At 43.0% G+C, this 72,089-nt stretch overlaps 1 protein-coding gene across 1 annotated transcript; it reads right to left on the bottom strand.

Moving 5' to 3' along the window:
• Window positions 1-24,731: 24,731 nt before the first annotated feature.
• LOC147421989 (cytochrome b5-like) lies at window positions 24,732-42,452 on the bottom strand. The gene is made up of 3 exons (XM_086503242.1): window positions 42,258-42,452; window positions 25,638-25,704; window positions 24,732-25,093 (listed from the first exon to the last, which is right to left on the bottom strand). The coding sequence occupies exons 1-3, from the start codon at window positions 42,336-42,338 to the stop codon at window positions 24,840-24,842; spliced, it is 402 nt and encodes a 133-aa protein (XP_086359368.1). The 5' UTR covers window positions 42,339-42,452; the 3' UTR covers window positions 24,732-24,839.
• Between the last annotated feature and the right edge of the window lie 29,637 nt (window positions 42,453-72,089).

Genomic DNA, 72,089 nt, shown 5'->3' with positions numbered 1-72,089 from the left:
GAAGCAGTTTTTGGCCACCGATGCCAAAGACAAGGTACTCACCGAATGGCGAAGCTTAAAGCTCTCTCCCAATGAATCCATCCACAAATATGTAGACAAGTTTTGGGACCTACAACTCAAAGCCACTGTCTTCAAAAAGTTGGATTTTGGAGAGCAAAAGGAACAATTTTGTGCGGGCTTAACCGAAGAAATGGCGGAGTATGTCAACTCCCAAAGGCCACGTACCATATCGGCGGTAATACGCCATACTATGGTGGCCTCTCGAATCAATTTCCAAACGGGGGCTAAAAGAAATAATAAGCCCCCGGAAAACAAGGGTTCCAATGAGCCTAAGGGAAAGGACAATGTCCAAAAGTCTCCTAAGGGCAACTCCAACAAAGCTAAAGAGAAGGGAGTTTACAAAGGTAAGAACAAACTCTCTCCTGAAGAGCCTGAGCGCTATCGTGAGGATAACCGGTGTTTCAAGTGCGGCGAACAAGGGCATGCGTACCGCACTTGTCCCCAAAAGAACAACCGCCAAGATCCTCCTAGAGCTTCCTTGGTTGAAATCCAAGAGGAGGAGACTCACCAAACTCACCACAAAGGATCTCCTCTATGCCATGCTTGGGGAAAGGTAAGAGAACATGATGCTTTTATTCTCCTTGACCCTAGTTCTACTCACAATTTTATATCTATGGAGTTAGCCACCAAGCTAGGCATACAATCCTACGAGATGGGAGTTGTCCTACCCGCAGACAGTTCCTTCAAGGGGCAAGAAGCTTCAGTCACTCCCTTAATTGGGAAATTGAGGCTTCATGTCCAAGGCTATGTGGACAAAGAGGACTTCTTTATCTCTCCTCTCAAGCATGAGGATGTAATCCTAGGGGCGCCATGGTTTGACCGCCTAGCTGCCGATGTTAAATTTTCTGAAAGGAGAATCTCCTTTAAGTTCAGGGAAAAAGACATGTATATAGATGCTAAGGAAATGGGTAACACTATCCCCATTGTACATACACCAGCTTTCCACAAGTCAATAAAGAGCTCTATTTCTGTGTACATGATTTTTGTTAAAGACTCTCAAAATGAACCTAATGCTTTAGCAAAAGAAAATAAAAGCAACCAAAAGGAATTAGAGTTATCCAATTTTCTCAAGGGGTTTCAAGATGTTTTTATTGACGAAATCCCTTGTGAGCTACCTCCTAAACGAGGTAATGATGACCATGCAATTGAACTTCTTCCAGGAATTTCACCGCCTAACAAACCTCCTTATAGAGTTTCTCAAGCTCAACAAGAGGAGATTATGCGGCAAGTGCATGAGTTAGTTGAGAAGGGCATGGTTAGGCCTAGCTCATCTCCATTTTGTTCACCTGTGCTATTAGTGCAAAAGAAAGACGACACATATCGTATGTGTGTCGACTATAGAGCACTAAATAGGATCACTATCAAACATAGGTTTCCCGTTCCACAGGTAGAAGACCTATTTGATAAGCTACGAGGATCGACCTACTTCACTAGGATTGACCTAAAAAGTGGCTATCATCAAATAAGGATAGTTGATCAAGACATTGTAAAGACCGCATTTCGCACCACATTTGGTCTTTATGAATACATTGTCATGCCTTTTGGATTGACCAATGCACCAGCCACATTCAACCGCTTGATGGAGAAGCTGTTCAGGCCTCATCGAACCTTCACTGGAGTGTTCTTTGATGATATTATCATCTACTCTAATTCATTGGAGGAACACAAGCAACACATCTAGGTAATATTTCAAGTTTTAAGAGAGAATAAACTTTATGTTAATCGAAAGAAAAGTGAATTTTTCTTGCAAGAGATTCAGTATTTAGGTCATATTATCTCTCAAGATGGCATCCAAATGGATCCATCTAAGTTAGAGGTAATAAAAGGATGGCCTAAACCAAGGAATCTTCATGAACTAAGAAGCTTTATAGGTATGTGTGCATACTATAGACGCTTCATAGAAAAGATCTCACAAATTGCGGGACCATTACATGACCTAACAAAGAAAAGCGTTAGGTATACATGGTCTGCTAAGGAGAACAATGCTTTCGAAAAACTTAAAGAAAAGCTTATCTCTCAACCTGTGCTTACACTACCGGATCTCTCAAAACCATTTGAGGTCCAATGTGATGCTTGTGGTGATTGCCTTGGAGCTGTTTTGCTCCAAGAAGGGCATGCCATAGGCTATGAGAGTCGAAGGATCGACCCTGTTGAGCAAGCTCTAGGCATATATGAAAAGGAACTCCTTGAAGTTCTACACGCCTTAGACTCATGGAAGCACTATTTATTGGGGACTCCTTTCATTCTGCGAACGGATCACCAAAGTCTTAAGTACTTCATGACGCAGACCAAGCTCTCCGACAAACAAATAAGGTGGGCAAATTTCCTTTCGCAATTTCATTTTCATATTGCTCACATTGTTGGCAAGCATAATCAAGTAGCTGATGCACTCTCAAGACGGCCGAGAGTGAATGCGATTTCCATAGCAACTCACAATGATCTATCTTCAATGATAGATGAGTATGCTATTGATCCCGATTTTAGAGATTTGATTTCATCCCTTGCATTAGTGAAGAAAGAAGAACCATTTAGCTTACAAGATGGTTATCTTCTCTATGGCAATAGACTATGCGTTACTAACTCACTACGTGAGAAAGTAATGTATGAATCTCATGCTCCACCTTATGCGGGGCATATAGGGATTCGGTCTACCTTAAAGGGAATTGAAACATATTTCTATTGGCCTACCATGAAAGTGAACATACAAGAGTATGTTTCTAAATGTGTGGTATGCCAAAAGACAAAATTTGATAGAGGGAAGCAACCTGGATTTCTTCAACCCTTGCCAATCCCTAATTCACCATGGGAGAGCATATCCATGGATTTTATCTTTGGATTGCCTAAGTCTATCCATGGGAATACCGGAATATGGACGATAGTAGACAGGTTCAGTAAACAAGCTCATTTTATACCTGTCAAAAAGACTATCAAAGCCCATCAAATGGCAACCCTCTTCATTTCACAAATTTTCAAGTACCATGGCTTGCCAATGTCCATAGTGTCGGATAGAGATCCTAGAATGACCAATAATTTCTAGAAGGGTCTCTTTGAGAATTTAGGGACAAGGCTAAACTTCTCTTCGGCCTATCATCCACAAACGGATGGCCAAAGTGAAATAGCTAACCTAACTATTCTCGATCTACTAAAAGCCTATGTAACGGAAGTAGATCAAAGATCCCAATGGGAGAAGTACTTACCCTTAGTGGAGTATGCTTACAATAACATTGTACATACTTCCACGGGAAAAGCATCTTTCGAGGTAATTGAGGGAAGATCAAAAAGTCCCTTGCTACTTAAGGTACATGGGAAGATCTTCGCTGCAGATGAGTATAGCCGAGACCTACAAGAATCTTTTCAAAAGATTAAGGATGCTATCTCTATCTCACAGCAAAGGCAAAAGACTGCTGCTGACAAGCACAGAAGAGCCCAAGCCTTTAAAGAAAACGATTGGGTCTTGTTAAAGTTTCCCATGGCTCGATTAAGGCACACGATGGGCAAGAATCCTACGGGCCACCAAAAGTACTATGCTAAATTAGCAAAAAGGTACTATGGTCCCTTCTAGATTCTTAGGCCAATCAATGAGATGGCCTATCAACTCAAGTTTCCCAATCATTGGCTCATACACAACGCTTTCCATGTGAGCCTATTAAAGCCTTACAAAGGAGAGCCACCTCAAGAACCAACTATTGAAGACCCACTGGAGATCGAGGACCAAGAGGAGGTTCTGCAGCCCGAGTCCATTCTCCAACATGAAGACAAGGTACTAAGAGGCGGTAAGACTATCTGAAGATATCTTATTAAGTTTAAGAATTATCCTTTTGAAGATGCTAGATGGATGCAAGGCATACAATTAAAGGATAACCTAAACCTTGTCAATGCTTACAATGCTTCCCAAGAGTAAGCAAATGTACAAAATATTAAAAATGAACAAAGTTTTTGTCTTATAAGACTCTCTTTTTCTTTATTGTGCACAAAAATGAAGTAGTATGCATGCTTAGATCAAGTTTGCGGAGACGACGTCTCCCAAACACCAAGTAGAGCTTGTCACTCTACTATGGAAGACTGATAGGACTAATGTGCAGACATGCTTGCGGCAGCCTCGGGCTCTCAAGTGCCAAATGGACTAGTCATCCATTGTGGAATGATGTCGTAGGGTAACATAGGGATCCTCTACCCGCTAAGAAAAGGACTCATGAACATGCTTTATCTTCTCTACACCATAGTCGAGGAAGACTATGATTTCAAGAGAGAGGTAATGTCATAATAATCAATAATCAATATCTAATTCTCCTAAATGATTTTCTCATATTAAACCGATCATTTAATGTGGGGAAGTGCCAGGGGAGAAAAAGCTAGAATATTGGTTAAGCTAGCAGACCGGCCACAGTAGGGATCCAAAGGAGGGAAAATAGGGATCCAAAGGAGGGGGCCATCTGCAAAAGATCCATGTGCAACAATGGGCTAAAAAGACCCTAAGGTTCGGCCTATTAAGACTTCCAAAATGCTAAGGTGCCAAAATTCAAAGGTTGTGTCCAAAGGGTTAAAGCTTAGGGGGAATTGGATGCTTTGTGTGCTCTCCAAAGTCAACACATATCCCTACATGGGAGGGGGCTAGCCCTTCTTCTAGGGGATGAGAGAGAAAGTCACACACACACACACAGGCTTCCTTTACACAAAGGGAATTAGGGACACATGTCAGCTCCCTAGGCCAGATGCCCACAAGGTGTGCCCAATTCCTATTGGATGGCCTTGGAGGTGGACCAATGAGATTTAGGCTAGAGTAAATCTAGTTTAATTAATTTAAAAACACTTAATAAAAGAACCAATGAGAATTAAGTCTCCTAGATGACTATTGGGCAGTCTCCCAAGGGGTCCAATGACATTCAGGAGCCCAATGGCTTGCCTGATTCCTATTGGCCAAGAGGCAAAGGGGTCCAATGAGAGTTTAGTTTAATTATTTAATTACCTAAAGCTCTCACAAAAGGGGAAAGGGGGACACATGTCAAAAGGCTATCACTTATGCTGCTTAATTGTGATTGGCTTGACTTGGGGAGGGCCAATGAGGCTGGAGCAAGAGCAAATAGCAAGGGGGCTCGCCCGAGAGAGAGAGAGAGAGAGAGAGAGAGAGAGAGAGAGAGAGAGAGAGAGAGAGCTGATTTTTGCAAGGCATTATCACACACACACACACACTCACACAAGCTTATGTTTGAAGAAAGAGAAGACTATCTCTTCCCAAGCTTTAATGGAGAACTCATCACCTACTCCAAGCTTGTGAGATAGAAGCCTACATCAACACTCTCTTGGCATGTTGATGCAAATCCAACCAAGAGCCAAGCTTCAATGCATGTTCATATCCTCTACCAAGCTAATTACTAAGCTAAGCTATGCTAATATTAGTGATTATGTGAGGAGATGTACATCTTTCTCGTAAGATACTCCTTCTTCCTCTCAATCTACTCTCATACCCTGCTAGCTCTCACCATCTTCGAAGGTGTATGAGGTCTTGGGTCTGAGAACGGGGATAGTTAAAGTTGTGTTTACTAAGTGTTTTGCTTAGTGCATGAAGCTTTCATCTTCATTGCACTAGCTAGTCTTGAAGGAACACAAAGAATTGTATTGTACAATGTCTCTCTTGAAGGGAGAAACCATAATACAAAGCCTTTTGGAGGGGGGACCGGCTCCATGCAAATCCGGTCCTCAACTGTTGTCAATAGCTTAATTTCTCTCTCTTTTGAAAGTATTGTTGATGCTATCTAACTAGGTGTTATGCTTTTTGTTGCTCTCTCCACCCAAACACTCTTGTAATTCTCATTAGGAATCTATTATAATGAGATGCCCACTATGTTCATGCTCATTTCCGCTACACACAAGTTATTAGGCCATTAAATGTTACATTGGTTGTGAAGCAAGTATTGGGAGTATGGAAGAATAAGAATCCTAAACTGAAGAATTTATGCTTCGAGGTGAAATCGTTGCTCAAAATTTTTGAAGCATGGAGTTTGCAGCATATTGAGAGGTCTCAAAATGAAGAAGCTCATGATGCTGCCCAAGAAATGATCACTTGTGTGTTTGTGTTGAATGCAAATGCCCCTTTATATCATGGAAGGGAAGTGTTATCAAAAGAGGTGTATTTTTTATTGACAAGTGTTTTACCTAAAGATCTACCATCCTCAAAAAAGTATGATTTTATAAGAAAAGCTAGGAAGTACAAAATGCGTGATGATGTGATTTACATGAAAGGAAGTGATTTAGTATTGCGTTGTGTGTCCTGGAAAGAAGAAATCTACAAGATTCTGGAAGAAAATCATGAGGGGTCCTATGGAGGCCATTTTGCCATGAAGATTACATTGCATAAAATTTTGTAAGAGGGCTATGTATGGCCAAGTATTCAGCGGGATGTTAACCATTGGTGCAAGTCTTGTTTGTCTTGTCAGAAAATGGGGAAGAGAATTTTGAAGCCTGAATTACGAAAGACAATTCTAGCTTTTGATGTCTTTGAAAAATGAGGTTTTGATGCTATTGGACCCTTACCCACCATGACTCGTATAAGAAATACTTACATTTTGATAGACTCGTGGATTATTTGTCACGTTGGGCAGCAGAAGCCAAAGCTGTCAAACAGATTACTAGTAAGGTAATGGAAAAGTTTGTATATGAGCATATATGCTGCAAATTTGGTGTGTCACTAGAACTACTTTCTGGTAGAGGACCAGGATTTAGAGGAGAGTTGTTTGATTTTCTATGCAAAAAGCTTAATATACAACATAAGTGCAATTCTCCTTATTATCCACAATGTAATAGCCTCAATGAGAGGTTCAATGGATAGTTGGTGAAAATCTTAACAAAGATGACCCAGACACATGGGAAAACTTGGGTTCAGAGTTTCCTTGTGCATTATAGGCCTATAGAAATGCTATCAAGACGAGCACAAGGTTTTCTCCTTACCACTTGGTCTATGTCAAAGAAGCAATATTGCCAATTGAAGTGGAAATTTCTGCACTTAAATTGTTGTCATTAGGAGATGAAGAGCAAAGAGATACTTGGCAAAAAAGGTTATTGGATTTACAATGTTTACAATTGGACAGAGTTTTGGCTTTAAGCTACTATGAAGAAGTGTCAAAGAAAGCTCAGCTAAAGGCTAATGAATGTGTAAAGGATAAGGGAGTTGAAAGGGTGATCTTGTGTTGCGATACAATAGTAAGTTAGACAATACCTTTCAAAAAAGTTTCAAATTAAGTGGGAAGGTCCTTATACTGTTGTAAACAAGTTTGACAATGGCACATATCAATTGGCAGATTTGAGTGATACACATCATAAATATCATGTTAATGGTTACTGATTGAAAAAATATCTCGCACGTTTGATGACAATTGTGACAGAAGAGATGCTATCAATGAAAGAAGACAGTGTAAAGCCATCTGAGAATCTGAATGAGGTTTCTAGGAATGAGCTACAACAGTTGTTCACCCTAGAAACCTCTGCTTGTCATGAATAATCAAGTAGGCTAGGGGGGGTTGGAAAGCTATATCATGCATTTTTTGGATGAGCATAAAGCCAATAGATCATGCCAAAAGGCTTGCTAACTAGCCTCATGTAAATATGTGTACATAGTCCTGCAAGTCTTGGGAGTGACCATGTAAAATTCATGTACAAAGTTTTGGTTGTGCCGGGCTTGTGTGCTAGTGTTTTGGGTTGTTCGAGTCCCCAAGACATAGTTTCCAATAATTATTTTCAGCCATGCTTTATAGCTTGTGAATCGGATTTGTACATCATGAGTTATATGTGTCCAAAGTAGGCGGTCTCAACTTAAGAAGTGATTGCAGCTGCATGCGACAAGGGCAACTGGGCCAACTTGATAATTTGAATTAAAAATGCTACGATTTAAAATTTTTAGAAGTAGCCAAGGTGATGGACTCCAAGCCATACTTTACAGTGTGTCGTTTGGTGATCGGAGCAATAAGTTATGCTTCTAAAAAGTTATCCGCCGAGAAGTTCTCTCACTCGGAGGCAAAGCTAGAAATTTTCTTGCACATGAGGGAGTTGGGAGGAGGGTGGAGGAAACTGCCATGTACCATCGGAATTATCCGACATGAGAAGGGACAAGGAAAGAATGGGGGGTATATAGGGCAACGGGGGAACTCCCATAGGTTGTATCATTTGGGAGAAGTTTGGCTTGTTGGGTTCACGGGCTCTTGAGAGATGGGGGCGCCTTTTCGAGCTGTCCACACTTGCTTGCCCAATCGCCTTCTCCCCCTTTTGGTTCTCTGACAAAAAAAAACCTTCCCATGTGCTCAAAGGCATCGATTTGACTCCAAGTCTTCACTAAAAAAGGTCTAAATTGAACCAATAAAAATGAAACCCCCAAGAGGCTATGTCGGCTGAGGAGAGAGAAGAAAGGGATCTGATTAAAAAGGATAAGGGAGCCCCATATTAATAGTTGTAACACCTGCACACTTTCCAGAGAGCTCATTTTTTAGCAAGAGGGAGTACACCCCCAGTTCAAGAGGCCATAACTCTCTCACTTTTCATCTGTTTTTTGCTTATGGATACTCTGTGTACATCTCCACGAGATGAGATACGTCATGATGTCCTTGGTTTCTCCTAATTCCAAGTGTGTTTCATGTTTGAAGGGTTTTTCATAAATCTTTACATGTGCTTACCACAGATGATTTCGGCAATGCAATAGTTCTTCCTTCCGATGGTGTGAGTGTTGAGATGTCGAGCTCTACACCTTGAGCTGGCATCCACTACGGGTCTTGGCCGCTTACGGCATTTACTCACTGGCGCGTTAGGTGACCGACACGGAGGATCTCTGCCAGTGATTCTACAGCTGGACTACACTTATAGTGCCAGCCTAGTACGCTTCTAGCGAGTTCACACTTAGTGACCGCATGTACATATGTGCTACTTTTCAGCTTTAGCACTTAGTCATTTTTGTACTCTCTTTTCTGTGGAGAAGAAGAAGAAGCTTTCCATCTCTGTGTGCTTTGTGCTTGTCTTGTGTAGCTCTCTTGCATCCTCATTCTTTACATGGTATCAGAGCCTGGTGCAGGCAAGAGAGGCTAAGAGAGCAAGAGCATCACAATCCCTTCGTTCGCAATCCACGACCAGATGCCGAAGTTTCTGAACAGGTCTCCAAAGTGCAGTATACAGAGATTTACTGTACAAGTACAGTGGTTGTATGTACGCTTGATTGTGGACACTCGTTGAGTGTAGAAAGCGTTACAAGAACCACGATAGCAGGTTCAGCAGATTTGCAGGTTTTTGCAGATTGCAACTATTTTGTCTTAGTGCTTCAAGATGTCTGATGGTTTCAGTCAGATTGTTACTGAGAAGCTTGAGAAAAATAACTACCCTGCATGGAAGTTCAGAATAACAAATTTCCTAAAAGGAAAAGGTTATTGGGACTATGTAGAAGGAGACAATGAAAAGGAACCAGAGATTCCCGAGGCAAATGCTACAGCAGAACAAAGGAAAGCTTTGAGGGACTGGCAACAAGGCCAGAGCAAAGTGATGTATTGGCTGTCTATGAGCATCACAGATGGCATGATGGGCTATCTACAGGATGCTGAAACCCCCGCCATTGCATGGAGAAACTTAGGCAGAGTGTTCGAGGTGAACACCAAGGCCAGGAAGCTTCAACTAAAGTCGAAGCTAAATCAGGTTAAGAGGAACAACCTCTCAATCAATGATTATGCCTTGAAGATCAAGAGTATCATTGAGGCTCTTGGATCTATTAAAGTCTCAGTGGAAGACGATGACATTGTCCGTGCATGCTTGGATGGTCTAGGAGATGAGTATGTACATTTTAGGTCTTCCATGAATACAAGAGACGACATCCCCGTATTCCAAGATTTGATTTCTATGCTTATTCTTGAGGAGAAGAACCTTGACACATCTTCTTCTCATGGCAGAAATAATTCTGAACAGGCCTTCTATTCTAACTCCAACAGAGGTAGAGGTAGAGGTCGTGGTCGAGGCCCAAGGGGTTGCAGGGGCCAATTTCTGGAAGGTCAATCAAATCAAAACAATACAGGTGGCAGGGGAAACCAGTCTCAAGGCAGGGGGAGTCAAAGAGGTCGTGGTGCATGATCAAGCAGGCAGCAACATACTCCAGATAGTAGAGAATGTTGGACTTGTGGTGAAAGAGGTCACATGTCACGTGACTGTCCAAAGGGAAAAGCAAGTAGAAAGAGAGAACAGGGCAACTATGCATCTACTAGCAGAGATGCAGATGACAGCAAAAACGAGCGCATGTTTGTTATGCAGCATGTAATGAATACAATGACTGCAGAGAATTCCACCCAAGATGATGTTTGGTATGTGGATTCAGGTGCCTCTAATCACATGACGTCTCGTGGAGAGTGGTTTAGAGATATGCGCAAACCAGATGTGTCAGGCTATGTGCAGACAGGAGATGACACAGCTCACCCCATTGCTCATGTAGGGGACATACCTCTAAATACGAAGAGTGGGAAATCAAAGTACTTAGCAGATGTACTTCATGTCCCAAACATTACAAAGAATCTTGTTTCTGTTGGACAAATGGTTGAGCAGGGTTTGCAGGTTCGCTTCAATCCAAATGGCTGTTATGTAGAAGATTTCCAGAATGGCTGTAAGCTGATCACAGAGGGCAAATGTGTGGGCAGAATGTTTACGCTGAATGTAGACATGCCTGAGGTAAAAGCTGCATTATTTGCACAGGGCACAGGTGTTGTGGCTGATGTTGACATTTGGCACAAACGCATTGGCCATGTCAATGAGCAGAGATTGCGCAGCATGCAATCAAAACAGATTGTAAAAGGTTTGCCCAAATTCAAGGTGGATGGTATGCATAAAGTGTGTGCAGCATGCCAGTTTGGAAAACAGTCAAAGGGCTCATTTCCACATGAGCGCAATGTATGTAAAAGGCCACTTGAGGTGGTGCACACAGATGTTTGGGGTCCAACCGATACTGCAAGTATACATGGTTGCAGGTATTATGTCTCTTTCATTGATGACCATACAAGGAAAGTATGGGTCTACTTCATGCGTAACAAAAGTGAAGTGTTTGGTCACTTTCAAGACTTCAAAGTCATGATTGAGAAGGAGACAGATATGCAAATCAAGACATTGAGGTCAGATGGAGGGGGAGAGTACTTCTCCAATGATTTTTCAGATTTTCTGCGAATGCATGGTATACACAGGCAGTTTACATGCAGATATACTCCACAGCAGAATGGGGTCGCAGAAAGGAAAAACAGGCACATTGCAGAGGTTGCACGTGCATTGATGAATGAGAAGAACATGCCTCATCATTTCTGGGCTGAAGCTGTAAATACAGCTGTGTACATTATGAACAGGACACCTACAGCTGCGGTGCATGATGTAACACCTGAGGAAAAGTTTACAGGTACAAAGCCTGATTTGGCACACTTGAAAGTGTTTGGCTGCATAGCTTACGTGCATGTACCAGATGAGTTGCGTAGGAAATTGGATCCTAAAGCAGAGAAATGTATTCTTGTGGGATATTCCCTTGAACAAAAGGGGTACAGGTGCTACAATCCTACTACACGAGAATTACGAGTGAGCAGAGATGTAGTCTTTGATGAGATGAGCAGCTGGTACAGTAATGCACATGGCACTATTGGGGCTGATGTAAAAGATGATGTGGTTGTACAAAATGTGAGGCCACAGTCACAGGTTTTGAGTGGACCACAAGAGTCCTCTTCTCGTGGCTCTGTTGAGAAACCATGGAATGGTAGACTACGTACGCAGGTTACTCCACCAACAGGTACAGGGAATGTATCACGAAAAGGAAAGGAAAAGGTTGATGAACCTCTCTTTATGGTTGATGCATCATCAGGTTTTTCACATGTAGACATGGATTCAGATGGTTCTGAACAAAGTCTTGATGAGGAATTTGGAATTCCGGCTGTCAGGACACCTGGTGTAAGGAAAGTACATGAAGATGCTAGAGGGCAAAGGAGTGACCCAGGACCGCGCAGATCTAATAGAGTCAGAAATCCAGTTCAGAAATTGACTTATGATGGGTATCTAGCGCATCACCAAGCCTACATGGCTAAGGTGATACAGGATGTGGAGCCCACATGTTTTGAGGATGCAGTTGGAAATGTGCATTGGGATGATGCAATGAATGAAGAGATGGCTGCATTGGAAGAAAATGACACATGCGAGTTGGTGCCATTGCCAAGTGGCAAGAAAGCTATTGGCTGTAAATGGGTGTATAAAACCAAGCATAAGGCTGATGGTAACATTGAGCGTCACAAGGCAAGGCTGGTCGCAAAGGGTTATGCATAGACTATGAGGAGACCTTTGCTCCAGTGGCAAAGATGACGACTGTGAGAGCTGCCATAGCAGTGGCTGCATCTAAAGGATGGATTATGCATCAAATGGATGTAAAGAATGCCTTCTTGAATGGTGAGTTGCAAGAGGAAGTGTATATGGATCAGCCACCTGGTTATGTCGATCCAGGTTACCCAGATTATGTATGCAGACTTCTCAAAGCTTTGTATGGTTTGAAGCAGGGCTCTAGAGCATGGTATGACAGGATTGCCAAGTATCTTGTCAGTATTGGTTTTAGGAGAGCTCATGCTGATCATTCACTCTATGTACGTGAGAGTGATGTGGGGATTGTGGTCATTACCATATATGTAGATGACCTTATTATTGTTGGTGACAATGCTATGGAGATTGACCATGTGAAGGGTCTTCTCAAACAGGAGTTTGAAATGAAAGATTTGGGCGAGTTGCGCTACTTTCTTGGCATTGAGGTGATCAAGACTCCAGAGGGTGTATGGCTGTCACAGAGACAATATGCTTTGGACATGTTGTCAAAGTATGGTATGGCTGATTGTAAGCCGATTTCCATTCCCTTGGATGTGAATGCAAAGCTGAGTGCAGAGAAGGGTGATGTTGTTGAGGATGTCAATATGTACAGGAAGATGGTGGGTAGTCTAATCTACTTGACTATCACAAGGCCAGACTTGAGCTACACAGTAGGCTTGGAGAGTCAGTTCATGCAGCTTCCGAGGAAGCCACATTTGGATGGAGTACGATGCACACTTAGGTATGTGCAAGGGACTCTTGACTACGCATTGTTCTATGCAGCAGATGCACCATTAGCATTGTATGGGTATACAGATGCAGATTGGGCAGGTAGCATTGTTGATAGGAGATCTACGAGTGGCTTCATGTTCTCTTTTGGGAGTGCTGCTATTACTTGGAGCAGCAAAAAGCAGCCTACGGTTGCTTTATCGAGCACAGAGGCCGAGTACAGAGGTGCAGTAGTTGCGGCGTGCGAGGTAGCTTGGCTACGCACATTACTTGAGGACTTGGGAGTGCAGGTGGACCAGCAGATTGTCATTCATTGTGACAACCTCAGCAGCATGCAGTTGGCTAGGAACCCAGTGTTCCATGCTAGGACCAAACACATAGAGGTCCATTACCACTACGTTCGAGAGCGAGTGTTGGCGGGCGACATCGACTTGGTCTACGTCAGCACAGAGGAGCAGATAGCGAATATCTTTACCAAGGCCCTCGGAGCTGAGAAGCTTCGACGTTTCCGGACTATGCTTGGACTCTGCGACATGCAGAGCTCGAGGGGGAGTGTTGAGATGTCGAGCTCTACACCTTGAGCTGGCATCCACTACGGGTCTTGGCCGCTTACGGCATTTACTCACTGGCGCGTTAGGTGACCGACACGGAGGATCTCTGCCAGTGATTCTACAGCTGGACTACACTTATAGTGCCAGCCTAGTACGCTTCTAGCGAGTTCACACTTAGTGACCGCATGTACATATGTGCTACTTTTCAGCTTTAGCACTTAGTCATTTTTGTACTCTCTTTTCTGTGGAGAAGAAGAAGAAGCTTTCCATCTCTGTGTGCTTTGTGCTTGTCTTGTGTAGCTCTCTTGCATCCTCATTCTTTACAGTGACTCGTGCAAGGCTATAGAGGCATTCATTTTCCTTGTCATTTTCACACTAACAACGTATTCTCTCTCTCTCTCTCTCTCTCTCTCTCTCTCTCTCTCTCTCTCTCTCTCTCTCTCTCTCTCTCTCTCTCTCTCTCTCTCTCTCTCTCTCTCCACAGCTGCAGACAGGCGCTGCCTTTGCCGAAGATTCCATAGGTAGCAGGGGTCGCCACATTTGTGGCTCGGGTTCGATGGATCCGCCTACCGAAGGGGAAGGGCTGGGTGTAGATAGCTACACCACCCAAAAAAAAACAACAACTACATTTAAACAGAGAAACAGAGATATTGTACTATCACCAGGATCCTTACAAGTTGGGAAAACCTCCAGGATACATGATGAGCTAATGATGGAGAAGTTCCAGGTGATGCTCAAATCAGAGCTAAACTATATGAGGGATGACATCAGGAAGGAAATGCACGTGAGCGCTGAGAGCTACAGGAACTCCATGTATGGAGACATGATGAGAGAACTAAGGAGAGAGATCAGGGCTAACAGAATGAGGAAATTCAGATCTTGAAAACGGAATTATGAAACTTAATCAAGACCGAAGTAAATGTAACAGAATGCGTTATGCAAAAGAAACTCGATGAGGCAGTAGCAAGTTTTGAAGCATGGAGAACAAATATGGAAAAGCACATGGGGGAAAAAGATGCAATAATCAAGGAGCTAAAAGGAGAACTTGCGGCTTGCAAATCTGCAACTAAGGAGAAGGGAGACGACCAACCTTCGGTGTTGAAGGAGCTCGAGGACATGAAAGATCAGATGAAAGCTCTACGGAAAGGAGATGAACAGAAATCGAAAATTGCATCTTCATGGGCGGAACGTCTTTTTAAGACACAAGAAAAGGTTGATGAAATAGAGAAATGGATTGAGGATGCGAAGAAAGGGAAGGCCCAGATGCCCGAGACCACACCTACCTCCACCATTATTAATATGACCATTGAGGAAGAGCAGAAAAGGAATAAGCAGGCTCTGCATGTGCGGGTCACAGGAGTCAAAGACAAAGAGAATGTAGATGAAGAAGTGAAGGAACTGCTACAACGCATGGGCATCACAGAGCCTACTCACACAAGTGCATGGAGAGTGGTCAAGAAAGGAATCGATGAGAAGGGAAACGTAAATGATAGGGCACTGATTCTCCGCTTCCCGGATATAGAAATAAGGAAAGAATTTCTAAAGAAGAGGCCAACTCTTAAGAAAACCGGTATTTTCCTGGGAGATGACCTTACATTGGCACAAGTGGCACACATGCAAGAGTTGATGCCAGAGACCAGGGCAGCAAGAGAAAAGGGGAAAATTTCCTTTTATAGAGGAGGGAAAGTAGTGGTTCTGGAAAAGCCCTCATCATGAAGGTGCGAGACCTATGGGGCGACGCTCCGGATAGCCGCGTGGAATTGTAATGGATCATATAGGCTAGATGTAGGTTCCTTTGAAGACAGCTTTAGGGACAGTTTTCTACTCAGAGACACACCCGATACCGGGATAGCTTATGCCACATGTGAAGGGTTATTTATGGGAAACAGTTGGTCGACCAAACAAGAGATCTCTACGGGGTAGCCGAGGTTCAGGAGGAGTAGCAGTTTTATTTAAAGAGGAGTTGAAACCACTACTACAGATTATCAGGAAAGATGAGCAAGCAAGGTATATGTGGGTGAGAATGAGAGCCGAGACAGGTAGATTTCTATATATCGCTATATGCTACTTCCCTCCAAGTACATCAGTCTACTCCTCACCTAAAGGACAGTCCCCTTTCTCCATATTGAATAATGACATATGGGAGTTCTCTAGAGATGGAGACATCGTTCTCTTAGGAGACTTTAATGCCAGAATGGCCAACTCTCAAGCAGTATTCTATGATACTTCTGAGAAAATTCTCAGAGAAGTGGATTTATCACAGAGGGGGCTTACTAGAAACTCACAGGATAAAGAACACACAGAATATGGGAGACATCTCATGGAGATGGAAACTATACATGGTTTGGCCATACTTATTGGTCTAGAGGATTTCCCTTTATCTGGGGGATTCACATGCTTCCCGCACAGGCATCGGGCCAGTACAGTGGATTATGTCATGACTTCACCAAGATTTATTTCTAGTATCGAGGACTTTAAGGTGGGACCCAGACTAGTTGGGATTGCAGTGGATCATGCTCTCTTGACCTTATCAATCTCCTTCCAATACAATGCCTCTCAAGTACAAAGGAAGAAGACACACACAAGATATACTTTCACGCCAAAGACTGATTCAGTCTATGTGGAAAAGATCTATAATAGGATGTGGGCAGCCGAGCCAGTATATACTGTAGAGGAGATTACTCCTCAGTTAACAGAGATACTACATGGAGCAGCACAAGAGGCATACCCACATACTCAACCTGATTAGAAGAGAGGATCTGGGAACATGCCTCAAAACAGTTGGTATGACGAGGAATGCAGAGAAACGAGAACCCAAGTCCAGAAAGAGCTTACACTTGGGATCATCGCATATAAGCAGTCTTGGATTTCTCTTCGACGTATAGTACGTCACAAGAAAAGGGCACGTTCAGTATGGAAAGATTACCCCCCTTCCAATACTCTCTTGAGGCTCCATCACTGGCAATTACACGAACAGAGATTAATAAAATCATCCGTCGGGATCTTATACAGTTGGATACTAAGAGGACATGGATAGACCCTACACAAGAATTGGGCACAAAGATGGCCGACTACAAAGAAAACTTCCTACAGCTATCTGAAGATGGATTTGTGATTCGCCCGAGCTACATGGATACCCACCTGTCTCATGGTTTGAGATGTGCTATTGGTCAGATTCGTACATCTTCACACCAGCTGGAAATTGAATTTGGCAGATTTAGGGGAATCCCACCTGAGAGCAGAATTTGCAAGTTATGCGGAATGGAGCCGGAGACAGAATTACACTACATATGCCATTGCACCGTATATTATGAGATACGTGGGCGTTTCCATTGCCTATTTAAAGAAGGCTTTGGACCTCTAGATAGAGTCATGCAATACCAAGATCAAAGATGCTTAGGTTGTACCTACTGGAACTACATCGGCACAGGGATAATCTAATGAGAAGACAAAGAGCACTACAGCCTCAGAGGCAAATCACAGATTTCTTCGGATCGAGAGAAGCAGGAGTGGAAGGAGAAGCAAGAGGCCATCAGCCAGCACAAAGGAGTACCCACACTCATACCAAAGGCACCCTCATTGACAGGGCGATTGAGCTTAGGAAATCGAGACGACCACATTCTAGCCAGACACCCAGAATGCTCCTAAGAAGTTTATTTAATACTTTGTATTTAGTTTTTTTTTTCACATTTATTTTCACACTTTCACACTTTTCACACTTAGTACTTTAGTACTAAGGTACCCAGACATTGCAACAGATTCACCACTTTTGTATCATTTTGGTCTCATAGGTCATTCTAGCCTTTTGAAGGCGTTAATATAACATTTCATTTCTCTCTACATGCTGCAATCGAGTCCTCCACGGCCAATCTCGCTTTTTTCCACATTTGCCAAGATTCGCCGTCATTTTCTTTTTCAAAATTTGTAGGACCTACTAACATGTGGGTGTTCAAAACATGTATAAGACAAATGTCCTCTAGGTTTCTAAAAAAGAGGACAAAAGTGCTTTAAAAACTTGCTATTGAATAAAAGATACTAACATGTTGGTGTTTAAAATGTGTATAAGGGTTGGTAACTCTGATTGGTGTGGAGCTATATGTGTAGGGGAGTACAACCATGATATGCAAAAGACTAGCCAGTTCCTCCCTATACCAAGTGGGGGAAAAGAAAAAGACACACACACACACAAATGCTAGAAGCGCACAAGGTTTCCCCTTCATTATAAAACCAACCTTAGCGCAAGTGTGGAATTCCATTCTTTGAGTACCAAGGAGTCCAATAAGGATAATCATACCACCACAATTGTACCTATTTCATAATACGGGTAAGGAGAACAAGGCGTATGTAGGACGGTTGGCACTGTCGACTGAATATATGCATCAATGTTGGCAAGGGCTTAGAGTTGTGTTGTCTTTCTTTGAACAAGTGTTGCAGGCAGTCATACATACCAAAACCTATATGTCCAGGGCAATGTATACATGCACTGTAAACTAAAGAATCCTAATATTATGAATGTGGTTATCCAAGGAGTATTAGTTTGCTTTGCTTTAATGACTCTCAAGATTACTATTCTCCTTTTTTGGCCTGCCCAAAGGGCAAAGGCTATAGCGTTGTCTTCTCTTTTTGCTGACTAAAATAGCAAAAAGGTTGAGTTGTATTTTTAAACATTTTCTGATAGATCAAAAATGTTGATTGGTTGAAATAAGATAGTGGTCACTCATTGAAATGAAGAGTGTGTAAATCTAATGATGGACATGTCTTAAGTTTTGAAATATGAAATGAACGCTCATATATCAAGGAAAAGATTTTGGGTTGTCCAATGCCTTTGAAAGCATGAAATGTTGACAACTTACATGTTAAATGATAAAGCCTTAGAGGTTCCACAAATCCCACGAGTCACCTTTTCATTTTGAAATTTGAGAAGTTCTTTTACCCACCCTTTTCGTTCACACCTTGAAATTTGAGATAATACACTAAAGTTGTCATTTTTGTTAGTTAAAACTTTATGGAAGGAATTTATCCTTCAGAGCTTTAATTTTTAAAGATTTTTTATTTTTATTTTTAGAGATTTTAAAGCTAAGTTTAGAACTTAAAGATGTAGAACTTTTGAAGTACGGCCTCCAATGATCCAATGAGGACTTATAGTCTTTTTATTATAAAAAAGTAAAACATTGAATTAAAGAAAGTGAAAATGTTACATGGGGAGTGTCATCCTGAGAGGCTAGAGTTTTAGGACTTAGAACTTTTAAGCTTTAGAAGTGGGATTTACAACTTAGGAATCTACAATTCTAAATTTGTAAAAGGGACTCTAGAGCTTAAAAATGTAGAAATTTTAAAGTGGGGTGTAGAGCATAAGGATCTAAAGTTAGGGTTTAGAGCTTAAGGGTGCTTTTTTAATTAATCAATTCTATCTGCTTATGTTTTTTTTTTAAAGCTTAGAGATGTAGAGATTTTAAAGTGGGATTTAGCTTCAGATCAAGGCCTAAAATTGACGCCTAATTTTTTTTGTCAAGTGCTATTTTGCCTATCAAAACAAGTGCTTTTAAAAAAACTCATGTTATTTGACATGTTAGAATCTCAAAATTGCCTGTCATTTTTTGTGTTTATACCTTTAAGTTAACGTTATATATGGCAAATTATATAAATTAATTGCATTAGACAAAGCATATGAAAGGGGGCTTGAAAAATTACATGTCAAAAAAAAAAAATTATCATACCTTGCAGACCTGGTGATTTTATCACTTGTTTACCTCCAAAAAGCTGCACGCTCATTTTGGCGCGCCCGACCTTCCCACCTGCTTGTATGTGAGCACCATGACTGCGGAATGTGTACATAGCACTATCAAGGAACGAGTGCAACTGTTGTAAGATTTTCTCTTTAAGAGAAAAGATCCTACTCCAAGGGCTCTTATGAGTATGTTATTGACAGTTGCTCAAATCTGGAAGTTCTAACACCACCAACATCTAAAGAACATCCAAGGACATCAGGGGAGAACCAGTCTCAGAGGCAAATGACAAATTTCTTTACATCAGACAATGAGCAGCCAGAGGAGTGCTCACCACAGCAAAGTTCAGCTTCATATCACACCCACACCAGAGCTATGTTGATCGATCGGGCGATTGATCTAGGGAGATCCAGACAACCACGATCACGGGGGGCTTCACAATATCAGACGAGGCTGCAGTAGAGGATCCAGATCACCCTAGCTCAACATGTGAGGCGCCCAATCAAAGTACTTGACGAGATTCGCCACCAATCGATGAGGGATTTCCTCTAAACTCACCCCCCCCCCCCCCCTGTTTTTTGGTTTTAGTTGTACTCAAGACATTGTACTAGATTCACCACTCTCTCTGTGGCAGCGGAGGATGAGATGCGTCACCTATTGCGTGGAGGCTTGGCCACGATCAATTCCGCTCAGAAAATGATTGCTGATAAGGTCGTTTGAGCTTGTGAGGAAGCCTCCGAGAAAGTAGAGGCCGACGAAAAGCTTTTGCAACGGGGAAGGAGCAGGTGTCAAAGAGGCCAGCCCATAGCCCTAGCCTGTTGAATCTCCATCACAATGAGGTTGAATGCCAGCAAGACGGTTGGCCTGCACTTGGGGAAGTGTCAAAAGCAATAGTTGCAAACATTTGGCACAAGCAGCACAAGCGGATAGTCTCTCATGTTTCATTTGGGGATGACATTTGTGCCGCCTCCGTATCCTTGACATAAGATGGCTCCATTAGCTGCTAGCATATTCATCAAAGGAGAGAGAAGCTCTCCAAGAAGCATAATATGTGTAACCCTATCGTGTGACGAAAGTTGTGCATCGTCCGTATCCTTGACCAATGACAGGCCGGCTTCCCTCAGGTCTTGAAAGATTGCTACCGGGTATATGCTTCTGTTGATTGCACAAATTTATCATGTGGCGAAAGTTATCCGACATCCCTAACCTCGACTGCCGATAGGCTCACTTCCCTCAGGTCTTGAAAGACTGCTGCCGGGTATAGCTTCTATTGATAAATCCCCTACAAGGAAATTAACTGATAGAAACCATATAGGCCATTATGATTATGAATATGGCTACCAATGCTGAATCCCTGGGACAACGAAGAGGGCAGCAAAGAGGGAACTAAGATACAGGTGAAACAGATTTGGGGATATTAAGGCAGCAAGAATTGCCGTAGGTGTTTGTTCAGAAGGGCGAGGGGCCACATCAATTCTTGTAATTTGTGAGTGAATCCCATCTGCATTATGGATGAGGACATTGTCAAGTGGATGGCATTCATCTCTGGTCACGTTGCTATTACAATTGAAGCACTTGGTTTTTGCTACAAGGAGACACGTTGCCAACATTGCAGGAAGAACATCTATGAAAAGTGTCCCTTGATGTATCAGCTTGAAGATGGGTTGTTTTAGAGAGGATTTTCCAAACATCATGATCGATAGAGCTCCTATACAGCCTTACAGGAAGTCCGTAGCCCATTATATGCCTCAAAAGAGTGTAGAAAGTGTTCCATTTGAATGCTACTTTGACTTCACTGTCTGTTTCGTTGGCCATTAATGGCCTTGTTTCCATCATGTCTGCTATGAGCATCAAAGAAGCGGATTCTCTAGAAAGGCTCTATTGGTCATCATGAAAACACGTTTCATCGAGCCGAGAAGCCAGTGACCTCCCAGGATTTGAATATTGTTTGCAAGAATATTGGAGGAATCAAATCAATTGTGGCACTTTCTTCATACGTAGCATCTGTAACTCTTGGGACATTGCTACCGAGCACATGGAACTTATCAAAGGAGACGAGTCATTGGAATCCATGCAAGCAACATAAATTGGAGCCCCTCTTGGACCAGTTTGACCATCAACAGAGGAATTGTAATTAACAGCATTTCGAACGTCATGGAGTGAGGTCAACATTAGCAAGGTTAAGGGCATTCTTGATTGTGACACTAGGGGTGCAGTGCCTCAGCAAACATCGATGCTTTTGAGACTCGATCAATTCCGACTACTAGCCCATCGCTTTGAGGATATCAATAACCCGCACTCATTGTTGGTCTGACTGAGAGGGAGGTCATGGTGCATCTACCAGCATGTTAAACATCATCTGTCTGTGCAAATTGCAGCCATTGTACTGACAATCCTGGAGCCAAAATATCTAAAGGCTTTCCTTTTCTATAGAAAGAGAAGTAAAAATCGAATGCCTTCATTCCACACAAAATCTCCGAAGGTAGTAGACAATGGCTATAGACATTTGTCTTTTCTGAAAGGCAGCATGGCACTGGATACTCTGGTGCAACATATCCAAATGTTTCTACCATGTCTATAGTTGCATGTGTTTTTGATGCATTCAGAAGTTTAGCCAGCAGTGCAAAATCTGAGAGAACTACATTCAAGCTAGTATCAAGTAGAACGTTGCTAGGCTTGATGTCATGATGAAACACTCTTGGCATACATTCATAATGTAAATAAGTTAGTGCTTCAGCAATATTAAGTGCAATTCTAAGCATTACCGTCCTGCTGACTCTGCCTCTCCTTAGACCATGTATCAAATTCTCGAAGCTTCCTTCCCGGAAAAAAGCTCTGAATAAGGAATTTTTCATTATGAAAAATCGTTGGCATGGTAACCAAAGAGGGTAACCAGATTTGGATGTTGTACCCTTTCTAGCATGCATATCTCAGCTTCAAACATCTGTGTACCTTGGAGGCCCCCTAAGGAGGGCTTTTTGATAGGTACAAGCAAACCTGATGATAGCTCAGGCTTGTAGGTAATCCAAAAGCCGCCAATCCCAATGAGGTGGTTTTTCTTGTTGCTGCAAACGACATCTTCATAATTCATTTCAACTGTCGTTGTGTATGTTGTCACTGGAATAACCACGTGGTGGCCTACAACTGTGCGAGCTTCACAGCGCCACCCAACCATGGCTTCATCTCTTGCAATACAGGGACAACTACACGACAAATTGTTGTGCATATAGTACTGCTGATGTCTGGGTGCATTATTGGCTCATGAGTGGCGTGAAGATCATCACCACGTGCCCCCATGATCTAGGAAAATCCCATTTCAAAGTGGTGACTGCAGGCCAGTGCACGTAGCTCCTCGTCACAAAAATAAATGCCTTTGTCACCCATGCATGGAGCTTCAAGGCCTCATGGATCCTGCGCATTAAAAACTACTTAGCAATTGTACTACAGAACACTGTTTACTACAATGGAGTCTTTTTGGCCTAAGCCGCCGAAGATGCTATACTACAGAGACCAATTCATGAGCATCTCGGAGGATGGGTTCATACAGAGATCACAATACCTAGAGGCTTTCTTGTCACATGCTACACAGGTGGCTTCTGAACAGCTCAGAGTTCCATCACACCATCTTGAGATAGAGACTGGCAGAGGAGCCCGCATCAGCAAGTCAGTTGTGGGGCCGTGAGCAAGAGTTACCAGCGAAGCCACTAATATATTTATGAGAAAGTCAAACTTTCAGCTGCTGTTCGCAGTTTACAGGACATGCAGAGTGCCTACTGCACAGGAAGTACTCTCTAGACAAGGGTGGGGCATTGGCAATAAGAGGTGGTGCGTGTGCAATTAATGAGGCTCTTTCTGCTGAGCTGAAATCAGCAGGCTGCACCATGCCAAATCCTAATTGAGATTTAAATCTAGTGTATGAGGGTCTGTGAACACTAGTATGGTATTCAAGTCATTTGGATTATAATCATAACACAGTACAGAACAGGCTCTCTCTACATAATTGGGACATTTGTACAGTGACATAATTAAGCAGTAATCAGCAAGATATTCTCAGCAAGAATGCAAATATTGACGGTAGAAAGCAATCAACGTATACTACCTGCTCAGTCAATGAAACCTGGCGAAAATAACATGTTTAGCAAAGAGTATACATCATATTACTAGAATGTGATTCCTATTTTTCTTATTGAACCCTTATGCCACTTTTGAAGAAGTGCCATATTTTCTTTGTGGAGGAAAAGAAACCTTTCTTTTATAAGAGTAAAGCATCGAGTCCAAAGCTTTTATTAGAAAAGCACATTTGAGGTGCAAGATGTTCAGCTAGATTCTCTTGTATTCTTTAGAATGCATCCAAAAGTTTTAATCAAGGGAAATCATTTAGAGCTTTCTGCTAGGATTACAACAAGCCCGAGGAAAATTTTCTGCTTCCATAGGCTTATTGAGACAAGTTATACATATTGTCAAAAGGCTACATTTTTCCAAAGAAGAGCTGAAGACTTACTACGTGGTTTCTAAGAAACTGAATACATTAGTGCTATCAGTATAGTATTCTAACAAGAAACAGCTCATTATGTAGCATGCATTACAAGCCATCAGTAAATTCCAAAAGACCTTTGTGACCATTATTTCCCAGAACAAAATTAAGAAATGGAAGGAAAAAGCTTGGAAAACCAATAGGGCCTTCAACAATTGTCTAAATTTGTATCTTTGTCATGTGCCATCTTTTGTATGGTTGTCCTCTAAAACATCAAGGAGCCATCTTGGGACTAATCTGATACTAGAACATTGTCTTATCTGTATGGTATTCAACTTATCATGTGTCTATCTTTCTCGCAACTCTTACGCTACTTCGTGCGATTTTGCATGTCTATGAATGCACACTCCTTTACTGTCAAGCCAAAACAGTTTTGAACAAATGTCTATCAACAAAACATATTCCGACTATCAACATGCAACCACAATATTGGGATATATAATTTGTTAAGACCCAAGAAACTGGGATCAACAATTTGTTGAGATTCATGAAAAATATCTCTTTGTTAGTGTAGCTGTGTTTTTTGTGGTGCATTCGTCACTTTCCGTGATCTAGATGCGATATGTGGCTTTTTGTGTGATTAAGAGCGTAGTTGCGAACATTGTTAAAAGATGTGTCCATTCATCGCAGGATGCACACAATATTGCCTTTTAGGGTATGGTGAATTCTTCAACTGTCTGCATAAGACCTATTTAAGGCAGAGTTATAGTAAGAGCCTTAACCCTACATTTGCCTTAGAGATTGGGATGCGACTGAGCCATGTACACACACTCCAAGCTAGAAACCCACAGCCCAAAGAGAGAATTGACCACCCAAAAGAGATCTAGAGCATCAAAAATTACACAGAAAAACATCTTGCAATATGCAAGAAATGAAAGGCAAGAATGTTTAGAGAATGAATCCCAAGGGCACCTATGTAGTGGATTTTGTATAATACCAGACAGAAATGGCAAGACCCGAGATTGCAAGGGGTACTGCCAACTGCATGATTTTTACCAAAAAGGGAGGGCTCTTGTCAGTGCTATATGCAGATTGTTTACTTGGTGGAGGGATTGCTTTCTCTGGAATCGATGAGCTATCGATATCTCCAACGTAGTAGCTTTCCAACATTTCCCTGGCTGTATTGCTATGACCGACATCCTCAAAATCATCAGTAGCGTCCTTTCCTGCAAATTGAAGAGTCTTATATAATATATACCTAGATGAGTCCAGGATAAGCCCAGATTCACCTTTAAAGTGCTAAGTATAGACTCATGATAGCCATCCACAAGACAGCTCCATCATGCATAGTATTGACTAAATACTACAATATCCCCACTAACGCCGTCAGAGCCCAATAGTGGATGTAGAACTAGGTACCAATATATGCCTCCACACAGCCACACCACACACACACACATATGAGCATACACCAATAGTGGATGTAGAGCTAGGTACCAATATATGCTCCCCCACAGCCACACCACATACACACATGAGCATACACCAATACAAAGATCTGCATACTGAATTTGTGTCATAACTCAAGAGATGCAGGGCAGACACAGCCATGATGAAGCCTACACTAAAAGAAGCATTAAATAGGAAAAATTGGCACAAGGTAACCATCATGAATTAAAAGATAAGTAACATTGAACATCGATGGAGACACTTCAGAAATCCCCAAGAGTTTCACTCTTCCATTGATTGGGTTTTTAGAAAGCCGCATACCTGTAGCTGACAGCAGTACATCATCACCTCCAGGGTGCTCTTCCAAGAACCTTGTCACATCATAAACCTAGCAAAGACCCCGCAGATTACAAATGACAAAAGAGAGAATTAAAGCTACAACTGGCACCAGAAAAAATAACTGTGCAAAAGCAAGAAAATTAGGGTTTTATCACCCCCAGATCCACCTCCATATATTATCATGTTTCTACCAGGAGTTTGATAGGTGAGGGCTGTTTTGGGGCTGGAGCGTGGCTTCCTCTGTGTGTGCACGCATGCACTGAGAGCTTGGTGCCCTCCTTGTGGTGTCCTGCGCCAGTGTACAGTTGCTTGGGTGTATTCTTGGATGCTACCTGGATCCTCATTTTTGCTATGTTTTCGCTTTCTTTCAGGCTGGCTTTCTGTCCTTGGCTGGCTGTGCAAGCTGCACAACCTGATTAAAGGTCAAGGTTTCAACCTGTTTTGCCGCTTTTCCTTCTTGGTTGCATGCTTGCCTTTCTGTTTTGTTTTTTTCTTTCTGCCTTGGGGGTAGGGTGGCGTCCCTTTGGTCGTCAAAGACAAAGGTTGCCTTGCCCTCCCAGTCTACTCTGGAGGCCTTAATAACCCCCTATGTAGGTTGAAATTCTCAAGATTTTGGTTCTTGTGTGATGAATCCAATGTCCACAACGCCTTTTCCAGCGGTGGGGCAAGAAGATGAGATAGCCTTATCACCGCCCTTGAAGAAAATAGCCTTGGTCTCTAACTAGGTACACGTTGCTGTGGTGGAAGATGACTCTTCTTCAACTTTGAAGACTCAAGTTCCTACTTTAAAGAAAAAAAATTCTCAACTTCTTATGAGATGACTTTAGTCACTGTGTCTAAATGCTTGGAGATATAAACTATCCCCATGCAATTTCTATGGAGATGGAAGAACCTTCGAATCGGACTACTCAATCTGTAACAACCCTCGGCAATTTGTAGAACCTTTGGTAGCAGACTTTCAACTTGTGGTCACTGATTGACAAGAAAGATTGATAAACAAGAAAGATTGGTGATAAAACCTTTAATCCTCACAACAGAAGACAATCTGTCAATACCTTCACTCAAAGCTGAAAAGATGCAGTCTTTCCTATGACACGTCTTCAATGTGTCAAAGAATTCGAACACATCCTTCTTTGGACAAGGAGTCCAAGGCAAGCTGTAAATGTGATACCCATATTGACCGCCGAGGACACACTTGACAGAAGATGCAGATTTTCACTCTAGCATATGCCAGATTGTTGCGGTCAAGAACATAGTCATGGCATGGGATTTAGTGGCTAGAGCTTTGGATGCAAAAGCAATGTAGCCCACTTCTCTTCTTTGTAGCCTCTCATCGCTATAGCCTATAAGACAGTGCAGTCAATTCGAACACATCCTTCTTTGGACAAGGAGTCCAAGGCAAGCTGTAAATGTGATACCCATATTGACCGCCGAGGACACACTTGACAGAAGATGCAGATTTTCACTCTAGCATATGCCAGATTGTTGCGGTCAAGAACATAGTCATGGCATGGGATTTAGTGGCTAGAGCTTTGGATGCAAAAGCAATGTAGCCTACTTCTCTTCTTTGTAGCCTCTCATCGCTATAGCCTATAAGACAGTGCAGTCAATTCGAACACATCCTTCTTTGGACAAGGAGTCCAAGGCAAGCTGTAAATGTGATACCCATATTGACCGCCGAGGACACACTTGACAGAAGATGCAGATTTTCACTCTAGCATATGCCAGATTGTTGCGGTCAAGAACATAGTCATGGCATGGGATTTAGTGGCTAGAGCTTTGGATGCAAAAGCAATGTAGCCTACTTCTCTTCTTTGTAGCCTCTCATCGCTATAGCCTATAAGACAGTGCAGTCAATATTTCCCAGACTTTATTCGAGATTTTATGGGGCTTTCAAAATTTTGAAGTATTCGCTCAATTATATAGGGGAGTTACCCCCCTCATGGGTAAAATTCAGCCGAGTTTCATGTTTCCTTGTTGAAGAAATATGTTCCTGGTGTACAAGAGGTTGTCAATTAGGTTCTAGAGCTTGAAGATGAACACCTCATTCTCACTTCTGAAGAGATTTTGGATGTTCGTCAAATAAGATCACTACAGAATTTTGGTCAAATGGAAAAACTTGGATGAATCAAATATTACTTGCCACATGCACATGGCTCTGTGTGCCACGTGGACGTACTTCATCAACTTCCAGAGCCAGTTTTCCCCTTCTTTCTAGATAGGGATGTCTAGAATCCTAGGAGGATCAGTACCGGCAATTTTGTAAGCCTGTTCGTAGGACCTGCATGTACGGACAAATCCATTAGATTAGGGTTTCCAGTTTTGGAACCCTCTTGCATAAATGGTTTGTATACAAGTTTTGACAGATGTTATTACACTACGGTGGGCATTTGGCATGACGAGCAATTAGTTCTAGGTTAGAGGAATCCAATGAGCCATTCCCCACGTCGATCGGATTCCCGGGTGGGCGGATGTGCGGCGACAGTTGCACCCAGATTTGGACCCCCTGGACCTATTTTTTGTAAATCTTGGTGGACAGTTGCCCTACCTAGGCCTTAATAATTACTTTAAGGCCCATTCCCCACCTATAAAGGGAACTATCTGCCAGCACTTGGAGCAAGGAGGAGGAAGCGCCCAATTCAGCCAGCATTTTAGCAAAGGACAGCCAGCGTTTTCTCAGCAGGAGCATCCAGAGTTTTTGCAGAGATCAGCCAGCAGCCAGCGTTTCCAGAATTCAGCCCCACCGCCGGCAATTCTCAGCCGTACTAGCCAGCGTTTTGGTTTCCAGCCCAAGCGCTGCAGCAGCAGCAGATCAGCCCTGCGTTTTTCAGTTTTCAGCCCATCCCTCGCCGGGTGTGCAAGAGATCCGTAGCGGTTCCCATTGACGGATGCGGTCCAGTACTTCGGCAGTAAATTGAGCCCTCCCCTCGGCAATTCTCTCGCCGAAATTGAGTGCTCCATCGCTGTCCATCGTCGACCTCGTCGAGATCTGCGTTTTCAGCCCATCATACTTCTCACATCGGGAGTGCAAATCAGCCCGTGGTGGGTATCCACAATTCCCAGATCGAGAAGGATCCAAGGTGCATCAAATCAGACCCGGAGGTGCCTCTTCCCGAGGAGTTACCACGGTGATTTGTCGTCGTCAAGTCAGTAGAGTCTGCCTTGAGGTATTGCATTGTTTATATGTTCCATTTACGCAATCTAAAGCAAATACCACATCGGTAACGATGTGGGGGACCCTTAAGAGGGTTGGTTGGGACCCCATCGGGTGTCGCTCTCTTCTTCTCTCTCCTTCCCTCTCCCTCTACACATATCTATTGCATTCTCTCAACCCCTCTCTTCAGGGGAAGATAAAAGGAACATTCATTGAAGCACAAAGCATTCACTAACACAAGGAAAGAAGAAAAAGATTTTGTGGAAGTGTAAAATTAGATCTTTACCATTTCAATTCCGCTGCACCTGACATTGGTATCAGAGCTTTGAAGATTTTGCACTAATCCGCTAATCGCCGAAAAGGTTTTTTCTCTTGTGTTTTTGGTTGTGTTGGCGGCCCTTCGGTGTATACTCCTCCCACTCTTGGAACAGCACGCCTGCCATTGCACGTAGTGCCGTGCGCCTTGAGCGTTAGAAAATAGCAACCAATTGTATACCGGGTGTTGCATGCGAGGTGCATTGACAAGGGGGTAGATAGTCTTCCGAAGATTAGCCTGCAACCTTCCTTGAACCAAGAGGGGAAGTCCTTGCATGGTCAAGACTCATAGCGATATGAATACCTCCACCAATCAAGAAGGCGAGCAAGTGCCACCTATGGATCCTCCTAGCCCTCCCCTCACCCCTCCTCGTTTGCCACCAAATCCCATGGATGCTATGATGCGCATGATGATAGAGATGATGATGCGGCAAGACGAAGCTCGACGACAAGAGCGTTTGGAAGCGGAGGAGGCAGATTCGAGCATGCGGAAGCGGCAGAGAGAGAGAGGAGTGTCGATTGGCGGTCGAAGCCGAGGCTCGTAGGCTAGAAAGGGATTCCATGTGTGATCTCATCACCACCTTGGCGATGCGACCCGATCCACCATCTTCGGAGCCCGATTATGAAAAGCTTGCCAAGACCATCGCAGAGGCAACCATTGCTACACGGACGACCAACGATCCAATTCCTGAGAAGATCACGTTCAGTAAGTATTGACGATAAGATGGATGCTATTGTCATTTACTCGTGATTGCATCAATTTACATCCTATTTTGCGGTTGTTACAAAGTCTAAAAATAACAAGGTTCTCTTGGCTTCCATGCATCTCACGGGTGATGCCATCACTTGGAAGGATGAATGGATGGAGAAGTAAGAGGCGGCCCATATGGCTGCCCATGCCGAGTCCTACCTCGTTCTTCCTCTTGAGCTTAGTTGGGAGGAGTTCGCAAAGGATCTCAAGACTCACTTCCTCCCTCCACAGTACTTGAAGCGTTTGAAGGAGGATTTTCGGGCTTTGTCTCAACAAGGTAAACCGGTGATGTCGTATGCTAACCGTGTGTCATAGCTAGGTGGACAATTGCGGAAATTGGATGATGAGAGGTTAGAGGCTTTTCTCTTTGGATTGGACCACTCCATCGAGTTTGATGGGGAGGCCGGTGATCCAAAGACAGCGCAAGAAGCGATACGCTTGGCTCAACTCCAAGAGATGAAGCACAACAAGGGTAAGCTTAAAACAGCCTCAAGTAATGGTAATTCTGTCTCTCAAGACTCGTCTAAGGAAAACAAGAATTCTAATGGGAATGGCAACAATAAAAAGAACTCTCCAAATTCTTCTCAATCTACTTCTACCTCTCAATCTCCATCTAAGAGCGATAAATCTAAGGATAAGGGTAAAGGAAAATCTGATAAGCCTCGACTCACACCTGATGAAAAGATTGCCCAAGGAGTTTTAGGTGCTTCATTAAGTAGAGAGGAACAAGCATTGTATGCAAAAGAACGTCGGTGTTTCCATTGTTCAGTCGTAGGTCACATGAAAAAGGAGTGTCCTAAGAAAGAGTCTAAAAAGGAAAACTCTACTGCGTCCACTTCTAACTCTACCCCTCAGCCTAAGCAAAAAGGAGACTTTCGAAGAGGATGAACTCATAAAATGTTATGGACATGTTAATGGTCAAAGGGTCATTGTGTTGTTTGATTCTAGAAGTTATCACGATGTCATAAGTGAATCTCTTGTGAAACGTGGACGTCTTCAGACTAATCCGATCCCCACCATCCCGGTGCAAGGATTTTCTGAGCTACGTCGAGGAGCCCAAGCGGCGGTCATCTATGTCAACCCCACATCCAAGAACTTGGGTATTCCTGACAGGTATGGTGAGTTATTTGAAAAGTTTGAGCATTATTTCTCCAGGATGATCATCCCCCTACACTCCCTCTCGAGCGACCTAAGGATCGTGTCATCGACCTAGTGGACGGAGCACAACCTGTAAGTAAGTTTCCATATCGTATGAACAAGGCTAATGAAGAGGAGCTAGAGCGCCAACTAGGTGAGTTGTTGGATAGGGGTTTTATACGTCCCAGTGTAAGTCCTTTTGCTGCTCCTATATTAAGAAGCAAAAGGGGACTTTCGAAGAGGATGAACTCATAAAATGTTATGGACATGTTAATGGGTCATTGTGTTGTTTGACTCTAGAAGTTATCACGATGTCATAAGTGAATCTCTTGTGAAACGTGCACATCTTCAGACTAATCCGATCCCCACCATCCCGGTGCAAGGATTTTCTGAGCTACGTCATGGAGCCCCAAGCGGCGGTCATCTATGTCAACCCCACATCTAGGAACTTGGGTATTCCTGACAAGTATGGTGAGTTATTTGAAAAGTTTGAGCATTATTTCTCCAGGATGATCACCCCCCTACACTCCCTCTCGAGCGACCTGAGGATCATGTCATCGACCTAGTGGACGGAGCACAACCTGTAAGTAAGTTTCCATATTGTATGAACAAGGCTAATGAAGAGGAGCTAGAGCGCCAACTAGGTGAGTTGTTGGATAGGGTTTTTATACGTCACAATGTAAGTCCTTTTGCTGTTCCTATTCTTTTTGTTCGTAAGAAAGATGGCTCATCGCGGTTATGTGTGGATTACAGGGCCCTCAAAAAGATGACGGTCGAGAACAAATTTCCTATGCCTCGCATCGAGTCGTTTCGGAGCGTCTCAATAGGGCAGTGGTGTTTTCAAAAATCGATTTGAAGAGTAGCTACCACCAGGTAAGAATCGCAAAGCGAGACATCTACAAGACTGTCTTTCGGACCGAACGCGGGCACTACGAGTTCATTGTTGCCGTTTGGTCTAACGGGCGCACCGGGTACGTTTAATCGCATGATCATGCGTATCTTCATCAATTTGGTCGATAAGTTTGTGTTTATCTTTTTGGATGACATTCTCATTTTCTCCTCTTCTTGGGAGCAACATGCTATTGATGTGGAGAAAGTTTTAGCCCGCTTGGATGCTCAGCGTCTTTATATTGCAGCAAAGAAGTCGGAATTTTTTTGACTACTGTGTGCTATTCGGGCTACATTATCTCTCCCGAGGACATTCGACTTGATCCCGCGAAGGTAAGTGAGGTAAGAGAGTGGCCTATGCTTGAGACAGCATATGATGTTCGCTCATTTTTGGGTTTGTGTCAAGCATACAAATCTCACATCAAGCATTGCACATATTACCGCACCATTACTTGACTTGTTAAAGGGTGTCAAGACACGCAGTCAACGCGTTGTCATGATCGATGCTGCTACGAGTGCTTTTGAAGTGCTCAAAGTAGCAGTCACCGAGGCGCCATGCCTCGCTCTCGCCTCTTAGGATGAGCCTTTTGAGGTGTGGACTGACGCTAGTAACATTGCCCTTGGCACAATGTTACAGCAAATCAACCATCCAGTGGCATTTCTCTCTCGTAAACTCAGTAGTGCTAAGAAAAATTATTTTGTTTATGATAAGGAACTTCTCTCTGTCATTCATGCATTAAAGCATTGGAAGCATTTCATTTATGGGTGTGAATTTGTTGTTCGCACAGATCACTAGGCACTTAAGTGGCTTTAATCTATGCCTGGTACACATTGGAGTGATAGGCAAGCACGATGGTCTCAGTGTTTTGAACAGTTTGGTGGTATAATTGAGTATGTCCCTGGAAAAGCTAACCCTGTTGCAGATGCACTCAGTAGGAAAGATCAAGTTCTCTCTCTCGAATCTCATTCTTTTCTTTCTATTTAAGGTGTTAGCTTTGATGATCTAAAAGACAATTACATGGGTTCTGAGTTTGAAAAGCATTGGTTAAAAGCATTGAATGCACAAGGTCCATGCAATTATCTCATTCGTGATGGGTGGCTTTTCTTCAGAAACCGCTTGTGTGTGTTGTCTTCTCACCGAGCACCAATTTTGCACGACGCACATGATGCTTTGACAGGTGGGCATGGGGGTATTAATGCTACATTAGAAAAGGTTGAACGATTTGTCTATTGGCCAAAGATGCGTAAGGATGTGTATGATTATGTTACTAAGTGTGTTGTGTGTCAAAAGGTTAAAGTCCCTCATGGTAAGCAACAAGGGCTACTCATGCCGTTGCCCATCCCTGACGGACCATTTGAGGACATAAGTATGGACTTCATAACTAATTTGCCTCCTTCCACGTCTGCACGGAACACGCAATGTCTAACCATTGTTGATCGGTTTAGCAAATTTTGCATGTTAATCCCTTGCAAGTCTAATGTTACTGCATAAGATGTTGCACGGTTGTTCATCAAGCATTGGTATCCATTGTGTGGTCTACCCAAGTCTATCGTGTCGGATCGTGATACTAAGTTCACATCCCATTTTTGGCGTGCTTCGTTTGAAAATTTTGGCACTAAGTTGAATTTTTGTTTGTATTTCATCCACAGTCTGATGGACAAACTGAAATTTACAATCAATTGGCATTTGATGTTCTCAAATCGTATGTGCATGATAAGCAATCTAAGTGGGAGCAAAATTTGCCATTAGTTCAGGCTGTCCTCAATGATTCTTTTTCTAGTGCTATTGGTCGCACTCCATATGAGGTTGCATTTGGCCGACCTTTTTAATCGTCGTCATGTTAGTCAAACCTACACGGAGGTACTCGAGAGTGTTAAGCTTCGGCTTAGCAAAGCTCAAGAGTCCTATTCTAGGCATGCTAATAAGCATCGATAGAATGTCTCATTTAAAGAAGGTGATTGGGTGTATTTACGGATCATGAAGCAACGTCTCAAGCAAGTTGGTAAGAGGTGTCCTAAACTCTCTTTTCGTATGTATGGTCCGTTTCCAATCGTCAAAATGGCAAATGATGTTTCCATGCAATTACGTTTGCCATCTTCTTGGACAATGCATAATGTTTTCCATGTTTCTTGGCTTAAATTGTTTCAGGGTGATCCTCCAAGGAGCGTTCCTGACGAGGACCAACCGGAAATTGTTGATGAAGCCGAGGTGATGGAGCTGGAGCAGATCCTTTTGCATCGATTCAAGCACAGAACGAAGAAGCAAGCACAACAATATTTCCTCAAATTCAAGAATCGAGGGACACATGAAGCGGCGTGGAAGGACGAGGAATTCTTCACCAATTACCCGGATTTGCTAGCCTCATACAAGGAGGCCATGAAGATCGGTACCCATACCTCACCCCCCTTCTTCCTAGATAGGGATGTCTAGAATCCTAGGAGGATTAGTACCGGCAAATTTGTGAGCCTGTTCGTAGGACTTGCATGTCTGGACAAATCCATTAATTTAGGTTTTCTAGTTTTGGAACCCTCTTGCGTAAATGGTTTGTATACGCGTTTTGACAGATGTTATTACACTACGGTGGGCATTTGGCATGACGAGCATGTAGTTCTAGTTTAGAGGAATCCAACGAGCCATTCCCCGCGTCGATCGAATTCCCGGGTGGGCAGATGTGCGACAGTTGCACCCATAAGAAATCATTTTTATGATTTTTTTGTTGGAAATCCTAGTGGACAATTGCCCTACCTAGGCCTTAATAATTACTTAAGGCCCATTTTCCACCTATAAAGGGAACCATCTGCTAGCACTTGGAGTAAGAAGGAGGAAACGCCCAGTTCAGCCAGCGTTTTAGCAAAGGACAGCCAAAGTTTTCTCAGCAGGCATTTTTGCAGAGATCAGCCAACGTTTCCAGAATTCAGCCCCATCGCCGGCAATTCTCAGCCATACCAGCCAGCGTTTTGCTTTCCAGCCCAAGCGCTGCAGCAGCAACAGATCAGCCCTGCGTTTTTTAGTTTTCAGCCCATCCCTCGCCGGGTGTGCAGCAAGAGATCCGCAACGGTTCCCATTGACGGATGCGGTCCAGTACTTTGGCAGTAAATTGAGCCCTCCCCTCGGCAATTCTCTTGCCGAAATTGAGTGCTCTATCCATAGTAACAGGGGATGCCCTTTTTCTGGCTTCCCATCCCCACTTTTCCGTCCCCACTTGCCGTCCCGCTCTCTTTTTTACACTAAAAATCCATTTCAGCCCTGTCCCCCGTTCCCCCGTCCCGGAATGCGTCCCTTGTGACTATGGCTCTATCGCTGCGACCTCGTCGAGATTTGTGTTTTCAGCCCATCATACTTCTCAATCGGGAGTGCAAATCAGCCCGTGGTGGTTATCCGCACTTCCCAGATCGAGAAGGATCCAAGGTGCATCAAATCAGTCCCGGAGGTGCCTCTTCCTGTTACCGCGGTGATTTGTCGTCGTCAAGTCAGTAGAGTCTGCCTTGAGGTATTGCATTGTGTATACATTCCATTTACGCAATTCAAAGCAAATACGTGGGGGGCCCTTGAGAGGGTTGGTTGGGACCCCATCGGGTGTCGCTCTCTCCTTCTCTCTCCCTCTATACATCTCTATTGCCTTCTCTCAACCCCTCTCTTCAAGGGAACATAAAAGGAATATTCATTGAAGAACAAAGCAATCACTGACGCAAGGAAAGAAGGAAAGGATTTTGTGGAAGTGTAAATTAGATCTTTACCGTTTCAATTCCGTTGCACCTGACATTATTTGCCAAACTTCACCTTGACAATCTAATGAAGGTCTGCAAAAATTTTCCAGAGCTTCTTCTGAAATCAAATACTATGCTATTCTTTAACAAAGGTCTATTGTCACAACTTGATGATGTGGCATGATCCATACTGGACCCACTGCTAAAACAACCCTGGGTTTAGTGTAAATGTGCACCTACAAATTTTAAAATTTACCCTATAAAGGCGAGAAAAACTTCAAAATTTACATAAATTTAGTGTGAAAACCTTCAAATATAGTCAATTTACCTCTAAATTTCCCTCAGCGGGTTTTCCAAGGTTTTACAAAAAAGTTTATTTCGAGCATTGACCGAACCCGAAGAGGAAGAGGAGAGCCCAGTCAACCAGACCACTAAACAGGATTAAAGTGCTGACATGGTGGCCTGTGAGTTGCGGTGGAATTTTTTAGGTGAAAAGCGGTGGAGTTTATGTGCTGATGGCATGGCAATTTAGGATGCTGATGCTTTTTGGAGATAATTATTAAAAGCGTTGACTTTTGAAAGCAACAATTTTTAAAAGGCAGTTGACTTTCCAAGCTTTTATAATCTAAAAGCTCCCTATAAAGACGTCACAAGTGGATGTGAACCATTGCAAAGAGTAGGGGGCACAAGCGGAAGGCGAGGGGGGGGGGGGCTGGGCTGCTGCTGCTGTAGGCGACAGCAGACCAGGCAGCGGGAGGGGTGCCCTGCAGGAATAGCACTCAGGCTGGGCAACGGGGGGGGGGGGACTGCTGCAGGCTACAGCACACCAGGCAATGAGAGGGGCGAACAGCAGCAGCGGGCTATGCCCTATTACTTCCTATCCTCGCTTTGTTGCGCCTCGCCTCGCTGCATGTGGAACAGCTTGATGGCCAAGGTGGAACAGCTTCGAACCACCTCGATCATTTGCAAGATTGTTGGCACTCGGCCAGCAGAGGCGAGGTTAGTGACCTGCTCCATGCCCGACTCCTCACCGAAGTGGCCAAGATCACTGACGTGCAGATTCCTGGGAAAGGATATTATCAAATAGTCGAGTCTTTAGAGATGGCGGCCAAAGTGATTTCAATGAGCCAGCTCAGCATTCGGGCGGCTCAAGTCTTTCTCCGCCAGTGGCACCACAGCATTGACCCGACTACCGATGTACTCAAGGAGGAGGCAGATATGCCTATCCCAGTCTGCTTCCCTTGACTGAGGTGGAAGTATCTTCTTGTGCTCTCGAAGAGTGGCTCCATTTTTTTTCCCCCCGAGAAAGAGATTCTTCTATTAGTTAATGAAACTGCCCATAGGGCTATCAACCACCTCCACTAGAGAGGGCTACAACAATCATAAGGGGAGACTCTCCCAATGAAAAAACAGCATATGTACAATGAGGCTAAATCAGGAGATGGGAGGAGGGAAAATTCACACAAGTGGACGGTAGTGCCATCTGAGCACACCCTGGACCATGGTGAAGAAAGGCCCAGGGCACCAAAGTCGAAGGAACGCCTCTCTACGCTCCCGCATGCAGTCGGAGCTGGATTGGCTCCATGTTTGGGAGTCCTAGAGACTCCGTGCACTGCAGCTTCAATAGCGGCCAAGGCTGCAAGACTACCCACTGTGAGGGTTCTTGTTCGAGACACACATACCGTCCCTAAGGAGGTTTTGCTGCCTCGAGTGAGTGGTGGATGGCTCAACCAGAGAGTGGAGTATCCGGGCCTCCCGAACCAGTGCTTCATTTGCAGACAGATGAGCCACCTTGCACGGGCCTGTCCGCCAGAACAGCTCCACAATCACAGGCCCCGCGAGCGGGCCCTTCTTCGAGCTCCAAGGTCTCCTCTACCGAGACTTCGGAGATCCCCAGAGACTCTAACTCAGCAGAGGCATCTCACCAATCTGAGGAGGGTTGGTGGCACCAGGTTCGGGGCCGCCGTCGATAGGGCCAGGCTCCTCGATCTGGTGCCCACCCCTCTATTCCTCGCCAGGAGTGGGTTCCCATGGGAAACCGCTTCAGACTGCTGTAGCACGAGAGACACAAAACCGTCTCCTTCCTTCCCTCCAGAGCAGGAGGAGCCCCCTCACCCTTGCCACCCCCCCTCGTCCCCTACTCCTCCCCCCTCTCACCCCCCCTCGCCCGCCTCTCCACCCCCCACGACAATTCCCCCACCGCCTCCTTCCGCACCCTCTCCTCCACCGCCCCCTTGCTCCTCTCCTCCTCCTGCTGCTAGGTTTGTGCGCTCTCCTGCTGCCCGTCGTTCCTTGGCAGCTCCTTCCCTTTTCCTGAGCCAGCCCTTCCTTCCACCTCCTTTTCTAGTTTCGGCCTTTGGGGCTGTTCCAAGGGGCCTCTTTAGCTTCGACATCAGCAGACGGTGGGACCCTTTCAGCTACGCTTTCGCCCGCACCCCCATGTTGACCTAGAGGCAGCCTTTTTTGAGTGCATGTCCTGTTCCGTGCGGCACGTGATACAGATGCTCTAGACTCGGCAGTGGGCTACTCCTTTCCATTGTGCAGGCGAGACCAGCAGGATTGGACATTGGACTCAACACTTGGCTGGCTCCAGACTCGGGCCCTGGAGTTCTCCCACCACACAAGGGAGCTCGGGATCATAGATCTGGTGCAGATTTTGTGGCCGTTGGCCAAGTTCACAGTGACCTTGCCAGATGCTACAGGGTGCGGTGCAGGCACATCCTTGTTCACTTCTTTGCAGATGCACACCTCTCTCCTTGTTATGTATATACTCATGAGGATTCTTAGGCAGAGACTATGGCTCAGAGGACTGCACGGGCCTCTTAGGCATGGGTTAGACACGAGATGCAAACTAGATTATCTCGCGGATGCGGACTATTCCCCATCCAAACCGACCTCGAAGATAGCTCGTCTGGCTGTTGTAGCAGCACAATCTTCTCCCATTGATCCCATGAGACATTTTGGTCAATTGTTTTTGGGCAAGGTGGCATCCAGGGAGGTGTAAGTATGAACATTGTGGATTCATGGCAACATGCCATTGTGGGTAGAGGCATTGTGATGCCAGGCAGGGCCTAGCGGGTCACCATGCAGGTTCAAGGTAGCCTAGTCGGCTTCTTGAACATCTATGTGCCCAACCAGGCGAGTGCACGGGCTGAATTGTGGTCTCTCCTTGTGGAGGCCTTGCCTCATGCAGAGCAGTGGTGCATTGGGGGGGACTTCAACATGTTGGAGGACCCCTTGGACAGGAATGCTACTATTCATGGGACAGAGCTGGCTGCTTGGGAGTGCCTATGTATGACTTTGAGGATTATAGGATTATGGCAGAGCAGTGGTGCATTGGGGGGGACTTCAACATGTTGGAGGACCCCTTGGACAGGAATGCTACTATTCATGGGACAGAGCTGGCTGCTTGGGAGTGCCTATGTATGACTTTGAGGATTATAGGATTATGGCAGCATGCACGCTTTGTCCGGACCTCAAACACCCTCTTGCACGCAAAGCGGGGGGGACGGCAAGTTGAGGCCTGGCGAGGTAGGCAGCACACGCAGGGGATGCTTGGGAGGCCTGACGAGATGGGTGCAGAGGTGTTGAAGCAGGGCGCCGCGAAGCAGACAATCACATTAGGTTGTTGTCTCTCTCATCGCATAGATTGTTAAGGTCCCTTCGGATAGTTTGCTACGACATTAAAATTCTCTTCTTCTTCTTCTTCTCTATGGCGATAGTTTCCCACGACATTAAAAATTCTCTTCTTCTCGAAGGGGGGGGGGGGGGGGGGGGGGGTGGGGGTGTTAATAGAAAGAGGAAAATGGTATAACCTTTCTATCACCTAAGTGTAATAGATTGGTTATGACATTTCCCTCTTGAATAACAAGCCTTGAGTTTAATTTTCATCGGATAGATCTTTGAGGTCTCTTGGGATAGTTTCCCACGACGTTGAGAATTCTCTTCTTCTTCTTCTTCTCTCTCTCTCTCTCTCTCTCTCTCTCTCTCTCTCTCTCTCTCTCTCTCTCTCTCTCTCTAGGGTCATGAGCACCAGGATCTGAGATGCCTTGGACTATACTTGTTGGAGCTACACAGATGTGCTAAATGGATTGACTACTTGATTGATCTTGTTTGAGAATACTATGTGCAATTGTTTCAACTTGTCTGATCTTTTTTAACACCTGTTCGAGCCTTGTTTGGGGATTTTCTGAACTTGTTTGATATTATTGATTTAACTTGTTTGGATATGTTTGGTATCTGTCTAATGTTGTGTGACTTGTTTGGACTTGATGGAGATTTGGGAGTTTAAGACATGCTATGAGTGGAGGAAAAAAGCCACCCTGAGCAAATGGACATTTTTAGACTTGCTTTGAGCAGATGGACCTAGTGCAACAATGTTTTAACGGGTTTCTCTGCATGATCAGATAAGAGTCTAGAAGCCGTATGATGGACCCATTCTAAGCGGATGGACTTCGTGTATTTTTGTTTGAGTGAATACATCTATGAGTTGTGCATTTGTAATTTGTATTGCATTTGAGAAGCATTAACTCTAAAAATTTCAAATTGTAGTGCATTAAAAGTTTCAACTTAGATGAGATAACTATATGGATGGTAAACTTGCTGCATCAAGAGTTCCAAAAGGATGAGATGACTAGAAAAACTATCATTCTGGTGTATCAAGAGTTATGGAAAGGATGAGATGACTAGATAGAGTATGTGTAGATGGATTTTGTGTGGATGCATGCTTAGAGACTATACTATTTTCAGGGGATGGTCATTGGCATGTGTGTCTAAAGTCAATGTCTGCTTAAATATTGGATTTCCTTTTGCAAGCATAATCAAGGGCGATTACTTTTCTCTAAAGGAGGAGTATGTCACAACTTCATGACGTGGCATGACCTATACTAAACCTCAACAGGAAGAGGAAGAGAAGAGCCGAGCCTCGCCTAGCCTAGCCTACCCTACCCTACCCTACCCTGAGCTAGACCAGTTAAAAAAACTAAAGTGCTGATGTGGCAAACCGTGCAGTAGAATTTCCAACGAGAAAAGTGGTCAATTTTACGTGCTAATGATGTGGCAGTTTGGGGGCCAAATGCTTTTTGGCACAGTCATAATCACCACATGAAACAGAAATGGAAATTCTAGAGTTTCGGAGTTTCGGCCGAAACGGTCAAAAAACAACATGTCCTTCAATTAAAAAATAATATAGTGTACAAAAGTATAAAACTTAAACATACACCGAGTCATCCACGAAGCCACCCAAATTGCCCACAAGCCACAATAAGTGTCTTCAGAAGCCACAAGAGTCACCCTCAAGTACTCGTTAACATAAGAATGATACGCACGCTAAAAGACAATTAACTAAGGATAAAATAATACATGCAAATTTAACCCAACCCCCCCCAAAAAAAAAGGTTAAGAAATGCCATTTCTCCTGGTCCAAAATGGTGAGCAACGGAAAATCTATTTCTTCATGCCCGTTACTATGGCGACACTTACTAAAAGCATTGACTTGCTGGAAGCGTCAGCTTTTTTAAGCAATTGAGTTTTCGAGCTTTTAGAATTTAAAAGCTCTCAAATAAAGTAAGAGGGCAATTGCCTATAAATTTAAGCCTTGTGTGAGCTGTGAGCATCCAGTTGGAGCTAGGCTTACCTTGGCAAATGTACATCTCTATAGAATTTTTTAATGTTTTTTAAAAGAGAGTGGAAATGTAAAAGTAAATAGAAAAAATATACAGGAGACCCATAGGAAGGGGGTGGAACAGCCCCATGGGTAATAGGTACATTACATCAGCTCACACATTTTGAATTTTCTCTCTCTATAGAATTTGCTCCTTCGCTTACCTCTTGTCTTTGCTTTTCCTCAAGATCGTAAATAGTATACCACACAGGCAAAAGGACTTGTAAATTCTCCTCGTGTGGTTGTACACTCTCTCAATAACAAAATACCAAACTGGGGCACTGACAGTGGTAGCTCAAGATCATCACTTCTCTATTCTCTTGTGCAAAGGAATACGCTTCACCAATTCCTTCACCTTCTCTCCCTTCGCCCTCTTGTTCAATTCACTTGTTTCAAGTGCTAAAATGATTAAGTGTTGCATATTTCTATAGTTCATAGAGATTCTCCAAACATTAGACTAAAGTGGATACTCTGCAGCTCAAAGGTGGGTACTATAGAAAATCGTAAAGACTTCTACATATGTTTGTCATGCATGTCAATCCTTGATCAGGTTGGGAGGACCACGAAACATGTTTCTGCATGGGTAAAACCTCAAAACCTTAAAACCCCTGAAACGTTTTGGTGGTGTTCAAACATCCCACATGAAACCTGGTTGAAACGCGCACCCTTCCAGGTCAAAGGCCCTAGGGTAAAAGAGCCGGGCCGTGTGACCATGTTCATCATGTGATTGCCCCCAATGCCCTCGATAATGAGATGTCCATACAAATTCTCACCCAGAAGGGTGGCCGGAGGCGTGGCCGGAGGCAAATATGTGAGCGGCTGTAATTATGTTCTCAAGCTTGCAGGCTGCCCACCCATCAGGCCAAATTTCTTGAATGGCTTTATGTGCTCTCTCTCTCTCTCTCTCTCTCTCTCTCTCTCTCTCTCTCTCTCTTTTCTTTGCAAACAAAGCAAGAACAAGAACAGGGTAGTAGACAGAGAGCTAACCTTGCCTCCAATAACGAGCCAGCAATCTTGCGGGCTGGAGTGCTCGGAGACATCCTGTAGCGTGTAATAAACCGTGGCCATGGCTGGTGAATAACGCTCCAACCGCAATACTAAGTTGACTGATTAAATAAGCTTTAAAAACAGGTTCTTCTGCCAAAAACCCTGATAGATGCCAACAGCGTCTGGACAAATGGTGAAGTACCTATATTTTATGCTGAGCCAATGCTTGAAAAAAAACCTAGGTTTAGTGTAGTCCCACCTAGAAATTCTTGAGTTGACCTCTAAATATTAATTTTGAAGGTGAGAAAACTACAAAATTTTAGATCCAATTTAGTGTAAAAACCTTCAAATAAAATCAATTTACCTCTGAAATTTCTCGCATGTGGGTCTTTGAAGTTTTGGGCAAAAAGTTTTTTTTGAGCACTACTCTTCTCTCTATACGCCATTTCTTCGTTGTGCGCTCATCGTATCACTCTCGTTGACTCGTTGAGAGGGCAGGTCACGCACTTGTCTAGAAGAAAAGCAGAACAACTCATTCTACATTTGATTGTGTCGTTCAACTTAGAATTAGTAATAATACTTTAAATATACATTGCCCCACTTGAGTGACAAGCATTGCGTAAAAAGCGGATGCACAGAAGCATGGGCAACGTAAGGCCCTTCAAAAGCTGACTTCGCTCAAGCATGGGCGGGTGTTGAATCGTATTCCCCACCCTTCAAAGGGGAACAGGACCCTTGCATTTTTTTAAGAGTTTATCACCTTTTACAATAGTCATGCATGGTTGACATTTTCATAATACTTTTGTAAATTTATGATTCACCTTGAACTTAATATTTTACGTCTAAAATAGAGTTGAATACTTAGCTTAGTTGTTTGGAAACCATAACGCAACATACAAGTTCAATGAGAGCACTCACTTTATTAGCAAGATGCTTGCTCGTTCAAACCAAGATATTCTTGCCTTTCATGAGCTACAAACAAAATCAAGGCAAGCATAAATTTTGCAAAAAGATCTAGCAAATGCAATGTATGAACTAATAAAGTGTCATGCAAAAGTATGGTCGAGAGTTGGTGTTACGAGATTGGGCACCCTCTTGTTGCATGTCGTTAACTGCAATTGGGATAGCTAGCTTAATGGTTAATTATGTGTTGTCTATTTGATTTTACTAACATTGAATGCATGATGATTTGTAGATTGGACTCTGGGAGTTGACAAGGAGGCGTGGGCAAATAATAATCCTTTCGGTCGTTTGATTTTTGCACATTGTTTTAGATATTTTATCAATAAGCCACTATGGTTGCTTTGTAAATAGAACAGTGAGAACTCACCCTAAGAGGGTCATGCAATAAGTAATGTGTTCCACTCATAACTAAAGTGGGACTAAAGTGTAAAGAGGGGCCTCCAATTTTTGGCACCAATAATAATATGAAATACCATATACCAAACTCCACAAGAGGTGAGGTGGAGTTTGGGGGTGCAATCTTTAGGCCTTTCTTGTGTAGATGCTCTAAATTTTTCCTTCCCTCTCTCTTATGCTATATTGTGTTACTCGGTGTACTCCATGATTATGTCTATATCTCTTACAACCCTTCTTACACTCTCTTACACTCTTCCCTTGTCAGTTTATTCTCTTGTGTGTGTGTGTGTGTGTGTGTGTGTGTGTGTGTGTTTTGTCATAGTCTAGGTGTGTGTGTGTGTGCTTGGTAAATTGGAAGAGATGGTGAAAGGTTGACAAGCAAAGCAAGCAAGATTGGGAATTGAAGCAACCGTTCTCCCCATCTACCATCCAACAGTGGTATCAGAGCTTTGGTTTGCGTTACTCGGCACATAATTTTAAAATTTGAAAGAATCCACGAATTGGCAGATTAATCGGCAATTTATTCCACAATTTTTTGTTTACCGGCAACATAATCGGGTACGTGTAATACTTAATTCGAGATAAATTGCTAAAGCTGACGGATTTGTGAAGACATGCGGGTGAGCAGCCGAGATCAAAGTGATTCTGAAGCGCTTTGAGAGATTTGGTGAATTCAATTCGACATTGGAGAGTTTTGAAGAAGGTTTAGAAGGGACGTATTCAACATTGTTAAAGGAAAGAGGAAGAAGGGGAAGTAGAAGAAGAGATCGAGGATCGAAGAAACAAGACCTTTCAAAGATATTGAAGGAAATGATGATTAAGTTTTTGACATCAGTGCACTCAAAAGGAGAACATAGTGATATGAAGAAGGAGACCCGAAGGAGCTTATGAAATCGGATATCAGTTTAGAGGCAAAATTGAACTCTGAAGATTAGAAGGGAAGCCGCCAAGAAGCCGACGAGGAGTAGCCGTGAGAATCAGGATCTACCGAGGAGAAGGTTCTTTGTCAACCACCACCAATACTTGCAGTTATTGCGTAAAAAGGAGCGTCCAGGGTCAGCATCAAAACCCGTTATAGTCATGCTGTCTGGGATGAAGCTCAGAAGCCGTCACGAGTCCCCCTTCACTCTCTCGTCGTCGCCTCTGCAAGTTATACGTGTCAATGGTGTTCACACCCCCCTAATTTAAAAGGAGTGGCTTACGGTTAAAGTAAACCACTTTGGTCGGACGCTCAACTCAATCAAATTTTAAAAAAGAGAGAAGGTTAACACTAGACTTGAAATGAGCCACAAAAGTGACTGAAGCCACAAAAATGGCTGACATCAAGATTCTAGTAAATGAAACATATCTTTTGTATATGATATCAAAATTTCATGAAACTTCTTAATTATGGGTTCAAGATATGAAAAAGGTTTCTAAATACACAATTTACATGAAAAGCTCAAAAATATTAAAAAAAATCTTTTCTAAAATTAGTTAATTTTACGTAAAATTGCACTTCAACACAACATTCAACCCAAAATCTGCTCAGGCCCGCTCACTTTCTCTGATTTCAGTGAGCTTTGGTGAGCGTTCGTAGGTCGACAAATACTTCAGGTAAGCACGCAGAGCTTGGTCTGCTCAGATTTTCGATTTGGGCTCATTTCGGCCTCCGTTTCCACTACAGGCAGTACTGCACAGGCTATTTCGTCATTTTGTGCATAATTTCTGTCAGTGCCGTTTTTTGCATAACTGGTGTCTTATAGTCTTCTATGGTTTGTGCTATATAGCACGTGTTGTTCCTGCTCCGTTTCTCCTATTTTCAGGCAGTTTTCACATCAGGTGCAGCATTTACCATGGCTGACAACAACAACATAGATGTGTTTAAGATGTTTGCTGCTGAGGACACGTTGGATGGGGGCAACTACCCTATGTGGGCTTATATGATTCAACATGTTCTTATGTCAAAGGGCGTCTGGAACATTGTGCAGGGCATTGATGTACGTCCTGGTTCTAAAGATGTAGGCGATGTTGAGGATGTTGCAGGTCTTGCTGCAAGGATTGCAGCTGTTAGAGTTGTTTTGACTACGGCAGAACAAGCTCGTTGGGATGTTAAGGATGCGCAGGCTCATGCATTGATTGCATTGTCCGTGAAGCGCACCATTGTTCCTCACATCCATTCAGCAAAATCTGCAAAACAGGCTTGGGATATTCTAGCAGGTCTTTATGCAAGTCGCAATGAGGCTAAAATTGCTTTGCTACGTAAAGAGCTGGAGTCGAAGATTATGCATGAGGAAGATGATATGGACACTTTCCTTGCTAGTGTCAAGGATATCAATGAGCAACTCATTTTTGCAGGTGAAGTCATTTCAGACAGTTCCCTAGTGCAGACTGTTCTTGATGCCTTACCAGATTCTTACCAGACATTTGCTAGTACTTAGAGACTTATGACCCAAGGAAATCCTAAAGTTGTCAAGTTTGATTCATTATGCACATTGTTGTTGCAAGAGTCACTTTCCAAAAAAAACAGGACTAGGCAGTGTGCAGTTGAACAGGCTTTTATTGCTTCTCAAAGAAAGGGTGGTAACAGCAATGCAGCCACTTCTTATGGTTCTGCTGCGAGTGGCAAAAATTATGTTCCTAATGCTTCTGCTGGCAGCACTTCGTCTGGTAATTCTGGTGATAAGGGCAAAAAGAAGATGCGTTGCCATTATTGCAAGGCTAATGATCACTTGATCAAGTCGTGTCCTAAGTTGAAGGCCAAAGAGGCTAAGAAGAAAGAGGGTGGTTCCACTGCAAATGCTGGTTCTACTACAAATGTAGCCATTGTTGAGTCTTCTGTGAAAGGAGACTGTGATGTTGATGTTGATGCAGAATGGGCTTTTAGCGCAAAGTGCACTCACAATCCTGCTTTCCATGATGCATGCTTGTCAGTTGCTGCAGATTCACATGTGTGGTATTTCGATAGTGGTGCTACAAAGCACATTACCTCACATCGTGAATTCTTTACCTCTGTCGAGTCTGTCCCTCATGGAAATTCAGTTACTTGTGCCAACAATGCCTCTTATCCAGTTCAGGGAGTTGGAAAGATTGTGCTTACTGCTGCTAATGGCAGTTCTTTCACACTTGTTGATGCACTTTATGTACCTGGGATCAAAAAGAATCTCTTGTCTGTATCCGCACTTGCTAGACTTTGACTTGTAGTCAAATTTGTGGATGACAGATGTACAGTTCATGATCTCAGTTTTGGTGATGAAATTGTTGCATCTGGCCTTTTGTGCCGTGGGCTGTATAAGCTCACTTTGTATGACAAGTGTGGACAAAATTTTGCAAATGCAGTTGCAGATTCAAGGGCTATTTCAGATGCAAAACTTTGGCATGCACATTTTGGTCATCTGAATTTTGCCAGTTTACTGCGTTTGCAAAAATCTGATATGGTTGCTTCTTTGCGAAGGCTGTATTTTGGGTAAGATGCAGCGTTCTAAGTTTCCAAAGGATGGTTCAGTTCGGGCCACACGCAGGTTGCAGCTTGTGCACAGTGATGTTTGTGGGCCCATGCAAACTCCGTCCTTGGGCAATTACCTTTACTTCGTGACTTTCATTGATGATTACTCCAGGCATGCATGGGTATTTCCGCTTAAAGCGAAGTCCGAAGTTTTTATGTGCTTCAAACAATTTTTGGCTATGGCTGAAAATGTTTCGAAATGTACTATGGGCACCCTTCGTTCCGATCGAGGGAGGGAGTATATGTCTCATGAATTTAATGCATTTCTGGCTAGTCGTGGGATAAAACACCAATGTACAGTGCCTTATACACCTCAGCAAAATGGTGTTGTTGAGAGGAAAAACAAGTCACGACGAAAATGGCACGATGTATGGTCAAAAGTCAAGCTTTGCCGCATTCTTTTTGGCTTGAGGCCATCATGTGTGCCACTTATGTACTTAACAGGTGTCCTACGAAAGCTTTGCAGTCTATTACTCCATATGAAACATGGCATGATAGAAAGCCTTCTATTGAGCACATGCGTGTTTTTGGCTATTTGGCATATGCTTTGGTGCCACAAGTGCAGCGCAGAAAATTGGATGATAAGCTTGTCAAATGTATTTTTGTTGGTTATAGTGCTGAAAGCAAAGGTTACAGGTTGTATCATCCGCAAACAAAACATATTCTGGTTTCTCGGGATGTAGTGTTTGTGGAAGATTCTGTTCGACCCTTGCTGTCATGTACTAGAGACAGTAATGTAAGCTCACATGACATTTATGACACTTTGTTGCCTCTTTTCAGTGGTGGAAATACGAATGTAAGTTCCAATGAGGCAAATGTACAGCCTATGGGGGTTTCTGAAAATGTTTTAGATCAGCCTATTATTGATCCAAATGTACATGATGTACTTGATGAGGAAAGGACTAAAAATGAGCAGGCTAGAGGTATGCCAAAATGGCTGGTGCACACTTTGCGTGACAGTAAATTGGATGCACCTTTGTCTAGTCATACTCATTCAGGCTCTCGCCATTCATCTTATGCATCAGATTGTTATGCTTTGGCTGTGTCTAGCTTACATGATGTTGAGGAGCCTTTGTCTTTTGATGAAACACAAAATTCAGAAAATTGGATGGCTGTCATGCAATCAGAATATGATGCACTCATAGAAAATGACACATGGACTTTATGTGATTTGCCTCATCGCAAAAAGGCCATTGGTACGAAGTGGGTTTACAAGTTGAAACGCAAGTTGGATGGTGAGATTGATCGCCATAAGGCTCGACTTGTTGCAAAGGGTTATGCACAGCAAAAAGGCATAGATTATGAAGAGACTTTTGCTCCCACTTCTCGTATGACTACTGTGCGTTTTCTATGTGCATTGGCAGCTCATTTTGGTTGGGATGTACATCAATCAGACATTGTTACTGCTTTCTTGAATGGTGACATATTTGAGGAAGTTTATGTAACGCAGCCTCGCAGTTTTGTCATAAAAGGACAAGAGGACAAAGTGTGCAAATGTAAGAAGGCTTTGTATGGGTTGAAGCAGTCTCCTCGTGCTTGGTATGAGAAAGCTGACACTCATTTGGTCAAACAAGGCTTTCATAACAGTTCAACAGAAAGCACATTGTATGTAAAGCGTGAGGGTGATGTACTTCTCATTGTGGTTCTTTATGTTGATGATTTGCTGATCACTGGACCAAATGAGAGACATATTGTTGAGTTTAAGGCTGATTTGAATGCTACTTTCAAGATGAAAGATTTGGGGCTATTGCATCATTACTTGGGTATACAGTTTAAGCAGTGTGATGGTGGTAATGCCTTGTGTCAGAAAAGTTACATAGAGACATTGCTATGTAAGTTTGGACTTGAGGATTGCAAACCTATTGCCACTCCCATGGAAACAGGTTTGAAGTTGAGTCTACATGATGCTGGTGATCCTGCTGATGTCACTCTTTATCAAACTGTTGTTGGCTGCCTCATTTATGTATGCAACACGAGGCCGGATATTCAGTTTGCAGTCTCACACGTCAGCAGATTTATGCATAGCCCAGGGTCTAAGCATTGGCAGTCTATCAAGAGGATTTTCCACTACCTTAGTGGCACTTTACATCTTGGCTTGTTTTATCCCAAGGGGGGATCATTGCCGCCAGACTTACATGCTTTTTCGGACTCAGATTGGGCTGGTTGTTTTGACACAAGAGTGTCCACAAGTGGTTTTTGTTTCATGCTTGGCAGTTCATGTATATCATGGTTGAGCTAGAAACAACCTACTGTGGCCACTTTGAGTTGTGAGGCTGAGTACAGGGCAGTCTTCACAGCTACGGTTGAGTGTGTATGGCTCAGACGCCTTATGGCTGATTTGGGTGTTGGACAGGACACTGCCAACACTATCTACACTGACAGTCAGAGCGCATTGGTAGTTGTGAGGAACCCAGTTTTTCATGCTCGCACAAAGCACATTGAGGTGCATTACCACTATGTCAGGGAGAGGCTCTCAGCAGGAGAGATCAGCTTGGCTTATGTGCCAACGCAGGACAACCTTGCAGATCTTTTCACAAAGGCATTGTCTCGTGAGAAGCTTGAAGCTTTCCGTAAAGCTTTGGGCTTACTCCCCTTTGTGGACTGATCATGTCCTTAGGGCATGGCACTTCCCTTTACTCATGTGCCAGCTCTCGTTCACCGCATCACTCCAGGGGGGATTTGTTACCATATACATGTGGTAGTGATGTGTGTGAACACACTAGGACCGCCGGGGCATTTTTTCCCTCTTTAGGAGGTTTTTTCCCCTGAGCATTGTATATACGCCCATCACTCTAGGGCTATCTATCTTTCCATTGCACACTAAGTTATACACTCTCTATTGTGTGCCCTGCGCTTCCTTCGTCTTCTCCAAGGTGTGTGCGTTTCTCTGCAACCCTAATTCCAACACATATTATACCGGGTAGTGAACCTCCTTGTAGAGCACCTTATCGTGTAAATCCAACTACACACGGGGAGATAAAAATTCAAATCACTGACTTGCTTGATCGAGGACTTATAAGACCTATTAGTTCACCATACGGAGCTCTAACACTTCTTGTTAAGAAGAAAAATGGAACTTTTTGTATGTGTATTGACTACAGGGCTTTAAACAAGATCGCCATCAAGAATAGGTTCCCTATTCCTGGAGTGGATGATCTGTTAGAGAAACTAAAAGGGGCAAACATATTTAGCAAAATTGACCTCAAATCAGGATATCACCAAGTTAAAATGTTTGACCAAGATGTCTACAAAACTACTTTTAGAACACAAACGAGACATTATGAATTTCTTGTCATGCCATTTAATCTAACAAATGCACCAGCCACATTCACACTCATGATGAACATAGTTTTCATTGACCATCAAGATTTTGTGATTGTATTCTTTGATGACATTCTTGTATTCAGTAAATCAGAACAATAACATAAAGATCACTTAACACGTGTATTTGAACTGCTTGCACACAACCATTTGTAATTGAATCCTGAAAAGAGTTCATTTTTCCAATCTGAAATTGAATATTTGGGACACATTGTATCGGGCAAAGGAATACATGTAGACAGTAAGAAAATTGAATCCATTCAACAATCATGGCCTATACCCAAAAATTTGCATCAGTACTGCAATTCCTTGATTTTGATAGACCATTCTTTGTTGTAGTCACTGATGCTAGTGGAAAAGGTATCGATGCAGTCCTTATGCAAGATAACCATCCACTCGCATTTGGAAGTCGTAAGTTTAAACCGTCTGAAGCAAAATTTAGTACATATGATAAAGAGTTGATTGTTGTTGTACATGCTTTGAAAATTTGGAAACACTATTTAATGGGTGTTGATTTAATCATCAAAACTTATCAACAAAGTATCAAATACTTACTGTCTCAACACTTAATATATGATAGACAAATTTTGTGGGCTGCCTTTATTCAAAGTTTTCAACCCAAAATTCAATACCAACCTGGTAAGGAGAATGTTTTAGCTCATGCTTTGAGTCGAAGACCCTCTCTTAATAATCTATCAACCATTACGGATACTTCATTTGATTCAATGCCTCACACTTATGTACAAGATGATGATTTCAAAACCACATGGTTGCATATGATCGAGAATTCTGTGCACACATTTTTGGAATATGCTATTCAAGAAAACTTTCTTTATTTCAAACAAAAATTGTGTGTAACTAAACCTTTTGGTACATTAATCATTGAAGAGTTGCACAAACCACCCTATGCTAGACACAGAGGATTTGCTACTACTTTCCAAAACTTATATAGGGGTAGAAGCATGTTAACGTGCACAAAAAATGATGTCCCAAACAATGCTAGTTAGTAGTGCTTGCTAGCATACATTCGTTAGCCAAGATTAATGTTAAATTTACTCGATGCCAAGTTCAAAAGTGGCAGTTACCGAAGTCATGGTATAGTGGATGACCGCTCTGTGTGTGTGTGTGTGTGTGTGTGTGTGTGTGTGTGTGTGTGTGTGTGTCTCTCTCTCTCCCGACGTTCTCCATGCTCTGTGTAAGCCAAAACTCTCTCTCTCTCTCTCTCTCTCTCAAATAGTCGCACCCTCTCCCTTTGCCTTGCATTCTCTCCGTGTAGCCCACTTCCTCCCCATCTTATAGGTTATGGCGAACCGTACCTTGCAATCTGATCTGGTAGGCTTACTTTCACATTCAATGAAAGCAGATGAAGGTAGTAGAAGGGATCCTTTACAGACAATGAATCCGAACTTGGAGGACCCAACTTCTACTATCATTAGGGATTATGAGAAAGAAACAGGAAACAAGGAGAGAAGATAAAACTTAAGCAGGTTCAGGTTCAAGATGCCTTTGAGAAGGAAAAGAAGAAGAAAATTTCGTCTGAGATTGTGGAACTGTTCAAGAGGAGGACTAAAGGAATTAGTATAGAATACAAGCAAGAAATTTGGAATCTAGTATCTCATCATCTTGTCGTGCAAGCAGTGTGTCCAGAGGAGCCTACTATTTAAAGTGCGATCATGTGCAATGTTTGTAACACCTTGGCACTTGTGAAGTAGCCAAGCTGTAATGAGGAGCTTTATTTGAAGCATACAACATTGTCCATGATGTTGAATTCAAAGGAGAACATGCATATGTCAAAAGTCTAAAGACTCCTTAAAGTTCTGGGTTGATCCTTGTACAAGGCTAAATTGCGGGTGACATCAAATGCTGACGGTGGAATGTTTTCATTGGCTGCATGTCAAAAACATGCTTGTCGTAGTACAATCACAGATGACATGAAAGAGCTGGTTTACACATTTTGGAGGGAAGAGACCCGTGTATCCCCCAACAAAAAAGATGTTTGTCGAAAGAGGATGGGGAGAAAAAATTACATAAAGAATCCTGTACACCTCCTTTATGAACCTCAGGTAATTGATCTAACCAAAGCACCATTATTCGAGTACACTAAAAAGCATGTGAAACTTTACAATTAGCATACTCGTTGTTATTTACATTGTGGTTGTTTATGGTTTATTCTAGCTAGAACATGCTATACCGTGCATGCTAGTTCAAATCTTCAATATGTTGATCACCTTACAGAGTGTTAGCTATCATATTAGTAATGCTAATTAATATACAAGCCATACCTGGAGGCACACTGTAAATGCTAGTTAGCATATAGTCACTGCTAGTTAGCATATTCTAAGTTTACGTCCCCTTTGTACTCAAGGTGCTAGTTAGCATAATGTAAGTGTATCTTAGCATAATTAAATGCTAGTTAGCAATCTGTATGTGTTTACTAGCATACTGTATGTGCATCTTAGCATACTGTAAGTGCTAGTTAGCATATTCTAAGTTTAAGTCCCCTTTGTACTCAAGGTGCTAGTTAGCATAATGTAAGTGCATCTTAGCATATTGTAATGCTAGTTAGCACTCTGTATGTGCTTACTAGCATACTATGAGTGCTAATCACCATACTTTAAGTGTTGGTGAGCATATTGTAAGTGCTACTTAGTATATTGAATGTGCTAGTTAGCATAATTTGTGATGGTTAGCACTGTTTGTGCTAATTAGCACACTGAATGTACCAATTAGCTAACAAAATGTGCTACTTAGCATACTGAATGTACCAATCACCCTATTGAATGTGTTAGTTAGCATACTATTAGTGCTAGTTAGCATACTCTAAGTGCTAGTTAGCATATTCTAAGTGCTAGTTAGCATACTCAAGGTGCTAGTTAGCATAATGTAAGTGCATCTTAGCATACTGTAAGTGCTAGTTAGCATATGATTAGTGATATTTAGCACTCTGTATGTGCTTATTAGCATATTGTGAGTGCTAATTAACATACTTTAAGTGCTACTTAGCATACTAAATGTGCTAGTTAGCATAATAAATGTGCTTTTTAGCATACTATTTGTGCTATCTAGCATATTGAATGTGCTAATTAGCACACTGAATGTGCTACTTAGCATACTGAATGTACCAATTAGCTACTGAATCTGTTAGTTAGCATACTGCACACATGCATGGAAGCATATTGTAAGTGCTACTTAGCATAATGTAAGTGCTGGTTACATACAGTATGCTTCCGTGCATGGCATGTATACTAATTAGCGTAACTAACGTAATAACCGCCTTCTAACTCTCATAATGGTGGGTTGAGCTCTTCTACAGATTCAAAGAAAAGCATCCAGATTGCAAAATAGGTATGACAATGTTTGAGACGATGAAGCCATTTTTTGTACGGTGGTTGAAAGATAGATTCACATGCTGCTGCCAATATATTGTGCAGATGTCCTTTTTAAAGGACACATTTAACCATATACGGTCTCAATCATTTGGGCTGCATGGAGCCCAATGTAGATATACATGCAACATTTCCGTCAGAGGTGATGAAACTAGCATGGGGTGCATGGCTTTATGTAAAGCTTTCAAGGTGTCACACATCTGTGGGAGTCAATTCTATGCCCAAAGCAGATAGATGGTTACCACAACAGTGAGTGTTTGATGGGCGAATGTAAGAAATGTGGTGTGAAAAAGCTGGAAACATGCTGCTTAGAGACACAAAGCCCAGGTAATAATATCTTGGTAAAATCGTTTGCATATGTGGAGGCAACAGGTAAGCACGGAGACAAAAAAAAGAGAAAATTTCTTGTGACTAAAGAAATGTAATGCTGGGAGTTTCTTCAACTCTTATAGACCAAGCTGAAGGTTTTTATCAAACATAATCGTATCGCTCGATGGCAAGCACAACAATTCAAGGATTGTATTCTTAGATTTCTTGACGATGTGGTTGTAGACTTTGCAGAAAACTATGCATTCAAGGAGCAAAATGAGATTCAATCCATGCATTGGCACTCAAGTCAAAGTAACCAGTTTTGTGCACATAACATACTACCGCACGGAAGGGGAAGTAGTCAAGACAATATACTTCTTCATATCAGATGACAAAGTGCATGACACATTGTTTGTCCAACTTTATTTTATGCTGCATTGTGGCTGGTTACAGAGAGAAGAGTCACTCCAAAACGTCACTGGGTCTGGTCAGATGGTGCCGCCTCACAGTTTAAGGCTGCTAGGCCTTTCTATTTTGTTGCAAGGTATGCTGGACTGACACGAATGGAGATGAGCTGGTTCTTCTTTGGATCAGGACATGGCAAGGGAGAGCATGACAATGCAGCCACAGTTTTTAAAAGAACGTTGACACATGAACAACCGAAGCCTAATGGGGCCACTTTAAAGTGTGCTGCAGATGTGGTTGCCTATTGCCAAGCCAACCTATCAAAGGGAGCAGCATCATCATATCCTCTAAAAGAAAGGGAATGTGCCTGTGTGTTTTCGGAGATCAAAGTAGGTGATGTAAACATGGAGGCTAAATGGAATTGTGCCATGGTTGAGAAGTCTTGCACCTTGCATGCTTTTCGCGGTCACAACCGGTAGGTTGCAACTGCCATTGCCACAAGACCAATGTCATGCTTTTGTGATGCATGTATGAACCACAGTTGGAATTGTTGCACTAACAAATCTCATGTGCAGCCTTGGGATTATCACATTTTGATGCCATTGTCGAATGAAGTTGAGGATGAAGAAGACACTCCGACTGATAATGCCCTTGAAGGGCAGATCATTGGATATGAAAAATTCATGTATGAAGGCCACCATGATGCATTAAGTAGTGCTTTGTGTGTTGGTGAAACTTTTGTAGTGAATCTAGATGCTACAATCAATGATGAGAATGTAGACTTTTTCTTGGTAAAGTGCATTGTGGTAAAAGAAAAGGCAAAACATGGTTTCATTGATGAGTGGAACAATGTAATTGACAAAGGCTCTTATGTCGTGCAAGGACTGTATTACAAGCACGTGGATGCATACACATTCAAACTAGACTACAATCAACCTGTTGTTCAAATACTTTCAAATCTCAAGATACCCATGGAACACATGCAAAGGAGAAGGAAAATATACACAATCACTCCCGAAGATTATGCAATCTATAACAACAGGCCATTCGGTTTTTGACATGAGCTTCATGGTCTTCTATTCTATTTTGTATCTTGTGTATGCTTACTACTACCGCAGTATATGCTAATTGTATACTAACAAGCTTCTACAAAGTGTGTGCTAGCTAGCATAAAGCGAACTAGCATACAATATATGCTAACTAGCATATACTGTATGCTAAATCGCACAATATATGTTAATTGTATACTATCTACAGTGTATCAATTGTAACTAGCATACAATATATGCTAACTAGATACACACTACCATACAATATATGCTAACTAACTAGCATATAGTGTATGCTAACTATCACAGTATATGCTAATTGTTTACTAACACGCTTCTACATAGTGTGTGCTAACTAGCAAACAATATATGCTGACTAGCGTATAGAGTATATGCTAACTAGCACAATATATGCTAATTGTATACTAACAAGATTCTACAGAGTGTGTGCTAGCTAGCATAAATCAAACTAGCATACAATATATGCTAACTAGCATATATTGTATGCTAACTCGCACAGTAGATGTTAAATGTATACTATCTACAATGTATCAAATGTATCAATTGTAACTAGCATACAATATATGCTAATTAGCATATAGTGTATGCTAGCTAGCACAATATATGCTAACTGGATACTCACTACCATACAGTATATGCTAACTAGCATATAGTGTATACTAATTATCACAGCATATGCTAATTGTTCACTAACAAGCTTCTACATACTATTTGCTGACTAGAAAACAGTATATGCTAGCTAGCATATAATGTATGCTAACTAGCACAGTATATGCTAATTGTATACTAACTAGCTGATATATGGTGTGCTAACTAGCATACAATATTATGCTAACTAGCATATAGTGTATGCTAACTTTATACTAACTAGCTGCTATATGGTGTGCTAACTAGCATACAGTATTATGATAACTAGCATATAGTGTATGCTAACTACCACAGTATATGCTAACTGTATACTTACTTGCTACTTTATAGCGTGCTCAATAATTTTAGCATCAAATAACATTACGTAGGGTTTAATTTTACAATGAGAGTCACACCCCCTAAAAATCTTTAGGCCTCCTCACAGGGCGTATGTTTAGACCGTGCTTTTCTGCTGCCTCCTTTTTCTTTGCTTTCTCCTTGTTCTTTGCTTTCTCCTTTTCCTCTGCTTTCTCCTTGTCCTCTACTTTCTCCTTTTCCTCTTCTTTTTCCTTTCTCTCTTCTCCTAGGTCACCTCTTGCTGCTCCTTTTCTTTTCTTTCCCTTTCCAGCCTAGCTTTCTCCTCTCTCTCGTATGCTAGGTCAACTTCCATTTGTTGTTCCTTTTCCATTTGCCTTCTATTTGCCTTTATTGAGTGTTTGAGGACTTCATCAGAGAAGTTATCAGAGCCTGTATCAAATGTATTTTTAGCCTCATACGCTGCCCGATTATCCGAATGCAGCCAAAGAAAAAGGCATTCTTTCATATTTTTTATAAGAAACTGTTCTCTCTCCTCAGCACTCTGGTCCTCTAGCTTTGGAGCAACGAACCAAGCTTGTACTGGGTTATGAGACACTTTGTAGAGGCTATCATCAATTAGAAGCGTGTTTTGGACATTGTACGCTGGAGGGTATATCCAAAACACAGCTACATCTTTCATAAACACAGGTTATTGCTAATTATCCAGGGTTTCCTCTTGCACTACTCTTGCACAAGAATACCGGCAATCCTTGGCACCTGCAATTTAAAAACAACCCTGCAAATAGTCATGACTTTACGTTGCATGCTTGTGCTCCAAATATACACACTGAAGAATTGAAGACACCAGTCCAAAAACTTGTGGTTGTCCTTGCAAGAGAACACATGCCGGCCCTCTATATTGTATTTTATCATTTCATTGCATATGCAGGGGGCTTTTTGCCAAAGTGAGTCTCTACCACCCTTACCAAAAGACCGTTGAGATCTAGTAAAAGAGCCCTTTTTTCATCACACAGTCACTTAGGCACCCATATTGGGTCTGGAGGAGGATACCATTTAGCATATATAACCTCCCCAGATGGGTGAACATAATTTAGGCGCTCAAAAATTCTACGGGCACACTGTGAATATCGTTTGAGCCACTTTCCAATCTGCAAATTTTGTCTCCTTATCTACCTAGCTTTGCGGATTCGCCTTTTTGAAACTTTCTGCCATTGCATGGCTGCATTTACATCATGCAAGGAAATTAATGCCAATTTCTCTTCCTCTGCAAAGAAACAACGATACGAAGTGAAGAAGTTCATAGATTGGCAAAAAATTATAATGGACTGCTAATGAACATTATATTACACAAACATTTTCACCAGGAAAATACAAAAAGTTACAATGTCAGCCACAAGAGGCATTAGGTTTTTAAAATGGCATAGCCATAAGAGTGAAGGGCATAGGTATGGGAACACTAAGTAAAGGCCAAACAACTGAACAATGACAATTGCCTGCTTACAATACAAAATCTAAGTATAGGTCATTGACACAATTTTTTGCAAGCTCTTGAGTGGGTGGCTTTCTTTTCACCTTAGGTGCTTTCAGCTTTGTTCTCCATCTTCTTTGGGGAACCACAGCCGTTGCTTGCAGTTTCTTCAGGTACCTCTCCAAGGCCCACTTTTCTCTTTGCCTTAGCCTTTCGAAAAAACCCCTTGAGAGGGCTGTTATCACCAACTTCCTGCATGTCCTCTATACTGTTAGTCTTCAAAGATTCCCCTGAGGCACTGGCACTAGAACTAGCCATTGTCTGCTGAGAAGTTTTTATCATTTCAGTTGCAGCAGGCATGTTATCACCAGCTTCATGCGGGTCCTCTATGTTCTTAGTCTCAATGTTTCCCCTGAGGCATTGACACTAGCACTAGCACTAGCCATTGTCTATTGAAAAGTTTTTACTCTGTCAGTTGTAGCAGGCATGTTATCACCAACTTCCTGCGGGTCCTCTATGTTGTTAGCCTTCAATATTTCCCCTGAGGCACTGGCACTAGCACTAGCCATTGTCTGCTGGGAAGCTTTTACTATGTCCATTGCAGTAGGCATGGCAGTCAAAGGGTTCTCATTTGCATCCTTTCCCTTACCTTTGGTGTCATGCACACTACCCACATCATGAAGGGGCTTTGACAGGCCTGCAACCAAAAAATCTTTTATTACACCCTTTACAAGCATGTCATGTATGCTACATAGTATGTTTGATATACTGACTATGTGTGCAGCTAGGCCAATATGCTAATTAGCATTCCCGTTGGGGAGGGGGAATAGGGAACACACCAGCGCACAAAATGTTTGCCTCTCTATAGCCCAGGGATTCCGCAGCACCCTAACCTCTCTAATAACACCTTCAAATTGGCTAATTGCACTAACAACTCCACTTTAGCATACAGAACAAATGTCTCCCACCTTGCAAAAAAACACCTTACATCATCAACGCACCCACACTGCTCAACTCACCCTTTTCGACTCACAAGACACCCCAATTCTGCCCTCTTGATAACACCCTTCAAGCTGCAGGCAAACCCTCTACAAGCACTGGCAAGTACACAAAGAGTGAGAGAAAAGGAAGGGGATGGGGAGAAGCAACACAAGAAGTAGGGGCAAAGGTTTGGTATTATTGCATAGGGAGACAATACAATCAAGTATGCAGCTTCAATGGCAAGCTTGCAATACACAGGCTTGAAGACCTCCAATAACTCTCTCTGGCAAAAAGGCCCTTAAAAAATCACTTCTATGCCCTTTTATAAGGCTTGGCGAAGGCTAAAAAAGAAAAAACAAGGAGCTAGCAAGCTCGTACAATCAACTGAAGCTTCCTTTAGAAGTTTTCTTGCATGGTCACCACTTGGCACACTTGGTGTTTGGTATCTGCATGGAACACACTTCCATCTGTTGTCCGCTCAATTTTACCAGCCTTGCATTTGCACTTTTGGATTTTTGGATACCTTTTGAATAGGCTCTCTCCTTCTTGCTTGATCTCGGCTTCTCTATCTTTGTGGCGGTGAACCTCTCGAATTCTTTCTCTCTTCCTAGCTGTCCACTGGCCGTGGGACTGCTACCTTTCTTATGCATCGGGAAGGGGGGCAGTAGCGATATCGCTATTGCCTCCCCCCTAACTTTCAAAATAGGCCTCCATATGGCCGGCTGCTGCTATAGGAAACTGCCCTTAAGACAAGCCACGCATCATTGTGACACCGCCTGCAGGCACCAACACACACTGTCGATGACGGCAGTCCAAGCCTGCCAAAACCGGCACCCGGATCCCCTCACGCCAGTGTGCGCGACACGCACAGCACCGACAAGCGGCCGCCATAGCCTCACACACCAAGGAGCTCACTCTCCTTGAGTGATAGTGAAGGGGGGCAACGCCCTAGCCCTTATACCGTGAGCGCACGATCCATCTTTGTGCATGTGGGACTACTTGCTGCCATGTGGCGGCCCTAGGCTCAAGCCGCTCTTTGAACCCCTTGAAAAAACTAAAACCCATTTTGAAAAAATCTTTTATTTACCCAACTTGTCCTGCCTGCTAGTTGCCGACCGCCAATCCAATTGCCAAGCCTCGAAACCCGGCCACAACCTCACTTGTCTGGCTCCAACTTCCACTGACCTTGCCACTTTGCAACTCTTCGAGCCCCCGAACTGAGGACGCCAAAAACACGAATAATCATCTGTAGCCAACTCCATCCAATTTTTCGGCTTCAGTATCTTTCTGCTCCAGACTCCGTTTGATGTGCAATCAATTCGTGCTAGCTTTGTATGATGCATATCCTGCTCTAGAACCTTGTCGAGGCTCAAAAGATGCGAGATGGTACACCTCCCCTTGTGGTCAGGTGGGCACCAACCTAGCCCCCGACAAAACTTCAGTTGGCCATAAGATGCAAACTGTGGCTCCTATCTGCAACCTGAAAAGACGGGTAGGCTCCATAAATAGAGCACTACACACCTGTACCTTGACTTCCACTTGGATCAACTGTCCTCAGCTACCCTGTTCGGCAGGAATCTGCAACACATTGAACCTTCAACCTACAATATTTTGGGCTCCGTAGCTCGGTTTGATGAGCCGCTTGGACCTGCTTCTTCAGCACTTCAAGCTCTACATTCCCCAAAAGCTGCACTTTGCGTATCCTTCACCTGCTACCCAAATTAGCCCCTTATGGAGCCCTTCTTGGCCTATAAACCGCATCAGTCATACAACTCCGCTACTACTCGTCAGCCCATGATCTTTCTAGCTGTTCCAGCCTTTTGCCATGCTTTTGCTAGCTTGCATATATCTACCCATGCCACCTTCTAGGGTCGGCACACTTTGACTGTACCATGATTGCCCACCCCCTAGTTGAGCATTTATGCTCAACTACATAAGAGCTTTATTACCCTACAAACTGCAAACACTGAGCACTTTATGAGCTGTATGTACAGAGTCTTATTTCTAGCATATGAGAACACTGCTTCGGTTGGTGGCCAACCCCCTCCATTAGAGCCTGATGCACTGCTGGCACCACCTCTCTATCAAAATAGAGCTTGAGACGCACACCATAACCCTGTTCTTGAGAAAACGACCATCCATCGTCACTAATGCATAAGTACCATTGGGAAAAGCTTGATGGACCTTGTAAGGCCTTGTCCACTTCTTTTTGAACTTCTTCTGAAAGGTGAAGTCAAGATAGCTCTCGTACTTCATCACTAGATCGCCTTTCTCAATCATATTTTCAGGAAAATGTTGGTTGAACTTTGCCACTCTCTTCTCTCGCTGCTTTACATAAAAATCTGTTGCTGCCTCACGATCCATTTTCAAAGTTTCAAGGCTTGTAATCCTATCCTGCAAAACATCCTGATGAGCTTTATCAATCTGCCACAAACCTCTGAGAACCCCTAACTGCACATGTACAGGTAATATTGCTTCCTTGCCATGTACCAACTCATAAGGAGTAAAGTTGGTAGCCACCTTATATGAAGTCCTGTAAGCCCACAAACATTTGTCAAGGTTAGATTCCCACCCTTCAACTTGCTGGTAGATGTACTTTGTAAGCATCTTGACTATCTGCCCATTGGCACTTTCCACCAAACCATTGCACTGTGGATGGTATGGAGATGAAAATCGATGTTGAATCCCCAGCTTTTCTACTAGGGCACGCACCAACTGACTTCTGAACCCTTGTCCTCGATCAGATATAAGCACCCAAGGTACTCCAAAACAACAGCATATGCAATCAAAAATAAACTGAGCAACAATATGTGCATTTACCTCTTTGACTGCTTTAGCCTCGACCCATCTAGTAAGGTAGTCTATGGCCACCACAACATACTTCTTACCTCTTACTAATTTGGGCAATGGACCAATTGCGTTCAAACCCCACTTTTCAAAAGCATCGTGTGCTACGATAGCCCCTTGCTGCTTGGCTAACGGTCGTCTTTCACCCATCACTTGGAATTGATGGCACGTCTTGCACCAATAATGCACATCTCGCACAACAGAAGGCCACCAAAACCCACTTCTTAAGATACAAAACAAGACTTGATTCTTACCCTGATGACCGCTTTCTTCGTGGCATTGCTCCAATACCACACCGATCTCCTCCTTGTAAGGGATTCGACGTAGCACCCCATCTCTAACGTGCATCATAAGATCCTCTCCTATCAGAGTGAACTTTCGAGCTCTTTGAACAATTCTCCTCTTTTATAGCTTGGAAAGCCCTTCAGAACATTGACCTGTACTCAAATAATCATCTATGTCCTTCAAAGTGTCTCTACCTGCATAAGTAGCCGGTGCCACATACAAACTCGACACATGAGTTTGAACACGACTGCTAGCCAACCAATCAGCTTCCTGGTTATGTTCCCTTCTCACATGTTTGAGCTGCACTTCCTCAAAAAAAACTTCAACAGCTTCTTTATAGAGAAAAACCAATTCTTGAGAGAATCCCTCTTCACTTTCCATTGGCCTAAGAGTTATTTGATAACCAATAGAGCATCACCTTTTACTAGTAACCTTGATATGCCGAACTCTACACACTGCTTTAGCCCCAGATGTAGAGTAAGATACTCCGCCTCATTGTTTGTATGCACCTCTTTTAAGTTGTACGTAGAGTAAGATACTCCGCCTCATTGTTTGTATGCACCTCTTCTAAGTCGTAAGCTTTGGAAAAAATGAATGTGTCGTGCAGATCTCGAATGACCACACCTCCACCTGCTTTTTGGGTTACCCTTCTGTAAGCGCCATCAAACCACATAGTGAAGGCCCCTTCCAAGTCTGGTTCCTCCTTATCCTCCTCTCGCACTACTCTTGGATAAATGGGTAATTCGACCTCCTTGTTGACTAGGATATCCGCCAAATGAGACCGACTCATGTGATCTACTTTGAACTCAAACTCAAACTCAAACTCTTGAAGCTCTATCACCCATTTCATGATTCACCTCCTTGGCTTCAAGTGTAGCACCACTTCATGCAAAAGATTGTTAGCCGTTAATACATAAAATTTATGAACAATTAAATACACTTTGAACTTTCTGCAGGCAAAGACTAATGCCATCACCCACTGTTCCGCCTCCGTATGAGTAGTTTCCCCTGGACTAATGACCCTGCTTTTGAGGTAAATAGGCTTATAACTTCTCCCCACCTTTTGTAGTAATACTGCTCCAATAGCCACCGTACCCACCATCATAGCAATATAGAAATCATCCTCTTGGCTAGGAGGGCACACTGTAGGTAGCTGACATAGAATACCTTTCACTTTGTCGAAGGCCTCTTGAGCTTCCTCATCCCATTGAAATCCATGCACCTGTTGAGCCCTTTTCTAAAGAGGGTAAACATATTGAGACAACATCCAAAAGAAGCGGGATAAATACTTTAACTTATGCACGAACGATGCCAACCTGGTTGCACTTGTGGGAGGCTCAATAAGAACCAATGCCTTCACCTTCTCTGGATCTGCTTCTATTCCATTCTGTGATACCATGTGACCCAACAACTGAGCCCTTGGTTGTGCCAACTTGCACTTCTTTGGATTCAAGTGCCCTCCTTCTTCATCTAGCCTTTGAAAACACAGCCTCAATTTGGACAAATGTTTTGCCCTGGACCTATAACAACCTATCATCCATAAAGACTTTGATGAACTTACCCAAGTATGGCCCAAACACCTTGTTCATCCAATCTTGAAATGTAGCATACACATTCACCAATCCAAAAGGCATCTTGCAGTAGGCAAAGCACCCCGTGGAGAAATAGAGGTAGTATTTAGCTGATCCTCTAGAGCACGTGAAATCTGAAAATATCCTAAAAAACCATCCATAATTCGTGTCCAACAACCTGGTTTAAAATCTCATCCTGAAATGGCAGAGGGTAGTGATTCCGCTTGGTCACAGCACTCAAAGGCTTATAGTCTACACATACTCGCCATTTTTTTTTTTGGGGTAATGACAATAGGGAGAAACCCACTCAGACTCTTTCACTGGATATATAATACCTGCCATAGAGCCTCCTTTTGAATATCTCCCAATCTCCTTAGCTTCTGTGCTTTTGGTTTGCATCCATCTTTAAGTAGGATCTAATGCTCCACTCCTTTAGCTCCTCTCAGATCTTTATGTTCTGTCGCAAATAGGTTGGGATAGGATGCACATAGGTCCGTATAGACTTCCTTCTCCTGCTTGGTTAAATCTGTACCTAGCATATCTTCCACCTCTTTAGCCTTCAGACCACAGACAGGGGCTTGCGTACCTTTCCTTGCAATGGTAGAGTCTACGGTGACTCCGAATAAATCTATATCCAACTTCAATAAATCTTCGTCGCTCTCCTCCTCTTCGACACTAGTTAACCCTTCATCATAAGTAGACTCAGTTTCATACTCGTAACTGGTGCTGAAGTTTTGATTATCTCCCCCGACTGATGGATGAAAGCGTCTCTCCTTGGTCTTTAGATCCAACACAATCTATCCTCCATTTTCTCTATCCGGCAAAGTAAACACCCCCTTCTCCCAGTCTTGCTTGGCTCCAATTTCCAACAACCATGGCCTTCCCAATATGATTGGATAAGAATTTTCTCCTGCTTTCATGACAAAAAAATCAATTAAGCACTCCACTCCCATAACCTTTACCTTCACATCTTGTGCCACTCCTAAACACCGAGCTTTGGCATGGTTGGCCAGCCTCATTCACACATTGGACCTGACAACAGCTTTAATACCAATATCCCTCATAGTAGATTTGGTGATCACACAGACTTGGGCACCACCATCAATGTAGGCTTGAACATGCTTCTTCTTTTCAAGCAAAACGTCCACCACTGGAAGCACATTGGTCGGACTCCCCACCCTCAAGGCTAGATTCTGTACCACATGCACATCTTCTCCTACTCGAGGAAGCCTTGTACTGATGTTGGTTGACCATTGCCTCCTTAATTTAGGGTTTAATGCAAGCAACTGCTCAAAAGTGATGTCAGCCTTTTGATTTTGAACATCTCTTACCAGATCATATTTCAAATTACCGTGTCCCAACTGAAAATCCTTCTGAGTAATTCTTTGTCTTCATCTTCTTCTGCTTGGCTCTGGCTGCTCTCTACCTTTGTTCACTTTCTCTTTCCCCTTATGTGCTCTAGTTTCACGTTTTGTCTCGGTCTCTCTTTCACCTCTTGCTCTTTTGTTAGCCATAATATCAACCTCCTGCCTGTCAACACCAATAATATTAACCCTTTGCACTTCTTCATTACCTGACGGAGCCGCCTGTGCTTGGTTATTGACTGCTTGCTACTCCCTTTGACCATTAAACTGCACTTGACCCCTGCCTTGACTAAACAGAGGATACATGTTGCCCCTTTCCCTTGATGGGTGAGGGCAATCTGGAGCATAGTGGGGTGAAAGCATGACTGGATGGTACACTTTTATGGGTTGATTACTAGTTTTGAATAGCTGCACTATTAGACGTGGCATGCGGTAAAATTTTTGCAAATTAATTCTAAATTTGGTGCCAAACAGCTTTTTAGATTCTCCTCTTCAACAGCTATCCAATGTATATCACATGCCTTGGGTTCTTCCATCTTTGTCAAACATATTACAGCTATTAATTTTCCAAATAGTGATGTCCCGACACAGCTTTGGTGTCCACCCAGTCATGCTTTCACCCAGTGGCCCTCCTCTCCGCAATTGTAACATCTGCCAGGCAATTGCCTAGCCGTGCCTCTTCCCGTCCTTGCTTGACCTCTGTCCATAACACTTAAACGCAACTCTTGCATTTGCTTAGACAAATCTTGAACTGTACGTACCCATTGTTGAGGAACGGTCGCTACCCCTTGATTAAGCTGATTCTCCATTTAAACTTCTTCCCTCGGATTTGAGGTCGGATTGGGAACCATCACTTCGTACCCCAACATTTCTGGCTCTTCGATCGTGCAATAGCAACAGCCCCGTTGTAATTCTCCGAGCCCTCAAAATCCACCTTTTCATGAACTTTAGGATGCAAACAAGCCATAAACTTTTCCAATTTAAAATACTCACCACCGTTGGCCAACTGCATGGCCACTGCAAAGTCCCTCCAGCACCCTTCAAAGCGGGCGAGGAAAACACCAAATTCCTCATTCACATTCTGCTTCAAATTCTTCAACCTTGCATCCCGATCGACAGGAGATACATCTTTTCTAAATCATGTAGGAAACGGGCCCACAACGCCAACCACATAAGTCTTGGCTCTCCTTCCAAAGCATCAAACCATGTCTTTGCTCTTCCCCGCATCAGTAGCGGAATCATTTGCATTTTACTATCTTCATTTGGCATATGCAGTGATAGCATATACAACTCGAAATCTGCCATCTACTCTTCCGGTTCTTCTTCTCCGGTGAAAACCGGTCAACACCGACGAGCAATCAGCTGCTCCTCCGTGGGGGCACCAGAAGGTGGAGAGAGGGAATAGGGAAGACACCCAACACACAAAATTTTTGCCTCTCTATAGCCCAGGGATTCCACAACACGCCTAACCTCTCTAATAACACCTTCAAATTGGCTAATTTGCACTAACAACTCCACTTTAGCATACAGAACAACTGTCTCACACCTTGCAAAAAAAAAACTTTATAGCATCAACGCACCCACACTGCTCAACTCACCCTTTCCGACTCACAAGACACCCCAATTGTGCCCTCTTGGTAACACCCTTCAAGCTATAGGTAAACCCTCTACAAGCACTGGCAAGTACATAAAGAGCGAGAGAAAAGGAGGGGGATGGGGAGAAGCAACACAAGACGTAGAGGCAAAGGTTTGGTATTATTGCATAGGGAGACAATACAATCAAGTATGCAGCTTCAATGGCAAGCTTGCAATACATAGGCTTGAAGACCTCCAACAACTCTCTCTGACAAAAAAACCCTTAAAATATCACTTCTATGCCCTTTTATAAGGCTTGGCTAAGGCTAAAAAAGAAAAACCAAGGAGCTAGCAAGCTCATACAATTAACTGAAGCTTCCTTTAGAAGTTTTCTTACATGGTCACCACTTGGCACACTTGGTGTTTGGTATCTGCATGGCACACACATCCGTCTGTTGTCCGCTCAATTTTACCAGCCTTGCATTTGCACTTTTGGATTTTTGGATACCTTTTGGATAGGCTCTCTCCTTCTTGCTTGACCTCAGCTTCTCTAAACTTTGTGGCGGTGAACCTCTCGAATTCTTTCTCTCCTGCTGGTTGTCCACTGGCCGTGGGACTACTACCTTTCTTATGCATCCGGGAGGGGGGCAGTAGAGATATCGCTATTGCCTTCCCCCTAACTTTCAAAATGGGCCTCCATATGGATGACTGTAGGAAACCGCCCTTAAGACAAGCCATGTCATCATTGTGACACCGCCCACAGGCACCAACACACACTATCGATGGCAGCCCAAGCCTGCCGAAACTGACACCTGGATCCCCTCACGCCAGCCCGTTCGACACGCACAGCGCCGACAAGCGGTCGCCATAGCTTCACGCACCAAGGAGCTCACTCTCCTTGAGTGATAGTGAAGGGGGGCAACACCCTGGCCCTTATACCATGAGCACATGATCCATCTCTGCGCATGTGGGACTACTTGCTGCCACGTGGCGGCCCCAGGCTCAAGCCACTCTTTGAACCACTTGAAAAAACCAAAACCCATTTTGAAAAAGACTTTTATTTACCCAATTTGTCCTCCCTGCTAGTTGCCGACTGCCGAGCCTTGAAACCCGGCCACAACCTCACTTGTCTGGCTCCGACTTCCACCGACCTTGCCGCACTTTGCAACTCTCCGAGCCCCCGAACTGAGGACGCCAAAAACACGAATATTCATATGTAGCCAACTCCGAACAAGTGCATCCAATTTTCCGGGTTCAGTATCTTTCCGCTCCGGACTCCGTTTGACGTACAGTCAATTCCTGCTAGCTTTGTATGATGCATATCCTGCTCTAGAACCTTGTCGAGGCTCAAAAGACGCCAGATGGCACACCTCCCCATGTGGTCAGGTGGGCACCAACCTAGCCCCCGACAAAACTTCAGTTGGCCATAAAATGCAAACCGTGGCTCCTATCTGCAGCCTGAAAAGACGAGTAGGCTCCATAAATAGAGCACTACACACCTGTACCTTGACTTTCACTTGGATCACTTGTCCTCAGTTGCCCTGTTCGGTAGGAATTTGCAACACACTGAACCTTCAACCTACAATATCTTGGGCTCCGTAGCTCGGTTTGATGAGCCGCTTGGACCTGCTCCTTCAGCACTTCAAGCTCTACATTCCCCAAAAGCTGCACTTTGCACATCCTTCACCTGCTACCCAAATTAGCCCCTTATGGAGCCCTTCTTGTTCTATAAACCGCATCAGTCATACACCTCCGTTGCTACTCGTCAACCCATGATCTTCCTAGCTTTTACAGCCTTTTGCCATGCTTCTGCTAGCATGCATGTATCTGTCCATGCCACCTTCTAGGGTCGACACACTTTGGCTGTACCACCGTGTATATTAGCTAGCATAATCATATATGCTAACTAGAATATCAAGTATGCTAACAAGCATACCAGGTATGCTAAGTAGTAAACCTTATAATCTCTAAGCAATTCAAGTGTACCCACAAGCTTCTGTGTGCTTGCTAGAGGACAGCATATGCTAATTAGCATATCCAACATGCTTAATAGCATATCAAGTATGCTAATTAGCATATCCAACTAGCATACTTGACATGCTAATTAGCATATCCTGTATGCTAACTATCATTCCAGCTTGCATAGGTATGCTAATTAGCATATCCAATATGCTAACTAACATACCTAGTATGCTAATTAGAAAAAATTATAATCTCTAAGCTAATACAATATGCTCCAAAATGCTTAATAGCATATAAATATTGGTAATTAGCATATCCAACATGCTTAATAGCATATCAAGTATGCTAACTAGCATATTTAGTATGCTAATTAGCATTCCAACTAGCAATCCAATATGCTAACTAGCATATTGGATATGCTAATTAGCATTCAATATGCTAACTCCGGTATGCTAATAAGCATAACCAATATTCTTACTAGCATACTGGATATGCTAATTAGCATCCACTCATCTAACTAGCATATACACTGTGCTAGTTAGCATACTGGATACGCTAATCAAGTAGGCCTACTAGCATATCCAATATGCTAACTAGTATGTTGGATATGCTAATTAGTACATCTTGTATGCTAACTAGCATACTGGATATGCTGATTATCATATCGTGTATGCTAACTATCATTCCAACTTGCATATCCAGTATGCTAATAAGCATATCTGATATGCTAACTAGCATACCTAGTATGCTAACTAGAAAACCTTATAATCTCTAAGCTAATCCAATATGCTCCAAAATGCTTACTAGCATATAAATATTGGTAATTAGCATATCCAACATGATTAATAGCGTATCAAGTATGCTAACTAGCATACCCATATGCTAATTAGCATTCCAACTATCAATCCAATATGCTAACTAGCATATTGGATATGCTAATTAGCATTCAATATGCTAACTCCGGTATGCTAATAAGCATACCCAATATGCTTACTAGCATACTGGATATGATAATTAGCATCCACTCATCTAATTAGCATATCTAGTGTGCGAGTTAGCATACTGGATACGCATATCAAGTAGGCCTACTAGCATATCTAGTATGATAACTGCTGGGATTAAAGCTTAAGTGGCCTCTTATACGGATATGGCCGGCCGTCCACTTAACTCGCTTATCACTAACTCTTTGTATATACTCACTCATACTTGTGTGAATAATAAGATTTGGGAGATAACCCTTCAACGAATTCTCTGCGTACTGTGTAAGCTCTCCGTCTGTATATCTATGTGTGTGTGTGTGTGTGTGTGTGTGTGTGAGAGTCGATCTAAGCTCCGCTTCGCGACTTCAATTGGTATCAGAGCAAGGTTCAGTGTGTTTTTGCGTAATCGCGCGTGCGCACTTTTCAGGTAGATTCTGGATCCGGAGCTTGGAAATTCACACTCGGCGTTCCGGAAGTATTTCCGTCAGGTGACTTGAGGTGACCTGGGGTTTTACCCCCCTTTCGAAGCTGTTTATGCCCTCAAAATTTCGTTCTAAGCACTACATCAAAAGATAGGTTTCAGCCTCAAAGAAACCCGTCTTGTGTAGATTGGCAAGCAGGAGGTGGTCGGCATCAATATCGGCATCGACATACATCACTCATTAGTCTTCAAAGCATCATCTATAGACCAGGTACACATATATATCATCAGATATATATATATAGCAATCTGCATTGCTACTTCTTGTGCTTGCCAGGTTCCAGGGGAGGTGTGGCCATACGACGGCTTGACACCACTGGGATGTATTGCAGATTGATGTACTGTGATTGTGGGTCTGCTAGTTGTGAGTCACACTAGCAGACACACCGTCGCAACGGTCATAGGACAGTGATTGGTCTATTGTAGGATGTATGGTAGTTCTAGGCAGTTTGTTGAGCCATCTGAGAGGGTCGTGTGTGAGGTTTTTTGAAGCCAAGCACTGGGGGTTGGGTTACCCATTGTGAGGTGGATTAGGTTGTTGGAGCTCCCCTCTACACACATCCTCTTCGACAACTTTTATCTCATAGGATGTATGACTTTGTGTAGACATTGGATTGCATCTTATGCGTCAGGCCATTGAGGCATTATTCAGGGTTCAGTCTTGAGACAGTAAAGGCCCGCCCAGACAGGAGATAGTGTATGCTTATAAGATAGCATATTACAAAGATTTTTAGATTTGTCACCGGTCAGCTATTTATGGTTGTTTTTGAGCTATCTTTTGGTTTGCTCAGTTTACAGGGGAGACTCTGTCAAAATTTTTCAAAATACTGACAATTCTTGAGGAGAGGTGTTCAACTTGTTGTTTACAACTTGTTTATTGTGTACAAAGGCCAGTTTACAGGGGAAACTCTGCCGGATTTTTCACAGGAGTAAAGAGTTTGGCAGACATGGCATCTTCTCAAAGTGAGACTCTTTACAACATAAAGAAGCTGGATGGCACAAAATTTCCATTCTGGAAGAAGCAGATTTGGCAGGTTTTGGTGCAGAAAAAACAAGTGAAGCCACTGAAGCTCAAAGGGGAGAGACTAGAATATATGGCTGAAGATGAGTGGGAAGAGCTTGACGAGTTAGCTTGTTCCACAATCATGTTGACACTGACAGAAAATGTTTAATTCAATGTAGCAGAAGAGACTACAGCGTATGGCGTATGGCAAAAGCTATGTGGTATGTACGAGAAACAAAGTGCTGCTTTTCAGATTTACTGGCTCAAGAAATTGGTGGATTTGAAGATGAAGGAAGGGACAGCCATGTCAAATCATCTCAATGAATTTCACACAATTTTCAGCCAGTTAACAGCACATGAGATAGTCTTTCCAGATTCAGTGAAGGCTATGTTTCTCTTAATCACTTTGCTAGACAGTTGGGATACTTTCGCACGACATTAAGTAACTCTGTCGCGCCAGAAGTTCTTATAAGTGCCAATGTAGAAGGCAGCTTGCTACAGAGGAAGTGAACAGGAAGAACATTGACAAATGCAAAGGAAATAGTGCTTTGGTTGTTCGAGGGAGACAATAGTCTAAAGAGAAGAAGGGTAAGAAGGCACAAAACCGAAGTAAGTCTCGTGACTCAAAGTCAAAGGATGACATAGAATGCTACCATTGTGGCAAAAAGAGTCACATGAAGAGAGACTGCACGAAGTGGAAACAAGAAAAAGGCAAAACAAAGAGTTCTGAGCAAGATGAAAAGAAGAGTTCATTGAAGATTGAAGAGGTGAATGTCACAGGATCTGGTTCAAACAGTGATTCTGGTATAGCAGCTGGTGACACCTTCCTCACAAGCAATTTTCATTCTGTTTTCTTGACTGGAGAGGATGGACATGCTATGAGTGATTGTATTATCGACTCAGGGGCATTTTACATGTTTCTCCGCACAAAGAGTGGTTTACATCATATGTGGCTACTAAAGATTATGTCAGACTTGGCAATGAGGAGGTTTGTGACATACTTGGAGTGGGAGATGTGTAGTTGAAGTTTTAGAAT

This window comes from Adiantum capillus-veneris, chromosome 27 (assembly GCF_014529385.1).
Source record: "Adiantum capillus-veneris isolate H3 chromosome 27, ASM1452938v2, whole genome shotgun sequence".
Lineage (NCBI taxonomy): Eukaryota > Viridiplantae > Streptophyta > Polypodiopsida > Polypodiales > Pteridaceae > Adiantum > Adiantum capillus-veneris.
The sequence above is the reverse complement of the archived record's forward strand: the minus strand, read 5'-3'. Positions and strand labels throughout refer to the sequence as shown.

Excerpts from the sequence above, each read along its gene's own strand:
- LOC147421989 (XM_086503242.1), bottom strand. The coding sequence starts at position 42,338 with ATGGCCACGGTTTATTACACGCTACAGGATGTCTCCGAGCACTCCAGC. Across the intron at positions 25,705-42,257 it reads GGCTCGTTATTGGAGGCAAG|GTTTATGATGTGACAAGGTT; the intron begins GTTAGCTCTCTG and ends GGTCTTTGCTAG. Across the intron at positions 25,094-25,637 it reads TGTACTGCTGTCAGCTACAG|GAAAGGACGCTACTGATGAT; the intron begins GTATGCGGCTTT and ends TTCAATTTGCAG.